This window comes from Polyodon spathula, chromosome 3 (assembly GCF_017654505.1).
Source record: "Polyodon spathula isolate WHYD16114869_AA chromosome 3, ASM1765450v1, whole genome shotgun sequence".
NCBI classification, from domain to species: domain Eukaryota; kingdom Metazoa; phylum Chordata; class Actinopteri; order Acipenseriformes; family Polyodontidae; genus Polyodon; species Polyodon spathula.
The window spans coordinates 21,681,507-21,753,595 of NC_054536.1; the positions used below are offsets into that span (position 1 = coordinate 21,681,507).

Here is a 72,089-nt window from a genome sequence, read left to right on the forward strand (position 1 = left end):
GGAGGCAGTCCTGCAGAAAACACGCTACTTCCACACTGACAAGAGAACCCAACATTATTTGAAGCATACCTGCCATACATAAACAAAAAGCAAAAACAGAAATGATAAAAGCCCAATTAATACCATTACGTAAGCCTTCCATTCTAATTGATAAGGTTCTCCGGCTTCTGAGCTGAGGAGGTAGAAACTGTCCATGTTTTTCTTTTTTAAAATTAAAATAATAATTTTAGGAAACAGTAACTGAAAATTTATGCAGTCACGTTTTCAAAACCCGTCACAAACAAATGTAAATCTAGTTTACTCTTGTTTTCGTAAACTGTATGATTTCAGCTTCGGCCTATGGGCGGTTTACCAATCCGGTTGCAACAGGGAGGAGCTACGTGCTATATAAACTAATAAAATGTTTCCAATAATTTAAAAATGAGTGTTGAAGGAGATATACAACACACAGACATCCCACATGTAAAAACTCTGCTGATCGTATGCGTCAAACAGTGTAACACCCAGCAAAATGCAAAGGGTTCAATATTAAATTCACGTACGACAATTTTAAATAGCTAACTATTCGTCATTTATCATATGGGCACAGATCGCAGTATTATTTCCGTGATATAGCTATACTTTATTTGTCTATAGGGCCGACACACTATAGTTATAAAAAAAAACTCTCTCCATATATATATATATATATATATATATATATATATATATATATATAGGGATATATATTATATATATATATATATATATATATATATATATATATATATATATATATATGTATATATATTATATATATATATATATATATATAATATATCGACGCCAAAAACCACAACACTTCGGAAAGTTCAGTACTAATATACCCCCATGCTGAACTATTGTGCTGTCTTTCAATATGCCTGAAGGACACACAGCATTATGTTGTCTTCTGATCGGGCATCACGCAAGTTTCTCTAGGGCCCTTTTCCTTTCACGTCCCTGCTATGAGCAACACCTGCGTTTAGATTCTAGCATCTGTCAGTGTAGGTGAATTTGCTGCCGGGTAGTATACAATTGCTTCTTCCAAAATATTTGTTCTCCGGTTTATCTCCAGAGTCGTCTGCGTCTCGAAAATGGGCAAAAGGAACAGATACAGGCAGAAAAACCAACAAGACAGAAACGGTGAACCCGGAGGAAGTAGCAGAGATCACGCTGTACGTAAACTGACCAGCTTTTTAACATCTCGTATATTAATGTTGTTATACTGTGTAGAATTTCAGTGTTTTGAGTGAGTAAATCCTGGTTTCTCTTTGCAATTCAATTTCCCAAGTTATTTATATGAACAAAAACAACAAGATTTCAAATCCTGCCAGTCGGCTAAAAGTTTGCCAAAAACGTGGTGTGAAATCGACGGCTTAATAGTGACAAATGTTCCAAAAGTCTAGAGAGTAGAGATTGTGTTAAATTCTGGTGATGTGTAGCACGAGTAGTTAACTATGACCGTGCTCACACTTGGTCCGTTTAGACTAGGGTTTTTTTTGGTACGATTGGTGTGTGTTAACACCACAAAGATCAGCTTGGGAAACGCACCGAGGGTGGTTCGCTTGGTAAACCTCAATGTGATACAACACAGCTGAGGACTCCGTGTAGGGCAAGACAGTGGTACGCTTACCAAAATGTGATCCATGTAAGGCCAGGAAATACACTGTCAAAAAGCGGTACGGTTCTATTTGAAGTACTTAATGCATGTACATATTTTTTCTTACGTTTTTACAATATATACACTGCACTGGCTTTCTGTACCACATCATGGGTCGTTATTGCGTTGTTACCTGTTTGACAATGTGGGCAATAATACTTACACTGTCCGTGCTCTAGAGCTGTTTTCGGAACCCTACTTACTCATTAACATTGCATTAAAACAATATGCATATTTAAGCTCGTGGAATCAACTTTTTTTTTTTCAAATTTGTCCATGTGATTGTGGTACCTCATTTAAACAGGTGAATAGAATATATTAGAATTGTATTAAATGAGGCGTATATGCATACTGCCTGTGTGTACTGTATACAAATGACTTGGCATTGGATATGTTATGTTGGCTATAGCTAGATAATAGATTTGGAGATAAAATAGTGTTTGCAGCATACCTATTCACTCTAAATAGGAATGTTACTATGTAAAGCAACGTAAATACCGTATTACTTTGAGTTGGCGCCGATCTTGAATAAGCACCGCCCTCAGATAGCAGATGTTTATCAATAGACGCCGCCCACGAATAAAGCCACTCTCAATAATAAAACGTACATTTTTTGTTTCACTACACCAGCTCAGATATATGCAGCACTTCATAAAGAAACGTATACAAAAGAGTATGGCAAACATTACAAATAGAAACAAATTGAATAAACATGAATAAATTACTTAAAATTGTACAATTACACATTGGAGCATACTGGTATTTTACTGTAAAGTTTATGTAACACAAACAAAAAAAGAACAGCGTAGGTACACAGCGCTATGCCCTGATACAGCAGCACTAAAATATATATATATATATATATATATATATATATATATATGCATTTCTTAAATGCATTTCTGTTTTGCTTGTATGCACAGTATTTTGGCTAATAAGATATGCTGCAGAATCCTAATCCAGACAGGAAGTTCAGAGAGTGGTGGGTGTGGTGTTTTGGAGTGTTAAGCAGAAGCTAGTTTAGGTAGGGTGACCAGATAGCAAGAGTGAAAAATTGGGACACTCAGTTGGTGAGGAGAGGAAAGAAACCTTGTGAACTACTGCGCAACACAAGCAATGCAAAATATGTATTTTTCTTTTGTAGATAGGCTTTTTTTTATTCCTTCGCCTTCCTGTGTGTATTGCGCTTAGGCAAAAACAAAAAAAAAAACTTGTGTGTGTGTGTGTGATATATATATATATACACACACACACACATTTTTTGTTTCATTCTTTAAATACTCCAAAGCGGTTAATGTTCACCATTACAGTTACGAACTTGGCTTCCTGTAGGTCTGCATTTATTTGTTCTGAATCTTGTTAGAGGTACCTGAGAATACTGTGGCTATTGACAAGCTGTTGTAGTCAAAAATCAGAGAAAGTAATTCTACAGAATTACCTCTGTTTGAGGAATTGGTGCCTTCATCATGCCCCCTGAATGCCAGTTCTTGTTTGCCAAAGTAGACAACAGAATCAATCAAGCATTATAATAACCTCACGATTTTTTCTCATTGTGATATATTGTATCCCTACACTTCTGCTGATCCAGTTAAACATCATTCCGGGGTTGACCAAAAGTTTGAGTGTTACAGTGGATTGCAAGTGACTCTGGGAACACATGTATTTGTGCTGACTTCCATAGACATCATAGATTTCTGTAGCCAATGTTGTTCCTTATCGCCTTTTCTGTACTGAACAAAAGACAGTTCCAGCAGTATTATTTTTTTAATTGACAGCTACGGGTAAGCCACGGATACCTTATAATAATTTGAATGTTGAAAGTGGCGAGTATATCCCTTCCCTTAGTGTGTCCTGGTATTTGTCATTATTTTCCATTAAAATAAATTCTGCATGATTAAATTAAAGAAAAAAAAGAATCTGCAATCAACTCTTTAGTTAAGAGTTAATCGGAGCAGCCCTAGTTTTTAGCAATGTAAAAGTAATGCTGCAGCGTTATTTCAAAGTAATATGGTATCAGTTGACCTAATGGTAGTGTCATTTAATGCTGTCAAAGGGCCAATCGTTTTTTCATCAGGGAAGTCTAGTGGGTATATTTTACGGTGCATAAACAAGGGAGACAGGAGTTGCTAAAGTAAAAAAGATACAAAAATAAACTCCAGGAGGAATCTCTTATCTCTCCAAACCTAACCAAGCTTAATTAGTTTCATGGCTATCAAACTCACTCTTTCAAACTTCTTAAACAACACGTTTATTATAGCAGTAATGAACTTTTTCATCCCCAAACTCAAGAGTATAGTGCCAATATTGATACATGAAATGTGTAACAAAAAAGGAAAAATATTCAGAATATTAAAATGTTTGCACAACTACATTATGCTGTAGTACATCCCAATGAATATATAAAAGGTACTTGCCATTATTTAAAATTAAAAATAAATACAAAAATAGTATTTTCTGCAGCTCTAGTGCCCCCCCCCATGTGGATTTGACTTGTTTAAACAACGTTCAGTTCAGTACTCTCAGAGCACAGTGCATTTGTAAAATGCAGCCACTTTCCAGTAGAATAAGTAAAATAAATGAACAATAAAAAGAAACACCTTTGTTGATACCATCCAAGACATGCAGGGGCAATGGGTAGACGAGTTAAGATAAATGGCATGAAAAGCATTTATTAACTAACACAGGGCTTGGTAAGCGATTGGCAAAAACAAACAAAACCATAATACTGCTCATAGTTCTTTTTGTGATCTTAGAATAGCCTCATACACTCTAAAGCCTATTGCATTTAAAATACATGTTAAAGTCACATACGTTTTCACAAAAACTCTATTAAAAATAATATTAAGGGCCAAACTCGGTACGTTGTACCCCATTCAGATGGTCGTTTCCTTGTTTTCTGAGCTTAAAACATTTGTGCTTGCCCGAGCAAGCGCAGTAAACTGTGTACCACGTTTTAACACGTACCGCAAAATAACACTACATTGGTCCTTTTGCACATGAAACAAACTATGCAAGGTAATCTGACTAGAAAGTAAACATTTTGCAAAAACCTAAAAATGTCACGTAACTACATTAAGATTAGGGTTACCAGATATCTTAGGAAAATTAAGATTGTCACAGTTTCAGCCTTTTTTTTGTCGTGGTCGGAAACAGTAACATTGTTAATCGTCCAGGTTTTGCTGTTGTATTTTACTTATTAATTTATTTTTAAGTACACAACTGTATTGGCATGCTCTGGAAATTAATAGCAGAGTAATGTATTGGATTGTGTGTTTGCGCCATTCAAAAATTAAAATAGTTATGGATTATTTGTTTAATCGTTTGGATTGTATATACCATAAGTTTAAATGGTAATAGCTGATCTATTTTTTAAATCTTAAGTAAATTTTTTTAAAATCTGCAGTAAATTCACCTGATATTTAATTTTTAAACTATTTATATATTTTTGTTAATGGCGTCAGAGTTGATACAGCATCAGTGAGTTGAAGAAAAGTCATTGTTTTCCACTCTGGAAATCGTACTCCTACATGGACAGTGCGGGAAACTGAAGCTCCGGATTGGACCAAGCCAAACTGGACAACTCACAAAAGTAGTAAAATATATTAAATCTTTTCTCAAATTACTTTGTTTAATGTCGACATTTGGAGAACTGTGCAGAATTTCGTGAACTGCATTCTCCTACTGTAGACATTCAAGAAATGTATTAATTAAATTAGTGAAGTGCTCCCCAGTGCTTTCTTCCACAGCAGTATGTTAGAATCTAAAACATGCTATATTAAAAACCGAAGCAATACACCAATAGCTGCCATCTGTCAATATGCCTTGCAGGATGTTGTAAACATCTGGTTCACACACCATGTATATGAGCCAAGTGTACTTGCAAACTGCATTGGGAATACAAACAAACTGGTCCTTAAAAAAAATAAAATAATAAAATGAAAAGGACCAACAAAAACTAACTTTAGCTTGCATCCACACAAACTCGGTCCCTTTGCTTGCAGATAAGTGTGATCAGCAAGTAAACTGAGTCCGTTTGAAATGAACTGTGTGAATGCAGCCTATGACTGGGTCACCTTGGGGGAAGTAAGTGGACAAATTAGCTCCCCTACATCTGTTGTGCCCAACTCCTGACATTATATCTCCCCCTCAGATGAAAGAAATTGAGGGGGGTCTCCAATGCACATTCCAATGCAGAAATACCAGTAATGTTTGCATATTCTGATTGGGAGGTCTTTGGCAAACACATTAATTTTCCAGGACATTTATGGCAGCTTATAACTTAATATAATATTTAGAATGAGACTTGTGTGTTTTTTTTTTTTTTTTTTTTTTCTCCAAGTCACTATTCAGTATGGGAATACAGTAGAAACCCAAATTAATGATTGCCATGCTTTTGTCACAATTGGATTTTTTTTCTTCATTGTTTTTATTTTATTTTTTAAATATTTGTTTCTCCCATTTTACATACACAAAGTAAGCAAACTTACTTTCATTGCTTTATCATTGTTTCTAGGGCTGGGGAGCTGGATATGCTGATATTATCAAGGAAAACAAACTTTTTGAACAGTATTATCAAGAGCTGAAGATTATCCCAGAAGGAGAATGGGAGCAGTTTATGGAGGCTTTGAGGGAACCTCTGCCTGCCACCATTAGGATTACAGGTTACAAAAGGTACTGAAACTGTATGCATGTAGATCTGGCCAGAGGAATGGGCACATAGGCCAACAATACAGAACACACACAAAGTGAAATCACAAGTGTAAATTAATTTGCACAATTAAGAACAGACCAGTAATGCCTTTGTCTACATAAAATGGTGCCCAAAAGTATTGCCACAGTCTGTTATTTACAGTATTCTCCGGAGTAGCTTGCGCTTAAGGCTGAGGCGCTGCATCGATTTATCGATGCATTGTGTTGTTTGACAACTATCGATAGTCATGCTTGTGTCTTTCTTGTGTAAAGGGTTTAACAAAGAAAAGCTTTTATTTTTTTATTAAATTTGAAATCGGCCATTATTTTTTTGCATTAAGCTTCCCTTAGTCTGACACTGAATCTGCATGCGTTTGAGCTCACCTTCTCCCCCCTGCCCTGCCCCCTGTGAGTGTTTACTGATGGGATTGCATCTGTGCAGGAGTTAAAGGATGTGCTAGAATTACAAATACTGTATTGACTGAGCTACAATGCCTTTCAATGTTTGACAATTGTTTTCTAAAGTAAGACGGCAAGAAAGAAAAGTAAAGAAAGCAATGTTTGCGGTAGTCCGGTAACAAAACTAATTTGCGTGACCATTTAGAGATGCAGAGGTCACGCTAGCCTTTAAAATGTGCATTTGTAAAAAGCATACCATCTCAAAATCTCTGTGTTTTTACGTATTATATCAACACAGTTACATTATTTTCCAGTGTAACTATTTCAGCTTAGAGAAATTAACATGCAAAACAGTATAATGGTAGTAGAAATAGACAAAGACAAGCTTTCCATGAAAGGATCTTTTGAAAATCCCCCATTCACAATGTAAAAATCAGTGTGGTAGAACATGTACCAGTGTCTCTGTGGGTAGCTGCCAACATCATAACTATTTACAGTTTTGCTGTTTTAAAAGTTCTTTTAAATTTTCCTTTTAGCACCCAAGTCAAAAAATGACTTGTGCTCTTTCCAAATCAAAGTGTTAATTCTCAGGAGCTTCCATTGAAATTGTCATGTTTTAGGTGACCCTCTTGTAAACGAGAGTGTTTTCTGGTCTGCAGTCTGTTCTGACACTCAGCTAAAACCCTGTTCTGCTGGTACACGAAATACAGGTATCGCAGTTGCTGCAAATTTTGTGAAAGCAGGTAAGATGTCAGAATTGTTCTCCAATAAAGAAACCCTGCAGGCCTAATCCATGTTTTTAAAATCATGGTTTTAGAGCATGTGTTTTACTTGCCCAAATTCTTGGGTGAGAGTCAGTAGGTAAGATGCTCCAATACAGATTAGTGAGTCGCTACCAGGGACGTGCACAGTGCTATATGGGATACTGAGACCTTTGCAGGTTTTTTTTGTTTTTTTTTGTAAAGAGGATGCAGGGAGTAGTGGAACCATTTTTACACATTTCATTGCATAAAACTACTTGATATTATAAATAAAATTATTGGATAGGAATGAAAAGGGGGAATGTTGTCTTTTACATCTGCGTTTTAGAAACATACTGTTGTTATTTGCGTTTTATTAATGTCCTGCGTATTTTTTCTCTTGATTGTTTCTCTGGTTATGGATTTTTTGGGGGGGATTTTGCTTTGACATCCAACTGGTACAAATCAACATGAATAAAGTAATATATAAAATAAATATATAATATATAATATATATATATATATATATATATATATATATATATATATATATATATATATATATATGCCCGCTATATGTTGAGGGCCACGAGAGACCCATAGAAAAATAAATAGGCAAACAAATACTGTACAACCACTCCCTCCTTTTATTGGGGGCGTCAGGGTCTAGTATAAATCCTCTACGCAACCTGCTTTTTCTCATTTTTTGTATAAAAAGCAGCACACTGCTTTAATTCATACAGCAGAGGGGAATTGCTTCTCGTCAGCTTCAGTCTGCAATTAATTTCGTGAGTCTTCCTCACCTTTCTCAAATGCACAAACCCACTGCACTGAAAGAATCCATTCCCAAACAGAACAGTTTTCAAACACACACAAAAAGGTTTCCACACTACCTTCGTGAACCCAGTCAGGTTTTCACCACTGTGAAACCTCACTCCACACACAGACTGGAGACTGCCCCGAACAAATATTTCTTTTTGTTTAAATACCTGCCTGCTAATTGGTAGTTTCTTTTTTTTTTTTTTAAATGTATTTGTGTGTTGCATTGCCCTTTTTTATACTAAAGATGTTGAATTATTGTATGTCCACTGCAGGACCTTGATATTGCTGATAAGTATTTCATTAGGGTTTTTTTTCTTATATTAATTTAACGTATCTTCTTGTTTTGAAATCAGTCATGCAAAAGAGATTCTTCATTGCCTGAAGGAAAAGTATTTCAAGGAACTACAAGATCTAGAGGTGGATGGCCAAAAGATAGAGGCTCCACAGCCACTAAGCTGGTAAGAACACTTAAAAGCCCAACTATAGTGTGCTTTGCAAAGAAGTGAAAGTAATGTATTTATGGTGTCTTTTAAAAACGCAGGTACCCAGATGAGCTGGCGTGGCACACCAACTTGAGCAGGAAAATCCTGCGGAAGTCACCCCTGCTAGAAAAGTTTCACCAGTTTTTAGTTAGTGAAACTGAATCTGTAAGTTGTTTTGCTCTGCTAAATGTTGTGTTACTCTGCTGTGATTGAGAGTTTCTCGAATACCTTTGATTCCTTAAAAAAAGCGGCATCATTGCATGATTCACCATGTTGCCTTTGTATAACAATCTGTGTACCTGAGAAGTGTAACATTGTATCATCCTGGGCTGCAAGTGTACAGAATGTGGTTTATTAGAAATTAAATAAATAAATAAAAATCTACTGCTTAATGCCAGATTTTCCAGCAGTAAAACAATGTTACTTTTCCCCCAGGGCAATATCAGCCGACAGGAAGCTGTCAGTATGATTCCTCCTCTGCTGCTTAAAATTGCGCCTCATCATAAGGTAGGGCAGGGCGTGTGTGTGTAAATAAATGCAGTAATATTTTACTGAAATAAACTTTTAGTATGCTAATGCAAGTACAATGTAGGAGTCATGAAATCCATTGTAATGCTGTGTTTTTTGTTGAATGATACTTTTAAAGTAAGGTATTCAAAAAAGTGTTGTGTGTGTATATATATATATGTATATATATATATATATATATATATATATATATATATATATATATATATATATATATATATATATATATATATATACATACATACATACATACATACATACATACACAGTGCTGCCTCGCTATAAGGCTCTGTTATAATGTGCCTCGAATTTAACGCTCCTACAGCATGTCCCCCAATTCGCTATACTAGTGATGCATGCAGTATTTCTACAGTAAATCCAGTACTTGTGTTCAAACTAGAAACAACTTCTCTGTCTTCAGCTTCACAATAGAGTCAGTTTTACTCACCTTACTGCATTTACAATTATCAGTTTCCTTTACAGTATCCTTGTATGGAAGGGTGGTGGTTAATTCATTGACACAGGAGACAGACAGGTGAATTTGGCAACACCGCACAGGTGCCCAGTTTTATTTCAGGGTGCTGTTTTTTCTTTAATCCCGCAGATGGCGCTCTGGGTCCGTGGTCTGATTTACCAACGATGGTAAACAGAACCACGGGCATACCAAGCGATGGTACACAATACCGGCGCCCTTGCAGGTGCTTCGAAACAATAATTCAAAACAGAAGGCACAAAGAAACAGGGAAAATAAAACAGTAACAAAAACTACGAAGAAAAGGTGCTGCACTTTGCAGCGATATCCCAGTCGCCTCTGCCCGTGCGACCCGGATCACCGCCCTACACTGCCGGCTCACTAGGCTGCTCTGATATACTAATCAGGGGTCTGCCCAAGGGTTCCCCGTCCTCATTGTCTCGCTCTGAACCTCCGTTTCTTTCTCTCCCACTGGTTCTCGGTCGTTGACCAGCGCTTCTGCACTCTCGGCGCGTTTAACAGGGCAGACCTGCGGAAACAGCAGAGCGTTATTTTATAGGACCAACAATCTCCCAAGACTTGCCTCTCAGCCATTCAGAGAGGGGGAAAGTCCACACACCCACTTTCCCACCTCCCCGTGTCACTGCCATGACTCACAGGCGGTTGTTGGGCGACTGCCGTCCTCTTCCTGCAGCCCGTGAACACGCCAGCAGAGACAGCACAGATCTCTCCCTGCTACACTTTGACTCCTAAAATGTCAGTTTTTCATTGCTGTTGAATTAATAATAATAATAATACATCATTTTAAATACTCATTTATTAATAACTTGAACTAAATAAAACAAAACATTCACTGAGTAACAGTTATATCCTCCATAATTGTAAATAATATCATTTAATAATAAATGTGGTTATTGTAATAAAACAAAGCGACAATGTTACCGGGGCAGCAGTTGGTATCTATCCAGCAGCACTGGATATAGTATCGGACTGAGCTTCATTCATGGGTTTGCAGTGATCCTAAATTTCTAAAAGAGTACTTGGTAGACACTGACAGGTTTCATTTGTTGTATTGTTGTTGTCTGTAGCAGAAAAACTACTAGAGTGTATTTTGAGAAGTGAAAGCATGTGGTGGTACAGCAGACTAGATGCACTTCTGTGATATTGGAACTCACTTTCACAGATACCAGTATCCCTTTTTCTAGCCAGTGAACCATCAGAAAGTTTTTAAAACATTAAACTTCCCATTCACAAGTCCTTCGGTTTGAGTGCTTTGCTACATAATGTGGTTCTATGACTAATTTTATATTCAAACAATGACTGCACTCATTCAATTCTGGCATGCACTTGAGTGTATTAAAATGGTGCCACAGGAAATTAATTGCAGTATGCTAAGAGTTACAAGACAGGAGTGTGATGAACTTGTGTTAAATGTTAAATACATTTTAAAAATGAACACATTAACTGTGATTAATAGACAGCCCTAATGTACATATATATCCATTGAATTTATGAAAACCTAACAAGGATCCAAGATAGGTATTTTGGAAGTTTTTGTTCTGGCAAAATGTTCTGTGTAATTGTAACAAGTGTGATTTTATGTTTTGTTGCTGCAATAGGAAAATATATAAGTAAATATGTGTTAACAAGCCTGAGTGATGTGCAGTAAATTCTAAAACACCTGTCCTCCAATAAGATTCTAGACATGTGTGCAGCTCCTGGCTCCAAGACAGCACAATTGATTGAAATGCTACACTCTGACATGGATATTCCCTTTCCAGGTAATCATCAGCATTTCAGAAAATGCAGCTGGATTTAGTTTTTTACCCAATGGAAATGTGAAATAAAAAAAGACTTGACCTGGAAATGTTTCATGTTCTCCTAGTTTTAATAATTTGTCAATATTTCCTATTGGTTATTTCCTGTGTGTTTAATGCAATGATGACAATCAAAATGCACTATTGTACTATTGTATCATGTGGCACTGACATTGCATACAACAAATAAATATACAGTGTCAGTGCTACATTGTAACTGAGTTATGAGACCCCAAGCCAGGCAAGAAATTGCATCCTTTTAGCACCCCAGAACAGAAAAGGGTAGCAGATTCAAAAATTTCAATATACTAAGTTCTTATTTCAATGTGTTAAATGTGTCCTTTTACAGTACAGTATTTGTGTTCTGTATGGGTGTAGGGAATGCCTGATGTGTTTGTTTGTTTTTCATGGACCTTAAACAAGTCACTTATGTTTCAATTCCCCAGAGGGGCTGGTCATTGCCAACGATGTGGACAACAAACGCTGCTACCTACTGGTTCACCAGGCAAAGAGATTAAACAGTCCTTGTATTATGGTTGTAAACCATGATGCGTCCAACATCCCAAGGCTTCAGATAGACTGTGATGGCAAAAAGGATATTCTTTTCTATGACAGGATTTTGTGTGACGTGCCCTGCAGGTAAAGTAAAAACTCTTGTATTTCTTGCAAATCTGTCCCTGTCTGTTTTGTAAAGTTGTTGTTGGAAAAACAGTGAGAATAATGCATTGGCAAAACGTTCACACTTGTGGAAGGGCTATAGGTCATGTTCATATTCATACTTAAAATCTGCAGGGAGGCACCTACACTGCAGCAGCTGATGACAGTAAAGTAAAGGAATTGCAAATGGCTGTGCTAGTGATCTCGTGTGATTTATGCAACTGTTGCCCTGAGCAGCCTGATGTGGATTGGTTTGTTTATATTGCCTTTCCATAACTTCGTATACCCGTCTCCAGCTGTGTTTCTGACAGTTAAAGTAAAATCCCAATGTTTTTATTCTTCCCTTGCCACCACATTCTTGACTTCTGTCCATTTGCACCGCAGTGATTTAAGGCTCTGCTTACATGCTTCTAACCACAAGTTTCTTGCTAAATGGTGTCTTGCTTAACTCTGATCCAAAATAAACTTTAAACATTTAGGGCATAAAGGTCCCATTGCCATTGTTTTGGACAGGTTTCTGAACTTCCTGTGGTCTATTCAGTTGATCTTAACAGTAGTGCATCAATATACTGTCACCGTTTTAAATAACAAGAAAATAAAAGTAATTGCTAAATATGTGGTTACATTAATAGCTATGTCAATGTTTCATATGAAATAAGAAAATATTTAATTTATACTCCAAACAGTGGTGATGGGACTATGAGAAAGAACATTGACGTATGGAAAAAATGGACAACAAGTAACAGTCTTCATTTACATGGGTAAGTACCTGGATTGTGTGGCATCTAATAAGTCGTGAGAAAAATCAGGTGGCTTTTTTGAGGGTTATTAATCCACCTCCAGCACCTTTGAGAAAATTAGTCAGAATCCCTTGAAGTCAGTTTGGTATCTGCTGGTCTGAGATGTAAGTAGGTAATCCCAGAATATATATTTGGGTATATAAATAATTATAATGTAATTGTATGATCTAAGATCTGTACTTTTTTAAATAGGCTGCAGATGAGAATTGCAGTCCGTGGGGTTGAGCAGCTGGCAGTAGGTGGAAGAATGGTCTATTCTACATGCTCTCTGAACCCTATTGAGGATGAGGCTGTCATTGCATCACTGCTGGAGAAAAGTGAAGGTGAGTTGTCGGTGTGTCTTAAACGCCAAGACTTTCATAATTGCTAAATTGTGTGGTGTTAATCAAAGTGCGTGTTGTAAAATTGTTCTGGTTTAAAATGTGGTCTCAGCTGTCCAAGACCTTGCTGCTAGCTTAGTTTGTTTAAATTCCTCTTGTGAAGCAAAACATATGTAAAAAGGGAGGCGAGCATCAATTTTCAAAGTGGGTTCATTAAAACTACTGTACACCTTTTTAAGAATATAAAGTTTAGAAACGAGAGGAGGCCATTCGGCCCATCTTGCTTGTATGGTTGTTAGTAGCTTATTGAGCCCAGAATCTCATCAAGCAGCTTCTTGAAGAATCCCAGGATGTCGGCTTCAACAACATTACTGGGGAGACATGCACCTGTAAGCGCAGATAGTTCTGTTGTAGATACGGGTCTGCTTTGAAAAGTATCGCACACTGGACACTTAAAGATACATGTGTGAATAGCATGTACACAGTTATATTTGGTTCAAATTTATGCACTTTATTTTGTATTTTGCTGTTCTCAAGTAAATCATTATAAAATAAATGCATTGTTATTGGTTATTTTTTTATTTTCTTTGTTAGGGCTGTCTTACTGATTTACAGTATGTTTGGAATCTGAGTGATTGCTCTAAAATCACACTGACTCAGCAAAACCAATAATTTTGTGATATTTATATATATATATATATATATATATTTGCAATGTTCACCTCATATAAATAGTAAAAAAAATGAATAAAAACATGTTTTTGGTTGAAAAAAATTGTATAATTTATTCCGTCAGTGTCACTTTGATTTTATATAGTGGTTTAAAACATGTTTTACGTAAATAAGTTAATTTAATTCGCCAAAATTAAATAAGATCTGACCAGCCTGACAGTAGACATAATTGGACTGCAAAGGGTTGAAGTAGATTAGGATGAGCGGAGTACCTAATACTGATCCTTGTGGTACTCCACTGGTTACCTCGCTCCATTTTGAGGTTTCTCCTCAATCCATGTGCATGCATTTCATTGAATCCATACTGCTTTCAGTTTGAGAATTAATCTTTTATGTGAGACTTTGTCAAAAGCTTTCTGGAAATCCAAATAAACCATGTCAATTTTGCAATTATCCATTGTCTTTGTTGTATCCTCAAAAAAATCAAGCAACTTAGTTAGACACAATCTCCCTTTCCTAAAACCATGCTGACTGTCTCCCAGGATACTGTTACCATATAGGTAATTTTGCATTTTGGATTTTGTTATAGTTTCCATAAGTTTACATGTAGTAGAGGTTATCAGGTTCAGTTTTGTCTCCCTTTTTGTGGATTGGTATTACGTTTGCAATTCTCCAGTCTGTTGGTACAGCCCTTGTGTCAAGAGCATGTTGCATGATCTTGATTAGCGGTTTGTAAATAACTTAGTTAATTTCTTGGATCTCATCCGGCCCAGAGGATTTGTTTATTTTAAGAGCTCCTAGTCCCTTTAACACTTCTGCCTCTGTTTTGCTAAAGTTATTTAAAACTGGATAGGAACAGGTTGACATGTGGGGCATGTTGTCCGTATCCTCCTTTGTAAAAACCTGTGAAAAGTAATCATTTAATATATTTGCTATTTTTTTCTCTTGATTTTGCCGTTTTCTATCTCTTGGACATTTTACCTCCTCATTGAATGTTCTCTTGCTGTTTTATAACACTGGAAAAAACTTTTCGGAATTGTTTTTAGCCCCCTTAGCAATGCTCATTTCTAGCTCTCTCTTGGCCTTTCTAACTTCCTTTTTGACTTGTGTTTGCAGTTTCTTTCTGTGTACTTTGTTCTTGGTCCCTTTTAAACGCTCTGTAAAGAGCCTTTTTTCTCCGAATACTAAAAAAAAAAAAAAAAAAAAAATTGATCTATTAAACCATTTGGGCCATTTAGTTTTAGATTTTGATTTGTCTAATTTTGGTATGTAATTGTTTTGTGCCTCTAGTACTACATTTTTTAAAATGTTTTCTCTGTTTTACTCCAATGTACTTCTGTTAGCCTTTGTTTCATTCCTTTTAATCTTTGTCTAAAGGGAGGTGAGAAATATTTGGGCCAGTATATAACTTCGATCTGGGAATAGGCTACGTCCTTGTCTCCATGCTGGCGTAGTGAGCTTGTAACTGTGACTCAGTACAGCTGGTTTCCAAGCATCAAGTATAATCACCAATTATAATGACAGTGATTTAATAATATGTGTATTTCTTATTTGTTTTTACCGGTTTTGAATAACTAGAATTAGCTTTGTTTTGTGAAGGTTGTCCTGAAATGTTATCCTGTATTCAGAAAGACCTCTTGTTTGTTTCAGGTGCCTTGGAACTTGTTGATGTTGCTAATGAAGTGCCTGGATTGAAGTGGATGCCTGGAGTTACATCCTGGAAGGTTTGATCTTATTGTATTGAAATGTACAACTTTTAGTTATATTTATGAAATACAAAGCTAAAGGGTTTTATTTTTACAATCTTAATTTGTCTGTCTGTCTCTCTTTTGTTTGCAGCTCATGACTAAAACTGGTGAGTGGTATGCAAATTGGTCAGAAGTACCACAGAATAGACACACGCAGATTCGGCCTACGATGTTCCCTCCAACTGATCCAGAAAAGCTAAAAGAAATGAAGCTGGAGAGATGGTATGTATTTAAGCAAAGAGGGTTTTAAGGCATCAATTAATAACTATTGGTTTAGTCAGTCTGTAGTGTGTGTCATAAGGCATTTACGCTATACAAACATAGAGGGCGATATTGCAACATCATTGCCAGCACCCTGTGCCTATTGGGATTTAGATAATCTATCAAAAGTATAAAGCACGCAATTTTATTACTATTTTTAAATTATGGTTTTAAAAAAATATAAATAACAGAGCTTGGTGTTCTGACTGATCAATGACGATTGCTTAATTAATCCCAGTGTTTCCCAAACTGTGTCTCTGCTGTGTTGTAAAAGCGTCTTGCTGTGTATTGAATAGGTTTTAGTGTTTATTTATTTATTTTTGTTCAAACTTGTTGCTAATGATACTTCCGTCTCAACGCTTTTTGGTTGCATTTTCACATGCATTGCGGCATCCTGTTGTCTGCTAACAGTTCGTGGCAATTGGTTTTAGTGGGTCCTGTCATTAGCAATGAGTTTGTCAATGTTAAAAACGCCCAAGAAAGGCCACAGTGTGTGATGCATGTTAGATACAAATCACAGACATTGCAGATAAACCTCAAGGGTTTTTTAAAGAAAGGGCAGTGCTTGTGAGAAACAATACAAAATCTAGATCTCGCCTGATGAACCTTTAGATGATTTAAGATTTGCAATCTCCAAATTTGAACCAAGATTGGTGGAACTGTATTCCAACAGACACGTTCATCCCATTAGGTAACATGAGTATGTTTAGTTCATAATAATTTACCGTCTTCATTAGAATTCAGGATGCATTTTTTAAACCTTCTCAAACATGGCCTGCATTGAGCATAGTGATGCGTGTATTAAAATTGTGAACAAAAGACGTGGCTGCCCAAGTACACAAACACGAACGTGACTGACTGCCCGAGAAAAGATGAACAAACGTATTACTGTCCAATCTCGAATCTTTCATGACGTACGGCAGCTAAGGGATTTGTTGTTACAGGCATGTTTATTTACCAGTATACAATGTTATTTCCCAATATGCCTAATAGATGAGTTTGTAGCATTTCATTGCAAAAAATTGAGTATTCCTTTGTATAAATGGCTCTTAATAATTGAGGTTGTATCTTTGTAAATGCACCTTTTTAGTTGTTTTTTGATCTCTTAAATTTGAAGGAATATGATAATTAACTACATTTTATAATTTTCTATTGTTTCGAAGGTACCTTTTCAACAATAGAACCTTTTTTATATACACTGTTTCCATAGGTAACCTAGGATAAACTAAATAATTCTAACATTAATTATTGAAGCTATAGTTATGGAGTACAGCATTAGGAGTACAGAGAGCAGTAGGCGTTGTATGACATTTGTGCAGCACGAAAATGCAAACCAAAATAAAATGTCAGTGGAAAGGCAGCAAAGTCCTGTTGGTGTACGGAAAAGAAAAGTTTTCTGAGAAGGAGCTGAGAGTCCTTACGGATGATATGTATTGGCCTGCCCGTTTTAGCATGACATCCACAAATTTGCCTAGCAGATATTCCAACTCTGGTGTGAAAGGAACTAGAGGCTGTGTAGTGCAGGGAACACAGCACTCTCACATGGGCAGGGATAGCGGTCCCTAGATTGATGCTGGGATCTAGCTCATCCCTCAGTCCAGCTGTTAGGTCAAGTATAACCTACACAGTGAAAACACTTTAGCACCGCATCCTCCAGCATCCCAAACAAAGTGACCCTGGGATCAAATATGCAGGGTCTTCTTCGTCTTGCCCTTCTCATCTGAACGTGTTCCTGTCTCTCCTCAACAAGCCAAGTCTATCACGCAAGCTGTTGACTCTCAGAAACTTGTCTTCTGATTCTGTGGTGGCTCAGAGTTTCCTCCAGTTTCCAAGTGCCTTTTGATGGTGTAGGAAACTGTACTCACTGACACCTTGGCTTTCTTTGGTTTGTAAGTAATCAACAAAAGTTGGGACACCTGTAGGAATTGTTATCATCAACTTTCAAGGCTTAATTTACTTCCATTGCTGCAGAACAGCTGTAAGTTGTTATCCCATTACTTGTTCCCTGAAAAAGCCCTTTTTGTGTAACTCTGAAATGTATATTATTTTTCAGTTTTTGGTAACCTAAACTTTTTTTTTAACCTCTGTCAGTTTACCGCTTACCTTTGTACCATTTCAGGTTATTCACTGGACTGAACTGAACTGCTTAAATTTCAATAAAAACTGGAAAAATGGGGGTGTTCTAAAACTTTTGACTGGTAGTATATAGTATATGGATAATGGATGTATATACATGTACGTACTTCCAAGTAAACACATTTCTAAAGTTTAAGAATATCAGAACAGTAATTACTTGCATGTTTTGGGACTTTTTGTTGTCCTTTTCAAATAGAAACTTTTTGTTGTGTGGAGAAAAAGCAACTGTATAGGCGATCTGTGAGTGTGGGAGCAGTGGTGCTGGAAACACTGATCAAAGACATAATCTTCAATGTGAACAGCCTGACAAGTAGAGAGGCATAGTGTGGAATTGAACATTGCCGATGGCGGCTATCCAAAGACCACTAGGGGAATTGAACATCGCCGATGGCTGCTGCAAAGGGGTTATCCCAGTGACATGCAGGTCAGCTAGGGATTTCACACTGCTTTTCTTGAAGCAGGGTTGACCTGGGCGACAGACGCAAATGCTCCAGAAGAAGCGTCTCTGGATTTAACCGTCGGCCCAAATGTTGATTAGAGCAAATGTTTCATCATCTCTGCTGCAATCTGGCTCATGGTGTGTCTCAAACAAACATTTGGCTGAACAGAATAAACAAACGTTCCTTGCTCAAGTGAAACCTTCACACAAGGGTGGCTGTTTGTTATTTGGTCGGCTTACAAAGGTGCATGGTTTCACACTACACAGGATTGTGACCTGGGTAGACAGAGTGCCAGTGTGAAAGGGGCTTTAGAGTGCAAAGCTCTGATTGTATTTTTTCATTCACTAAGAATGTATCTGGAGTACAGCAAACATGAATAAACATCAGCATCCATACAGCAGATTGTGAAATTCTCGCACAATTAGCTCTTTTAAGTAGCGTGAAGAAGTGTTCTGATAAATTGTTTTATGTATCAGGCTGATTTCTTTCCTCTTGGCACTTTTTTTTTTTTGTAAAGACTGCTAAAATAGTTTCAGAACCATGTGAGCTGGGTATTTAACATTCTTTTTGTAGTAGGCTCTTTTTTATTCTATGTATGTGAACAGTGGCAGTATTGAATGGACTTATCATCACCAAATAGCGTTTCAATTTATTTGAATTTTTCCTGGGGGGGAGAATGTGTGGAGACAGATTTGGATGCTTTTTGTTCTATAAACGACAGTGTTTTGTAATACAGCTTCAACTGATGAGGGTATTCAATATCTGTTAAGATCCCTTCTGTGTTAATAATGGGGTAACTTGAATACTTGTGCCCCTTCTTGACATGTATTTAGTATTGCAGTGGGGTGTTTTTATATTTATTTATGTGTTTACAGCATGCGGATACTGCCTCACCACCAGAACACGGGCGGTTTCTTCGTGGCTGTGCTTGTTAAGAAAGCCTCAATGCCTTGGAATAGGCGTCATCCAAAGGTGCAGTATAAATGGATAAATTAAACCTGCAGTGAGCTGGTCATATATTTAATCCCCAATGAAATTCATGCAAAAAGGTTGAATTTGCCCTTAAGAGTACTGTTTTAAAGTATGAGAGATGACCAGTCTCAAGAAACTAACCTTACTTTCAGTTTATTCAACTAAAACAAAGCACTCGTTTGCTAGTCTAAAAGTGTTAAACTTTTTTTTAAAATTTAGCATAAAACGAAAAAAGCTTGTTTTGATGTCCCGTGGTACAGTACCTTTTGAAACTTGCTAGTCCTGATATGAAGTTCTGGAGTTGGAATCAACAACAGCTGTTGATTAAAATATTATACTTTTTAATTTTATTTTCTTAAAAAAAGAATACTGTATTGTATTTAAGCAAAAAAAAAAACACATATACTGTAAAAATTAATGCTCATTCCCAGATACAACAGTTGGGCTTCTGCATCTGCCTTTCCCACATTCCGAACCCCAATAAAGTCTGTGTGGACAACACTGTTGACCACATACTTCATTAACGGAACTAACTGTAGAACTGTCTGTGACCAACACAAATTTAGCAGTTGCCATTCTACTTAACTGGGCTGGACGCTGGGTCGCATTATTTCCTCATTCAGGTCACACATCCATTCCAAATCAGAATACGTGTGAGCTGTTCTAAGAAACAACTAGCTTTTAAAATCACAGATTTATAATGATTACTAGATTTTTCAAGCACTTTAAATTTGACTGTCTTAAAGGTATACAACCCAGTCACAAATGTGGCACTCTGGCTTTTGTGTTTGTGATTGGTGTTAAGAATTGAACTACAGGGAAAAAACAGGCAGCACAGAGGGCAGTGAATTGACAGTATAATCGTAAATCTCGAAAAACTACTCACTTCTAAATCTTTTGTAGTCATTTTTGTATTACTTTTGTATAAATACATGTTAATTTGGATTCATATGTTGTTTTTTTCTGACTTTATGTGAACGAAAAGACACATTTGCCCGTTTTCCCATTGGAAATAGTGATATTTTGAAATATCACTGTCCTGGTCACAAAAGCAAAGTTTGTGGGGAATAATAGCCATTTTCTATACTTTTGAGGCATAAGCAATTAGGAAATAACACTTACTACCCAGGAACAAAAATTGTGTTACATATTGTAATGAACGGCCCCATGTCGCAAGGATCTGTACACAATTCCTGGAAGCTGAAAATGTCCCAGTTCTTCCATGGCATGCATACTCACTAGACATATCACCCATTGAGCTTGTTTGGGATGCTCTGGATCGACGTGTACGACAGCGTGTTCCAGTTCCCGCCAATATCCAGCAACTTCGCACAGCTATTGAAGAGGAGTGGGACAACATTCCACAGGCCACAATCAACAGCCTGATCAACTCTATGCGAAGGAGATGTGTCGTGCTGCATGAGGCAAATGGTGGTCACACCAGATACTGACTGGTTTTAAAATCTGCCCCCCCCCCCCTTTTTTTTTTTTTTTTTTTTTAAGGTATCTGTGACCAACAGATGCATATCTGTATTCCCAGTCATGTGAAATCCATAGATTAGGGCCTAATGAATGTATTTCAATTGACTGATTTCCTTATATGAACTGTAACTCTGTAAAATCTTTGAAATTGTTGCATGTTGCGTTTATATTTTTGTTCAGTGTGTTTCTTGTAACTTGTTTCCTCACCCACAGAAGCAAGACTTGCTACAAAACACATCATTAGGAAAACGCAAAACATTTGCCATTGAACCAGGTTCAATTCTGACCTTGAAATGATATGAACATGCAACAATATTCAATTCCATGGGGTGCAAGACCTGTCTGAACATCATCATCATCACTAAGTGTCTTCAGCAGTTTGAGGGTGGATCACTATGATCAATGTCTTGATCTTGAAGTAGAGCAGTCATTTCATCCACATCATCATCTGAAGAGTCTTCAAAGGCACTTGTGTTACCACCTTCTATTTGGTTCATAACATCTTCAGCTGTAATTTTTTTTTTTTTTGTGACATCTGAAACAAATACACACCACAAGTAATGGATAACTAGTCAAACCATTGCATTTTCTAATTACATAAGCACATGTATAATAACTGTACTTAATTCTCACTATCATATTTGCTACACATGTGTGAAGGTAACTAATTTTCAAAAACAACTTTCTAGTTCGTGTATTTGTTAAATACATTCTTTAACTCTCCAGTTAACTATTTCAGTCTTTCGTTTGTTACTCGTGGGGGGGGGGGGGGGGGGTTACGTAATGCCATTGTCTCCAAGAAATGAATGAGCAGTTAATTCAAAATTATGAAATTTGATTGTTGATTATTCTTTCTCCAGTCCATTCGAGCAGCAAAGCATGCGTAACCCAGCATTTCACTGAGAGCCACACTTGGAACTGCAAAAGAGCTGCATGCGGCTCACTAGTGGTGCTTTGGCCACCTCTGTACTATACTGCAGAAAGGATCCTGTTCAAAGGACATTGATCTCCCAGGGAGCAGGAATAATCAGACGGTTTTTCATGCCATTGTTTTGTAGAAATGTATATAGTTTCACATGGATGTCTTGTATATTTATTTGACTGTGCATTTAGCTTAGGAATAAGGGAGCAGAGCCAGCTGCTGAAGCCGAGAAGACCCCTGCTGAAATTGCTGACGAGGCAGGAGAAGCTGCGGTGGAGGACAAACCAAAGGACCTTGAGGTCTCTATGGAGAGCACTGTCCAGCAAGATGGAGTGTGTGGGTGAGAACTCCGTCACAGCTTGCATATGCAGTGCAAATTAAAATCGGTATGGGTGTTGTCCATGAAGATTTACTGTATTCTACAAAGCACATGTTAACATTTTCAAAACAGCCTAGGAGAGGTGGGACTGTAGCTGTTTTATAATTTAGTTTTTTTTTAAATTTATTTGTTTACCATGTTACATTTTTTATTTAAGTTAATATGGCATGTTTAAGCAGTTGCCACAATGAAAAACTAAATGTAGCGAGTTATGTAATAAAGCAAAAGGGAAAACCTGACTGGTGACGGCTGAATGCATGGAAATACTTGGGACTGTAATTAGGAAGCGTACTGGTGGAGGGGGGGGATTCAAAATTAAATGTACTGCAGCTTACTTGATTGCAGTAGAAAATTGCCATTCACTAAATCTAGCTCTCAGATTGTTTCAATGAAAAATAATGGTTTGTAAATATCTAAAGTATATGACCATTTAATATTGTAAATAACAGAACAAACTCACTAATACTTAAACTTGTTTTTGAAAAATAACCGGTAACAAGTAAACAAGCTGTCTGTGTTGCATGTTCTCAGATCAGGGCTTCACCAACTAACATGCCAGCTATATAGCATGTTGTTTCCCATGTTACAACTGTACACAATTAGCGGTGCCGTCACCAACTCCATAGACAACACTTGCAAAATATCTAAAATATACTCAACGTGCCAAGTTAATTGCAGTTATCAATCAGCAAAAGTGAGTACAAACATGAAGTTACTATTCTAGTATCACTTTAGTGTCTCAGCAAGTTGTTGTATTTTAACAGTTGAATATGGTAGCAACCAACTTGCTCTAAAGTGGCACCCAACAATTTGATTTGGTTCCTAAGGCAAAAAAGTGAGTCCATTAGGTGTAAAAGCAGTTTTGTAAAGTCTGTGGTGGACTAGAAGGCAATCATAAGGGCTGAATCTTTTATGCGTAATGTCTTTAACCCTTTGCAGTCCATTTATTCAGCACCTGTCAGGTCCAATTTATTTTCACATGCGCTGTTTACATTTTTTTTTTTTTTTTTTTGTCAGAGTAAAATAGGTTGAAAGGGCATTGAATCACAAAAGTTCACTCAGTACTGTATCTCCAGCCAAGCCCCACCTGTTGCTCACTGGATTTTTCCACATACCTCTTTATAGACGTGCATACTGATAAATCCTCTCCTGATCACTCGTTTTGTCACCAAACTCTTCAGTAATGCAATCCAAGTCATTATGTTATTATGTCTGATATTCTTTGAGCGCTGGATGCAGAAGCAGCTATCTCCTTTGTTTTATGTATGTGTTATCTCTGAAGTGCATGGGGCTATGCGATACACCTTTTTTTTTTCGGCTCCTATCGTCTCACCTAGCCAATGAAAGGTTTTCTCTGCTTATCTGGAGAAAAAACTACTGGAGACCTGTGCTTCACGTCTTTTTTTATGATGTCGGACAGGGTCCGTCATTGGACTGGAAAGGGAAAATTGTAGTATCGGACCTGGTCCGACATAGGACCGCAAAGGGTTAATCGCCAGTGTAAGTGAGTGGTACTTGTATACTGCTTTACTACAACTGAATGGACCTATATAATAAATACTCCTGCTTCAGCTTACAGATGTGTTTATGCAAGATGCATTTTGTATTTTATTTATTATTTTTTCCCTGCGTAATAGATTGCATTTTAAGTTTTAAATGTGTACAAACCTATTGATGTGTTGCATCTGCAAACATCCCAGCTGACATGATGAAACACTTTCTATTTCCAGCCCTCCTCCATCAAAAAAGATGAAGCTGTTTGGCTTCAAAGAAGATCCCTTTGTGTTCCTGTCTGAGGATGATCCTGTGTTCACTCCAATCCAGTAAGTCTGACTGTAGTACAGAGAAAGGTTAGATAGGACCTGCTTAAATGAAAAACCTGATTTTATTATGATAGTAAATGCTGATGTTTTACGTTGTCCTTTTTGTATTTTGGTTTTTAAGGAACAAGGCATATAATTCTTCTTTTTTTTTTTTTTTGTCTGTTGAATAATTGAATTTAAGCATTTCTACCTCAGTTATACTCTTGAGCCCACATTCCCTTTACCTGTGGCCTTAAACATAAGTGAGACACTAAGATGTTTTTCCGCAGATGTTTGCCATTGTCCTATGTGTTCCCAATAGACTGGTGAAAGTTAGCTTCCTCCAAAATACTTGCCTTGGTAGTGAACTGTGAATCTTTAATTGCAGGAAGTTTTACAACCTCACACCAAACTTTCCCAAGATGAATGTGCTAACTAGAACGCACGAGGGGAAGAAACGAAACCTGTACATGGTATCCAAGGAGCTCCGGAACGTACTGCTGAACAACAGCGAGCGTCTGAAGGTGAGGCCACCACACTTGATTTCTGAAACCTGTTTAATTTAAGTTTTATGGAATGGTTATCATTTAAACAAAGTTTTAAGTTATTCTAAAGTGGCAACTAATGCTTTCTTTTTCCCCCCCGTGAAAAATAAATTTAATAAATATTATATATATATATATATATATATATATATATATATATATATATATATATATATAATATATATATGGACTGCATTCAAGTTTTTGTTTTGATAGAGACAGTGGGGAGAGAAGGGGCATAGGGGGTAATGTTAATTTTTTTTGTGTTTTTTTTTCTTTACAGGTTATTAACACTGGAGTTAAAGTTTGGTCCCGTAATAATGATGGGGAACAGTTTGGATGTGCCTTCAGACTTGCTCAGGAGGTACCCTTCACTTTTCTTAATTGCCTTGCCTGCTTATTTGAGGTTTCTCTGTAATACACATTTGATTTCTTGTAATACTTAATGTCATAGATTTCACATCTACAAAAGTAAGTGTGTGTGTTTTAAATGTGGATAGTTCACGCCAAATTGCAGTTTGTATATGCATAATCTTTCTTATTTAAGCTCTTCTAGTTTTGTTCCATTTATTATTTTTATTTAACAATTTGATGTTCTAGCCTAACTACAGAATGCAACTCCTTATTTGATTTTATTTTTATTCTTACCAGGGCATTTATACTCTCTACCCATATATTAATGCCAGGATCATTACTGTCAGTGTAGAAGATATCAAGGTGCTTCTGACACAAGAGAACCCCTTCCTCAGCAAACTGGAAGCACAGTCACATGCACAGGCTAAGCAGTTGGGTGAGTGGAGATGCACATTTTGCTGAACCAACCTACTGCTGTCTACTATGCAGATTCTACTAATAGTCATTGGTTCAAACAAGTCACTTTTGCAGGTTGATTTACAGATCTGGCTGTCGTACTGGTTGTATAAGTATTGTTTGTTATTTGACAAAGTCTGAAGTAATGTGGCGGTCAAAAAATAAAATTGCTCATGCATTTGTTTTGTTTCACTTCCAGGTATGGGAAGCATTGTACTGAGATATGAACCTGACCCAAAGTAAGTCTTTTGAATATTTACTATCCGTCACTGGGGATGCATGTTAGTTCTACGTGCATCTAGAAAGATGCTTCTCTAATTGTAAAGACATGTTTGTTTGTTTGTTTGTTTTGTTTAGCTCACTGCAGTTGATTAAAGTTTCATAAGATGGCCGGTTTGTGGCAAAATGATTGGACAGTTGGTTCTATACAACTAATGTTGTTTCTTCAGAGCCCTATTTAATGGAACGATTGTAAAAACAAGTACAATATAACAATGTTATAAACCTGAAAACAGGTAGTTCAGATTGTCCATGCGGTGAGCAACTACCTGACTTGCCAACTAGTCAATATTAATATGCTGTTTCCCAGGTCTGTAAAGGTTTGCAGTTTTTATCCTTTGTGTGAAGGCAAAGTGATCAGTTTATTGAATACCCCCCCCCACTCCACGCAATAATATCTAACGCATTCAAAGGCATAAATAATTTCAATCTATTGTATTCTGCTGCTTTGCACATATGAAAATATTTGGTATGTTATTTTACCATAGCATGAATGTAGAACATGCCTTATTGGTTATCTTGGCACATGCTTGCCTACTTTTTTTTTTTAAAACCTGTGATTTGTCATTTGCTATTAGTTTCAGTGATTTCTGTAAAAAAGAAAGAAAAAAAATGGAGGTAGTCAGATTTGTACAGATTTTTGGTGTAGCCTTTTCATAAATAGATGTTGTGTAAATATTGATTTAAATCCAAATGTATCACTGCCGCCAGCAGAGTCTAAAAAAGTACACATTGATGTCAAAGATGATAACTTGTTGGCTCCAGCATAAATTCTTTCCGTTGTGTTCAGATCATGAGACTGGTACTAATCTATCTAGATTATAATGCCCTTTGGTAATATGGACAGGAATCAAAAGGCAATTATCATTTTAAGATGACCTTAAGTAATTTTATTGACCATGAAATTGCAAGATTTTTGGAAACCTTTCCAGAGAATTTGCATTTGAATTAACCCCCATCTATTGCCACGGTCTGTCATCCTTATGTATGTATTTATTTATTTATGTATGTATGTATGTCTCATAGGAATCAAGAAGCCCCACAATGTCCCATTGAGCTGTGCGGATGGAGGGGAAAGACTTCCATCCGAGCCTTTGTTCCAAAAAATGAGCGCTTTCACTATCTCAGAATGTTGGGGGTCGAGGTCTTCCGGGAGAAGAGACAGGATGACAGTTCAGAAGCCATGGCTGAAGGGGAGAAGGAAGGTGGAGACCGAGGTTCTATGTCCATGGAAACAGAGGTAGATGGTGAACAAAATGTGGAACCCCCAAAGGCTGATACAGAGGAACTGAAAGAAACTGCAGAGTCTTCCACTGACTCAAACCGAGAGTACTGCTGAAACTAAATAGAAAAAAAAGAGATAATTTGCAAGGTAGTAGCAGTGCCATTTCATGTTCTGTACACTGGTGCCATCATGGTTCAGTTGCAGCAGACAGTTTCTTAAAAAAAAAAAAAAAAAGCAAGCAGAGCAGGGAAAAGCTATTTTTGTTGGTCTGGTTTTGTACTGTACTGTTCCCAAACCACCATCTTTTATGTTTTGAAGAAAATAGTTAGCCAGAGAATTTGACGATCTGGTTTTTGTATGCTGTGGAGGCAAAAGCTACAAGTCCAGGCACCTTCCATTCAGAGAATAAATCTAGACCAAAAGTGACTCCTTGAGTGGTCATCATGATGCTTGATTTTTGTTTTATTAAAGTTTGTTTATTTTAAGTGTTTTTTTTTTTTTCTCTACGTGCAACAACTTCCAAAGGCAAATTTAAGAGCCTAATAAAATAATTACAGTGACTTGCAGTTTGACAAATAAAGTACAAAATGAGTTTACCCTTCATTGAAGACTGGTTTCTTTTGGGGCGTGTGGATTATGCACCTTTTGGAAAATTAGCAACTTGATAAACTTTATAAAGCAAATGATAAACATTTACAAAATCTTTTTTGTAAATATAATTTAACATAATACATGGGTTATACTCTTCAGCGTGAAAAGTATTTTGGGAACCATTAGTACTAGAGAGGAGAAATGTTATGGTTTCTTATGGACCAAGCAAATCTGTCACGGTTAGCCATAATGGTACCACTTGGCAGCCTGTGCTTTAAAAACTATCAACCTGAATGCATGTTGGAGCATTTCACCTTTTCAGTGCCTTGGGCGATAGGCGTTGTTTTCCTAATGGACCAGATGAAACTTCAGATTTTACAAATGAAGAGATTTGTAACTTTCACAGTGGAAGCATGTATTCTAAAATACTGTACTACCTTTTTATTTCACTATCTTACTTGTAACAAATGTTGTTTCTGTTCTGTAGTGGTCACACAAAACTGTCATTTTAATGTCTTTTTATTTATTTTGGCAGACTGTTGTGAATAAATGTCATTGAAACCATTTAGAGTTACTGAATATGGGCTTATTAACTGCACTGTGCTATGAGCGGAATCTGAGTGGGAACGCAGAAGGAGCTTCAGATTGTAGTTGACTGCAATTAATAAGATTAAATTAATAATGACTATTAATGGCTCCTAATGACATTTAATAAACTCTTTTTTCAGAGCTTTATAAATTTACATTTTTTGACATTTTTTTTTCTCCACAATTTAATGTTTTTTTTTTTTTTTTTTGGTTAATCACTTAACATCCTGAAAACATAATGATTTGCTTTACTCAGAATTTAGGATAGAGGAATTGCATGAGGTGATCTTTTCCAAAGGGTAAAGTACCAGGCCGTAATGGGTACATCAAAGATTTTAGTTCACTTGAGGACGGGGAAGGGAGTGTAAACGCTAACTTCTCCTTTGGTACATTGACTATACATTTTATTGTATGCTAGAACCCTGACCTGCTCTGGAGAAACTAAAAAAAGTTTGTCTTCAAGAGTGTGTCATCTGAAAGTGGTTTTGGTGTAAAATGTTGGACATACGTGCAGTTTTAAAGAAAATAGGTTCTATTTTAAGTTAGTAGTTTATAAAATTTTAAAAAGAATGTGTGACTAAAATATTTGTTTTGACTACAACTAAAAACAAATTAGTTAAGTGGTAAACATCCTTCAAGAATAAGACCTGTAGCATTTACAGATCTAAAACTAATGGTTTGTGCAAGACATGACTTCATTGGCCTGATTTTAATGTTGTGCTTTTGCATTAATCTAAGGGCGATTTAATAAGTGATTTTTTTTTTTTTAATCCATCTGGTTTCATCACAGCCGCACAAACTGATCCATGCTTTTGACAGCATTGTTTTAGTGCATGTTCTACTAAAGGCAAGACCACCCAGCTGTAAGAAGTTGTCAGACAATGAACTGGCCAGGTCTTCTATATAGAGTGCTTATGCATGCTTCAGTAAATCTATTCTAAGCCACTTGTAAATAAATGCATGTTTTGGATTATGTTCTGTAAACTGTTGTATAATAAAAGAGCAGCTGTAAGAGGGATGATCTTGTACTTTATTTCTGGATTAAGCAAATCTTGCTGCTAAATATTTATAAACCCGTCTTATTACTCATCTGTGTAAAGACATGCACTTTTATGAAACTAAGCTATTTTTGATAATACTAAATATGTTTATTAAAGATGCAAGTTTTATTTAGCCACCTTCACTGTTCCATTGAATATACAGTATGACTCGAATGGAACATGCTCTGAGCTTTACTGCTTTTTGTGTCATGAAAGGACAAAATGGCTCTTGTGCAAGATTTTACAAAAATCCTTTAATTGGATTTCCAACACATACACAGGTGTGTTCACTTATGACCAGCAATTTAGTATGGGTATTGTTATGTACCATGCTACTGTTATACAGTAGCTAAAACTGCTTCTGAAAAGACTCATAAACGCTGATTGAGGGAAAGCATATTAGCATTACACTGTGCACTGTGCATACAACTTTTACTGCAATCAAAATGCAAATATAGTCTCTCTTTGTACTACTACATCATTCTGAATTGCTGTATTTGCTGCAGACTGCAGCAACAGCAGCTGTTTGTGGAGCATGGGGAGCCTAGTTGGACCAGCCACAGATCGATCCAATTAATTTTTATTAATCCAACAGCATAGTTAAGTTCTCTCTCTCTCTCTATCTATCTATCTATCTATCTATCTATCTATCTATCTATCTATCTGGGATCATGTGTCCAGTAGTCTGAAATAACTACAAAGGCAATCACTTTTATGGAATACAGTTTTTTTTTTTTTTTTTAATTGATGACAATCATTCAAAGGTCTGTTTACCATATTTCTTTCAGTGGTTTGATTTAATTTAGATTGGTACAGCAAAGTATTCTCTAATATATTCTCTGCAACCATTTTTCCATTAATCGAATACAGCTTACAGCTGTTGATGTAGGCGCAGTTTATTGATCTGCATATTCCATTGTTAAAGTGACCTCTGAAAATACATTTTAACACTTTGAATTTTTAAAATACAGGAACCAGTATATTTAACTTTTGTAAGTGGCCTAAATATAAAAAGGGACAATGCTAAAAAAAAATTTTTAAAGGCAGGAAGAAACTATTTGAATACACACACACACTGTGTTACTGGTTTTTAACTGATGTTTGTTACTGGGGACAGTTTGTTTCTGCACAAGGGTTGTGTGCAGCAGGTTTTATTTTCATACTTCCAAATATCGACCACATCTCTGACAGCTATGCATTACTCCTGGACTTGTTGACACAGCAGAAATACGTTCTTTGTGAAATATTGACCCTTTTGTGGCATTGTTGTGGACTTCCGACAGGGTTTCAGCCAATGCACCTTAAAGTTGTAGGCTATATTAGGGTTAAATAATACTAAAATGGGACAAATAGAATATGACACAAACAAGCTTTGAAAAATCTTGTGAGCTGGAGATTATTTTAAAAAATTTAAACAACCTTGGCTACCAACTTTTCAATTGAATGTATTACGTATTTCACCTGACGGTAGAAGACTTGTCTTCTTTTTATTTGTTGTTCTGTTTCTAATACAAAGAACCAGCACAGACGTCTCGGGTCCTGGGTGTAATGTTTTCTGGTCACTCGTTAAGCAGTGTCACTGGATGCTAGTGAAATATAATATGTAATACAACAGTATGCAGTTCAATGTGCCCTTTATTCAACTTCCTTGACAGAATCGGTTCTATCCACTTGAACTGGAAACACACATTCTCATTGGATCTAACGTTACTAAATGTTACACCAGGGACACAGTAAACACACAAGTCTGCATGTATTCTTTAATCAACTTCAAGATGCATTTTGTGCTGCCACTTTTGCCTGGTTAGAAACAAAGCAGTTCAAACTGACTGCAATCCCAGAGGACGTGCACCAGTGTGTTTTTCATCATGTTTAATATTTTTTGCTTGGTTGTTATAGCTTGAAATACTTCTGTTTATTATATTATTTTACTGGAAAGCAACCACCCGTTAAGTGGGTTGTATAACCCACACCTCCAGCTGTGTTACTGCTCAAATACAATGTCTCATTCTGGATATGGAGCTGTAATTTTCCCGTTTTGGAATGAATTGAGAGCCGAAGCATTGGTTGAACTTTTTCTTTTTAACCATGTTGGTTTGGAAGGTCAGCAGCCAGTCTGCACTATTCCGGCATCCCGACAGAAATAATAACCTTTTGGGATCATTTCAGATTTTTTTTATTATTATTATTATTTTTAAGCAGGCTGCATTTCTATTAAACCTACTGTTTTATTTATATGACTTTAAAAAAAAAAAAAAAAAAAGTTCAATTCGCAAGTGAGATGTTTTATTTCACTGTGGTATTTTTTGTTTTTATTTTAAACTGAGACAGTATGCTCTCTTGTACCAAATCAGAGCAAATGTGTCTGGTGCCTGCTAGTACACAGGTCTGTTTGATGGGGATAAAAACAACTTTATATTAGATACTGAAGAAAGCAGAGGCTGAGGTTAGTTTGTTTTAGTGGATCGTCTAGAACCCAGAATTTCATGAATTCTCTTCTCTACACCACTCTGTTTTTCCAGGCAGCCTTGACTATATCCAACAGGAATTCAGAGGGATGCTAATTGAAAAGACTGACTTTTTATTTTTAAGCACATGTGTTGTCAAAGTGGTACCACTAACAAACTAAGTAACTTTTAGTTTTGTATGGAAGAATGGTTGAATATTGCCAAATATATGTGTGCAAAGTTGGTAGAGACCTATCCCAGCAGACTCACAGCTGTAATTGCTGCCAAAGGTGCTTCCACCAAGTATTAACTCAGGGGGGTGGAGACTTATCCAATTATGATCTTTCAGTTTTGTATTTTTAATATATAATTTTTTTCTCAATACATTTTTTTTTCCCTTAACAGTGTGGAGTATGGTGTGTGGGGGGAAAAAAAAGGTTCTCATTCAAATGCATGAAACTCTGAGGCACTGACACAACAAAATGTGAAAAAAGTTCAAGGGGGTGTAGACTTTCTACAGACACTGTATCCCCGAATCCCTCTCGCAGTATAGACCAGGGAGAGACCCATATACCACGTGAAATATGTTATATCTTAAGATATTGGGCAAATTTAAGTGTTCATAGTTATTAAGAAAATTTAATTAAGAAAGATGAAATCCACCACAAATTGAATTCAGTATTGATGATTCACTGACCCATGACCTCAATTGGTTAATTCAGTTTGGCCTTGGGTCTAATGAGAAATGAACAGTAGTCAATGCTTAAAACTACTCAAAAAAGATTGGAATTATATTATAATGTTCCCTACAACCTAAAGATTGGGAGCAATTAGTCTTGGTGGGCTGTAACGTCTGCTGCGTTTCGCAGATTTTTACGTACTCTTTTTATTCGGTCTTATTTATTTTCTGTTTACTCTGCACACACTCTTAACTCGGGAGACATTAGGAGGACAGAGATGTTATAAACTCCTAGTGGTTTATGTTTGAGCACTGGACGAGATTTAATCGAAAAGAAAGACACCCAAGACTCAGTCATTTTAAGTTTTACGAATCAGAGCAATGCTCCTTCGGTTTATTAAAATGCTTTTAATATTTGGAAAAAGGTAGGTTGATCAGACCTCCAAATTCCAACACAAGCAGTCTACAAGCACCCACTCCTATATTTCAGTTTCATTCAATATAACACTCTTTTAAAACCAAAACCTAGTTTCAAAACCTTATAGCAATGCAACCAATACATGTACGATATAACAATGTTAGTAATATGCTTACCTCCTATTATAAGGAATAGTAGCGTGAATAAAGGAATCAGTCTGGTGGAGATCTACAAGTGATGGACCACTTCACCCTGTCAAGCAAAGGTCTTGAATGTGGTACCCCATTGCAAAAAGTGTGAGGTTTTTATAGGATTCATCTCCATTGGAATACATGGAGAGACTTTATCAAGTCCAATTCTTATCTCTTTGGCACACAACAGCCTAAAAATTTAGAGCCTTGTGCCAATAATTAATTAAAATATAACACCTGGTCTAAACATCTGATCATGATCTTACCCGCTCATTTCTCGACCCCTCCTTTATCTAAAAAGTTGGGTGAAACAAAGTTCACTGGACTCTTATTGTCCTCTCAAGACCCTTACTGTTCCTTTATTTCAAATGTGCAGACAAAGAGAATAATATTATTTTGAATATATGAGTGAATATATGAGTATATGAATGGATATATGAGTGAATATATGAGTGTTGTTTGAAATATATACAACACTATAATATTATGTTGAATATGTAAGTGTTGTCTATATACATAACACTATAATGTTAAATGTACTTGTATTCTTTAATACTATTTTTATTATGATCTGGGAGAACAGCCTGTAACAGAGAAAAACCCACTTGCTTCTCGATCAATGACCTGTCTCACCTTTCGGCTATTTATTTGCAAAGTCTCTATTGAAATGTGAGTGCAAGTTATTATTTTGTCTTATTACAAGCAGATATATCTGTTAGAATTATTTCCCAGATCTGAATCATACTTCAACAAGTGTCTTAAATGTTATAAGTTGATTATATGTAACTGGTTACTTAAGTATCTCTTTTTCTTATTTTATTTCTGCTAGTTAGTTTTTCTTCTTTTCTTTGTATGTTTAGCAGACATTATAGGGAACAAGTGTAATACTATCCCATAGGCTTTCCAACAGCACGAATTCAGTAGTTTTAGCTAAATTCACGCTTCTAAGAATACCAATAGAAGTTAGATGAACTCAGCTGAATTGCGGACGACCTCCTATTTTTTCAGCGGCACACAAAGCCAGCTAAAACCGGTTCTTTAGCTGTGCACTTAGCTTTCCAATTTCCAGCAATAATCAAGGTTTTTTCCAATTTCTCTATGGTGAGAAGACACTCTCTAACCTTGACGTTGTTTGATAAGAAAACTCTGCTCTTTATGCCAACTATCCCTCCACTTTCTGGCACAACTCTAAGACGGGCTCACAGCAAGTTATAAAGTTTTTACTTTCTTAAAACCCATCTTCTATTCTTTTTCTTAAAATTACTTTTTATATTTCAACATCATGATAAGCACATCAGGTATTTCATTCCATTCATCTTCCCCATTCCCCAACTTCTCAATATAGGAATAGAAGAGATGAACTAAGAGAAACCCCATAGTTGCTCAAATGTGAAACAGGCTCTCTATACTTTTTATCATAGCAGGCAGTGTTTAAGCATGTGTGCGCATTTTATGCTATTGTTCATACTATTCCTTAAGGCAAGCATACTATACAAAATCCTACTCTATCCTTCGCATAGCAAAAAAGTGCTACAGAAACTTGTCTTTTAATTCTGGGATTCAAGCCCATTTTGATAAGAAACTACTCAAAGACTGGAATTATACCAGTTTCTTACTGCATCATTCTATACCTAAAGAAAGCATGATTTTCACAATTATTGATTAGAGTAGCATTAGACATTACATTTGATTACACAGTTACATAATTTTCCAAACTAAAAGATTATACAAATACTACAGAAGATTATAGCACATATTATTACATTAATACATTTCATTTTAAATTCTCCAGTCCATGTCCAGGATTTCAGCTCGCTCCCAGCAAGACTCCACCTCGATTTCTGGTTCGACTTGGGCAGGCTCAGCGAACATGACAATGGGCCCTTGAATCCATCGTCTTGCATCACAGGTGTGGGTCACTATGGCCTTGATGTCGTATCTACAAGACACTTGTACACGTTTAGTAGGGACACCTTCTTTACATTCTAAATTGCCCAGATGTGCCCATTTTAATAAGTGACCTGTTCCCTCACAATCCATACATACAATTCTTTTTACATCTCGTGGATTCACATTCAAATGAGAGAAAGAGAACCCCTCCGAATCATTACATTCAAACAGAAACCTACAGTGTCTTGCTACATGACTGCAGGCTGGACATGGCTTAGGCCCGGCCAGGAATGGATCACCTCTACATTTATCACATCCACACCTTTGGAGGTGAGGATTTATTCTCTTGTCATTACTCAGAACCAGCTCTGAGCCTTCCACAAGCATTCTAGATCTATGCATGTTTCTTGTATTCATTTCCTGTTGTTCACACAGAGACACTTTATTAGGGATGCCATTCATCCAGAATACAGTAGGGGGCCAAAACTCACTATTTTTCATATCAGCAGGCACCCAGCTTACAGCTTGTTCTGCATCATATGTGGGCAAACTTAACACAACTGAATCTGAATCAATCGAGGAGCCGTGCACCCTAGCCACTGAAATTCTCCACGCAAAAGGATCCAATGTCTTAGTACATATAATACCTGGTTCGAGGTCACCCGTGACAGGGGGAAAAAATCCTTAACTATTTGTCTCAAAGGCTGTGTAAAAAATCTGGAAAAGATGTTAAAATGTCAGCTTTCCATTTTATTCTAATAAGGCATAATTAGAATTGTTATTATTCTGCTCTCTGCGTTTTAAAACAGCAATGTCATTAGCATCTTTCCGATCAGTGTTACAAAACCTGCACAGTGTGTAATTAGGACCTTTAACATGACTAATGAGAGTCCTTTGGAATTACACATGGTGCTGCAGCAGGATTGGTAACCAGCCCTAACGTAAAATAACATGAGGCACCTGAAATGTTGGCTCTGAAATACAACAGTAATATACTAACAATCCTTTTTTTACCTCTGCTAGTCTGTTATATTGCTGCTACAGTTCAAGGCAAATTGGTTATAGGCATGGGCGAAATTCTCAACAAAAAAGTACAGGTACTCTGTGACAAGGTAGCATCACGGCCCATGAAGTTACCAGCAGGGAGAGAGACTCACAACCAAGAAGCTGCAGTTTAAGCGCTGTTGCGCATGTTTAACAATACAGTACTAAAGAAACAAATTAACAAATAAAAAGGTACAAGGGCCAAAACAACAGGTCTACACAAAAGCTCAGACATAAACAGGACAACAACAAAGTATCACACACCTTCACCAACACCGACATTAATTCTACTAGCATCTGTGATGTCTCTTCTTACACACCTGTGGAGAGAGCCTCATTAACCATTAATCATTTAATGATGGCCCCAGCCACATTCCCATGTTTTTTCCTCCTATCTCACACACACCAGCCTTATACTTACCTGCAGGGTTTGAAGAGTGGGCTTGTCCCGACCCCAGTCCCCCCCCCACAATACAGAGAACCGGCTACAGGGGATCCAGGTATTGTGGTTGAGTTGCCAGGCGAGCAGCCAGCAGAGGTGTGTGCCCTGGTGACCACGGAGTGACGTCTAGGCCACCAAGGGGAGCAAAGCAGGAGATCAGGCGACAACTGTGCATGGTGATGCAGTGACCATAGGTCCAGAAAACAGATGCCGGGTATTTGGGAGCCTAGATCGAGGGCTCCGACTCAGCACTGGGTCGGGACATAGGGGTGACGGTCCCCTCGCCTCCTCCTTTGGCAATGGCAATGGCAATGCTGGCAGGGGAAAGGCTGCCCCCGGTCCCTGTCGGTAGAGCTTCTACCACTAATCAAGAGGACCACTGCAGTCTTGCAAGTGCCCTGGCCTATACAAGGTGAGACAAGGCAGTCCATCTTTCAGTGCACCTGGATTTTTATTTTGAGATCCAGTCATCCTGAGATCATCCAGCTACAGCTCCTGCTGTTTCCCGTTGATGGACACCCTTTATAGGTTGCCTGAACCGGAGAAACTGGGCTTGGCCCAATTTCCGCAAGTGGAGGCTTCAGTTGCCGCTTTGGTACAGGCGTAATTTGGTAATTTAGTGCTTCTGTCCAAGGACGCTTTCTGCCCCAACAAGCAGTGCTGGGTCTCGGAGAGGATCTTTAGGATTCAGCCAGTGCGTTCGCTGCACAGCTAAGCAAATATAATAGTATTCTGGTAGCCTACCCATCCAGTTTGCTGAGGTCCCTCTCTGACAACCACAGGCCCTCACCAGAACAGCTGGATGAGCTGTACCTGGTTAACAAGAACCTGCTCTGTGTATCAAAACTGAACAGGCAGGCTGTAGGCAGGAACCTGGCTGCACTGATTACTGCACATAGGCAGCTTTGGCTTTCCCAGACAGGTGTGTCTAATGGGGACAAAGCACTGCTGTTGGATGCTCCTATTACACCAGGGCAGACCTTGAGTCGTGTGGTGGATGAGATGCTGTAGCGCAGGAATCCACGAAGGCCCCAGCAGCCTCAAAGACTGGCACAGCCAGCTGCACTTGAAATATCTCTTTCCGTTATTGCAAGGTGATGTGTTTTTTTCCCCGGCCTTCTCGTCTCAGTTTTCAATTGTACCCACCAACACATTATTTGGAGGTAAATATTTATATATAGTTTATATGGTTGATATGTCTGTTTAATCCAGCATGGAGCCCAACGAGCTGCTTATTTCGTATTGCTTGCCTTTATAATTTCTGACTGTGCCATAGAAATCTCTCAGGATATTATTTAACTGTTCTTTTGTAAGTCAAATTGTATATATTTTTTCAGAAAGCCATCCACTGAAGCAGTTAACAGCCCAATGTGTTTGTTTTGTGGTATTAATTTCATTTCAAGTTTGCTGTAGTACGCCAGTGTTACATTTTTGTACCTCAGCATGACGGGTCAGCTTTTTCTTTTTTCAGTTTCAGGAGAGTTGCTTTTATGAATTGACTCAGCTTAGTTTTGTAATCTTTCATCAATCGTCATGAGTGCAAATAGTTCAAAAGTGATGTCTTCCATGACAGCAGGTATTTTAACTGATGTTTTCTTTGACTTTGTATAGCGTAGTGATATGTTGTTAGCACAGGTGTAGTGATTTGCCTTTGTTCCTAAGGCCCTGTCCTTTCTTTTTATTAATGAATTCTCTCCCATAGCCATTTCTACTTCTTTTCCTCTACTGCTCCCTACCATGACTAACTTTAATATCCTTGTATCCTCTTCTCTCGTTCCTGTCCTCTGATCCCCTGACAAAGCTCTCTCTCTCTGGCGCCTTCTGGACCCCCCCCCCCCCCCCCCCCCCCCCCCCCCCCCCCCCCCCCCCCCCCCCCCCCCCCCCCCCCCCCCCAACTCACACAGCAGTCTGTCAACTGGACCTCATCCTCACCAGGGACTGCTTTCCTCTGCACTCTGTCACTCCTCTCGATATCTCTGATTACTACTTTATCTCCTTCTCTCTGTTGCTCCCATCACTTCATTCTCTGACCCCCTCTGTCACCTTTCATCGAAACCTTGGTTCTTTTTCCCCCTCTGTCTTCTCCTCCACGGCTCTCTCACACCTCCCCTCTATTCTCCCAACTCTCTGTTGACTCAACTACCTCAACCCTCACCTCCTGTCTTGATTCCCTTTGCCCCCTCACCCCTCGACCTGCTCACCCCTCCCTGCCCCAGCCCTGACTCTCCTCCATGCTCCGCTCGGCTTGTACAGAACTGCTCTCTGCTGAAAAGAAATGGAAGAAAACCAATCTCCCTGTCTTGGATCTCTATCGCTTGCTACTCTCTTCCTTCTTTTCAACACTCATCTCTGCCAGATACTCCTACTTCCACTCTATCATTCAGTGTTCTACATCTTTTGGCAAACTGAGTTGATTAATAACGATAATTAATAGCAACTGTCTTTCATTGCGTGTGATAGTAGTACAGCTCGGCTCTGCAGTGGAAAAACAGTGGAAACTCCCCTTAACCGCACCGTGAGGGCTTGGTATGGACCCGGCGTGTTTCGGTTGTACAGTGGAAAAGAGGCATAGCTGTACACTGACTAGTGAAAAGCTTAGGAGAGTAAATAAATACAAGTAGTTGAGTTGAGTCAAGTTAAGGTGGGAGAAAGCAGTAACTAGAGAATTATGGCAACTTTTGGTGACTTTCATGCGATTTGATTGGCTTTTGTAATGATTTGAATATCCTGATTACCCATTATTCTAGTTACTGCTTTTTCCCACCTTAACTTGAAAGCTACTTGTATTTATATATATCATCACATCATATGGTTTCTCATACCATTTCTATGCTGATAATGCTCAGATGTTCCTCTCCTTCTACCCCCCCACCCCCCACATGACCTCACCATCCCCTCCCATATCTCTACTTGTCTGTCTGCTATCTCCTCCTGGATGCACTCACATCACCTCTCAAACTCAACCTCTTTAAATCTGACCACCTTTTCTTCCTCTCCACTGATATCTCTATCTCCATTCCTCTGGAATCTACCACGCTCTCTCCCTCTGCCAAGAACCTCAGAGTAACACCGGACCCCTGAATCAACCGAACTCTCCGCTCCGCCTGCACTAGAAGACTGGCTGTACCTCCACTACGCTCCCCTCCCTCCTGATTCTAATCTCACTGGAGCTTGAAAAATGTAATAACAAAAATTAGTAAACAGTTGAAAAAGTAATGCTTTTTACATGTATTGGAAAATATTATTTTCCTTTTCTGTGTGCTTGCTGTTTATTTTTCTATTTTTCTACCTGTTAGGAATTCTATTACAATTGGATCCTTAAAATTTAATCATTGTAGAGATGAACCGACGAGCTGCCTTATTTGAGTATCTTGGCGAGAAAAAATTAGAAGTGACCCCCTTTATTTTTTTTCTTTTACAAGAAACGCACACTGATATTAAAAATGAAGTAGAGTGGTCTATAGACTGGAAGGGGGAGATTGTTTTTAACTGCGGGTCCAATGTAAGCGCTGGGCCGTATTATGTTCAGAAGGTTTTAATCAACAGTCCTTTGATGTTATTGAGGTGGTGAAAGGACAGCTTCTTAAAAGTAAAAATGAAAATCGCTGACAATTTGTTTGTTTTTATTAATGTTTATGCCCCGAATGATGGTAGAGAACGGGATAATTAAGAAAAAAATAGATAGTAACCGTCTGAGCCACACCCTCAGTCTGCCAGAGATCTTGCACTGGTTTTAAACAAACACGATTTGATGCGTGGGAAACTTTTAATGGTCCAAATAAACAGTATACCTGGGTTAAATGTAACAATAATGATGTATCCATGGCCAGGTTAGACCATTTTTTATACTTTTAAACAGCATCTTAACTTGGTCAAAATGTGTTTTATTTCCCCAACTGGGTTATCTGACCATTACCTTTTAAGTATAAATATATTGATACCCTCTGTGAAAACAGGATGGTCCTACTAGCATTTTAATATTCCGCTATTATTTGGATAGGACGACGTCCTGGAGACAGTCCAACCAGCTGTTTGTCTGCTACAGGTCCCGCTCTAGAGGTCAGGCCCTATCGAAGCAATGTCTAGTGCACTAGGTGACAGCTGTGATACGCTTGGCATATGAACAGACGGACTCCCCGTTACCGGGGGGACGTTACGGCCCATTCTACCAGGGGCCAGGCAACTTCGTGGGCTATCCTTCATGGCGCCTCCTTAAATGAGTTATGCACTGCTGCTACATTGACAAGTACTCAGACATTTGTGCGTTTTTACCGCCTTGATGTGACAAACCGACTTCCCCCCTCACAGCAGGGCCCTGATAGGGCAGCTTTTGTATATTTGCTCAGAGATTGATGGTCAGAGAGGCTCTTTCCATTCGGTAATGGCTGTCATTCTCTTTTCAGGGAACCAGGGTTATGGTAATAATCTAACATTCTGCATTATCATATTGAAATTTCTAGCTCCTTGTAGATAATGCTATCATAGCATCAAAGGGTATGAGTACTTTTGAATTAGCATTTTTGGAGTTTTGCAAAATAATTGCTGAAATAAATAATTATAGAATCTATTTCTTGTAAGTTTTTTCCCTCATCCACAAAAGCAAAACTTTTGATACAAAAGATTTTTCTCAAAATTCTTTATTTTTGAGAAATTTCTAGAAATTCAAAATTGCCATTGGGGTATGTAAACTTTTGACTACAAGCGTGTGTGTGTGTGTGTGTGTGTCTTTATATATATATATATATATATATATATATACACACACACTGAGTGTACAAAACATTAGGAACACCTTCCTAATATTGAGCTGCACCACCTTTTGCCCTCAGAACAGCCTCAATTCGTCGGGGCATGGACACTACAAGGTGTCGAAAGCGATCCACAGGGATGCTGGCACATGTTGACTCCAATGTTCTCACAGTTGTGTCAAGTTGGCTGGTAGTGGATCTCTATTCTGAATAGCTCATTTCATCTCATCCCACAGATGCTCAATTGGATTGAGATCTGATGACTGGGCAGGCCACTGCAGTAAGCTGAATTCACTGTCATGTTCATGGAACCATTCCTGCACAATCCTAGCCTTGTGGCATGGGGCATTATCCTGCTGAAAAAATCCATTAGCAGATGGATACACTGCTGCCATGAAGGGATGCACCTGATTGGCAATGATGTTCAGATATCCTGTGGCATTCAAACGTTACTCCACTTTTATCAAGGGGCCCAATGTGTGCCATGAAAACACACCCCACACCATCACACCACCACCACCAGCCTGCAATGTTGACACGTGGCATGATGGATGCATGTACTCATGTGGTTTTCTCCATACCCTAGTTCTCCCATCAGCGTGAAACTGCAGGAACCGGGATTCATCAGACCAGGCAATGTTTTTCCAATCCTCCAGTGCCGTTTCAACCACTGGCCTGCCGTTGGCTGGATGTCCTTTGGGTGGTGGACCATCCTTGGTACACACGGGAAACTGTTGAGTGTGAAAAACCCAGCAGCGTTGAGTCAGAACCGTCAACGTCTCTGATGGCTGTGGGGAGTTTTGAATTTGAAAATTCCTACTACCATACCCCGTTATATATATATATATATATATATATATATATATATATATATATATATATATATATATATATATATATATATATATATATCACTTTATTTGAGCATCAAAAGAAACTTATCACTTATATTTGGATACAATTCACTAGATGTGATCAAAAATTACAAACTCTGTTTTAGATCAGGTGCAGTGACTTTTTATTGTGCTGATAAACAATTGACATCATGAAGGTGCTGCAAAATAACCTGTTGATCTTGGGCAGGTGTTGTGACTCCTGGTCTCCCACTTCGTGGCCCGTCATTGACAGACTGTTTTTGGTTGTACCGTCTCGCCATTTTTGAAATTGCTGGCTGAGCACACAAGACAGCAAGCCACAGTAGGCTGCCCTAATCTAGCCTCCAATATGCCGATTGCACGAAGGCGCTGCTCTCTTGACAGACATGGCATATTGTTGCAATTCAACAGCTGAAATCACCACATATCCAGTGTCCAATCAGCTGTCTCACTAATTAGGTGATTAAGTGCATATGCTTCAGTCATAGTCATTCATGCGTGTCATGGTCAAGATGAATGATCGAGTGATTAGAAAGAAACCAAAAACATTTCATCAATGTCCTTCATTTATATACCTTATTTTTTTCAAAAATAAATGTGATAATAGTGATAAGTTTCTTTTGATGCTCTCTCTCTCTGTCTGTCTCTCTCTCTCTCTCTCTCTCTCTCTCTCTCTCTCTCTCTCTCTATATATATATATATATATATATATATATATATATATATATATATATATATATATATATTTGAAATTTTGAGGAGGCACTGCCTCCCTTGCCTCCTCTAAGGAGCCTCCATTGATGTCAGTGAAAGAATTATCTTGAAGGATACTGTGATGGATGAAAGCACAGCAAAGAATTGTAAAGCATTGTATGGTAAAGCATAAACTTGTAAAATAATTGTATTCTCTTGGGAAAGCAAGGTAAGGTGCAAAAGTACTATACAAATTGCTACACAGTATCCTTACTTGTCTCTGACGTGCAGTGGGATTACTGTACATGATGCACATGGAGCCTCATCTAAAGTCTTAACAGATTAAATCTTTCCACTGAACTTAAGATAAGGGGTAACCTTCTCTGTTTTTATTAAATGACTCGATAATTACTAGCCTAACAAGTCAACAGTATCTTAAGTGACAGTCACAAAAAGTTACACCTCAGGCAATCACAGGGGTATATAAGGTTTTATATACATTATAATCATTTTATGTGCCCCTTTAAATGGTAAAGAAGTAAGTAATGTCTGAACATTGAGTGATTTTCCTGTGTTTAATGTAAGGCTTTTCAAATCTTCTGTCTAACCTGTCTCAAAACTGTGAGCCATGCAACTATACACAGACATTTCACACCTACGCTGATTAACAGGTATAGCCTTGGGTCTCGTCTTTGTTTGTCACAAGCTGTTATTGCTTCAAAAGCCGTTTCTGCAACTCTATTGTAACATTTCTAGAAAAACCACAAGCCTGTCTGATAAAATCAAACATGAAACTTTTTACTTCTGCTTAAATGACGCAATTCAGTGATAGAACTCCACCTCCCATTGGAGGGGGTTGGCTTTGCTATTAAAAAGAATACCTGAGGGAGGTAACCTCTCCAGTATATTAATGTATAGTGATTATTGTTTCGGACTCTCCAGTATTACCTGCGGAGACCTGTAAGTTTACCTGCAGCCCTGGTGCGTGTAGAAATACCACCTCTGTGCCAGGGCAGCTCAGAATACCGTCTGCTGATGCCTTTTGTATGCTGTATGCATCACACTTGATTTATTTTATTCCTGAATAAACTCTTTTGAATAAACCTTACCCGAAAAAAACCCGGGCTTATTATTTTGAAGAAGAAATTGAACCTTCAAGGTATTATTAAGCTTGTACAACTGTATTACGCAGTCACTGAGGACACTGGTATAGGTGACATGGATGTCTGCAGGGCGATGAATATTATTTTATAATCATATTTTTGCATATACTGAAAAAAAAAAAAAAAAACATAGCCTGCTTACTAATGTTTACAATTAAGTGTAGATCATAATTTGTTAGGAAACTTATGTTATCAGTCCAGTGATGGACATAGGGGTGACATAAATAGTAGGCAATTCAACCAATGAAGCAGGCAAACAGTGGGTTTCAGGAATTTGTCACAGAAATATGGCAGCATTCAGTCATTGTTATACAGTATGATTATTAACTCCCAAGTGAGATATAGACACAGGTATGTTGTGCCTGGTTCATGTCTAAGACTGGGGAATTCCACTTCCAGATCAAACTCTACAAGAAAGTCCCTGAAGATTGTTGCCTAAATAAATTGGATTAAAATGATATAGCCTGTCATCACCTGAACTGTACTATGTATACTTGTGTATCAATATTCAGATTGAAAGGGATACTATAAATTACATGTACAAAATGAATTGTATGATAGGCAATGACAGGCTGTGCGTGTGTTTGTAATTTACCTATCTACACAATTACATTTCATGTATATATGGATATGCAATATGTTGAGTAGATAAGTTATTCCGGAGACTTCTTTGGTGTTCAGCGACAGCAGAGAACAATCATACTTTACCCTTCCAAGCTGGTACTAATGGATACCAAGATATCTATATAACATTGCTTATTATGTAACATTATATAAATGTTATATTTTTGATTCCCTAAAGGTTAAAAGTTTATATTTAAATATCATATATAGGTGCATATTTTCGATAATCACTGACACCTTTAATAAATGATGCTGTTGCGGAGGGTTCTGGGATCTTTTGCTCCCATATTGAGTTATAAACATTTGTCTCTAAATCTGCCTTTACCTGGCTTTCACCTTGCCTTCAGCACCCTAAGTACTAGGACTAAACAGCCTTCCTCACTTCATTCAAATCATGTGACAATGTGTCTTTGCATCTCTGTTTGACCTGCCTATACATTTGTACAGATCTTCGCAGTTGCGTGCAGCTGAGCGTTCACCATGGCCAGCTGAATGATGCCACACGCAGCTCACAGATCTTCGCAGTTGCGTGCAGCTGAGCGTTCACCATGGCCAGCTGAATGATGCCACACGCAGCTCACAGATCTTCGCAGTTGCGTGCAGCTGAGCGTTCACCATGGCCAGCTGAATGATGCCACACGCAGCTCACAGATCTTCGCAGTTGCGTGCAGCTGAGCGTTCACCATGGCCAGCTGAATGATGCCACACGCAGCTCACAGATCTTCGCAGTTGCGTGCAGCTGAGCGTTCACCATGGCCAGCTGAATGATGCCACACGCAGTCACAGATCTTCAGTTTGCAGCTGAGCGTTCACCATGGCCAGCTGAATGATTCACAGATCTTCGCAGTTGCGTGCAGCTGAGCGTTCACCATGGCCAGCTGAATGATGCCACACGCAGCGCACAGATCTTCGCAGTTGCGTGCAGCTGAGCGTTCACCATGGCCAGCTGAATGATGCCACACGCAGCTCACAGATCTTCGCAGTTGCGTGCAGCTGAGCGTTCACCATGGCCAGCTGAATGATGCCACACGCAGCTCACAGATCTTCGCAGTTGCGTGCAGCTGAGCGTTCACCATGGCCAGCTGAATGATGCCACACGCAGCTCACAGATCTTCGCAGTTGCGTGCAGCTGAGCGTTCACCATGGCCAGCTGAATGATGCCACACGCAGCTCACAGATCTTGCAGCTGATCCTGCAGCTTTTAAAAAGTAGCTGTGGAAGCTGGGTGGTGGCTGCAAACTAGAGATGATGCAGGAGTCAGGATTTACCTGCTGATCTCAACAACCCAAATACTGCCACCGTGACAGTGGATCTAATAAAACATCTTATATATGTTACTCCCATAGGTATTTTATAAAACCGAACAAAAAAAGGAGGTTGCATAGCAACCTAGTCGTTCTGCTTGCTGCTGTAGGTGAATTCAAAGCCAGCTGGCATAGTTTACTCAGCGGAATTAAAATACAGGTAGGGCTGACATAGTTAAAAGATAACATTGTCATATGATTTGAGTGGAATAAGGAAGGCTGTTTAAAACAAATGAATGATGAAATACACTACAATATAGGCGGCACAGCACACTTAGCAATAAAATAATAATCTTGTTTATCTAGGGTGTTTATATTGAATTACAAAGTCTTGGAAGAATCTGGTCTCAACGTGTCTGTTGCTTCATTATAAAAACAAAACAGAAAAACAATAAATTACATTCGAAGGCAATGTGTTCCTAAATGTATTGGTGTGCTGCTAAATTCTTCTTTTCATAAAGACAAATCTGAAGTCATTTGCACAACCTCCAACATCTGACAGGTGAAAATAGGTACACGTGTTGAGTTAGGCAAGCAAGTGGATCCTGGCAGGGTTTTAAGCGAGCGAGTGGCTCATAGTGCCTTTAGTGAGTGAACAAAGTGAGAAATATGCTTCCAGGGAGGTCTGGCAGCATGCACCTCCAAGAGAATTTGAACTTCAAAATATGCAGTTTTCCTGCAAGCTAGAAAGCAAATTTTTACATTAAGATACCACAAAACATTGGTAGATTTGTCATTATGCCACACAAAATCTCACTCCCCAATACTGTTTTCCTGAAGAGCCTTCCCTGTTTCCTTAACCCTTTACTCAGTTAAGTAATTTTACCTTAGACAAATCTGGCTGTAGTCTTCCAAGCAGTACTGGAAGCCGAGCGCCTGGTGTTGCGTGGTACTGTTCTGAAATGGACTATCTCCTGTCTGGCTGCACATGCACAGCAGTTACCATGCCGACGTGATGCTCGAACCTGATGGTGACCGTGCAGAAAAATAAACACAGTCTAAATAAGACCCTTCAGCTGAGGCTTAGCGGTAGTATGATCAGCACAGTCACTGTCAGTCTAGTGGATTTCAAAATTCAGTACACACAATCAAGTTGTGAGGATCCAGTACCGAAGTAAGGCTACTGGTATTGTAGCGCCCATTGGAGGGTATGCAGTTCCAACATGAGGAAAGAGTTCATTCTTCCGAAAATGTAGGTGACACTTATTTTTTTTGTTTTTGTTTTACCAATTTTAAACTCTGCTGCAACCTGGCCTGGCTCCATGAAGTTCACCAAGCGGCAGAACCGAATCACTAATAACACTCAAAATAGAAATTCAAATAATTGAAATAATTGTGTACTTTTTACCAGTCATGTATATGCCTATGACTTTATTGCACAACCCGGTTTGATTTCAGCATGATTTTTTTTCCAAGAACACCACAGCTAGGTACAGGAACATATAATTCCCTTCTTTACTATCAGTTGACTTACACTTTGTTTCACACTACAGAAAGTTCTAAATCACCCAGTCTCCTTTAGTTCAGGTACATTTCATTTGTTTTGTTTTCTGTGAGAATACCCATAACATGTTCCAAAATTCTTATTTTGGCAAACCACAAATAAATTAAGACACAAAAGGTCATAAAATACAACATGACAGAACATAGCTCAGGACAATAGTGTGTGTGTGTGTGTGTGTGTGTGTGTGTGTGTGTGTGTGTGTGTGTGTGTGTGTGTGTGTGTGTGTGTGTGTGTGTGTGTGTGTGTGTGTGTGTGTGTGTGTGTGCTGATTTTTTTTTCTTTAAACAAGGAAATGAAGAATAACTGATTACATGCAGCTATAAGATAACAGAATCATCTCACTTGTTTGGGTAATTAGTTGAATTTTTCTGCAAACTACCATTCTAAAGTCTATCACAAACTGTACATTCCTAATAAAGCAAGCACCCAATTTTTATATTTGTTCTTATTATAATTCAGTTCATTATAATATTGCCTAACACAGGTTCTTAAAATCACATACAACCACTTTGAAATGACTGGCTGTACACATTTTTTGCAAAAAAAACCCCCAAAAAACAAGGTCAATGGTTTCTGTGGAATGTGCATTTAGATACCAGATGATGATAACAAACATTTAATTAATATATTTTGTTAGCTACCAAAACTTTATCCCTGAACAAACTGGTGTAACAGATCTTATTTTAGTTATCATAGGCTGACAAAAGTATATACATGCTTATACAATGTTTCAATAACCTCAGGTAAACTGGTTAGAGAAATACACTAGAATGAAAAAGCAATGATTCAAGACCAACTTGGGGATACCTCAAATCATGTGTAACATCATGTGAAGGGGAAATGGATGGTCACCTAATTGGTAATGGCTTGAGAAAATGGAACCCTCAGCCGCACAGACAAGTGTTTGATCTATTAGCTTGCATACTTTGGAAAGAACATTGCGAGCACGACCCTTTCTAGTGACAACCACCAAACGTCTGACTAAATGGAGTTTGTTCCATTTGATGTTTATTTGAGTGACTCTTGCAGTCCCACATGAATAAGAATGTCCTGCTGCACTGCTCTTTCATGAGCGATGTGGCTCTGTTTGATATAAACTATGCAATTTCTATACAATCTCTCCTTGTATTCATGGCACACTGTACTCAGGAAAGAGGATCAAGAGGGTGTTATTCACTTAATTAAGTATGTACTGTTCTTTTTGTACAATGTAAGTCATTGAGCTTTAGGTTTTGGATCACATTAAGCCACCATTCTGCCAACTAATGCAAGGTATTATAATAAATAAACAGGAGATCTGTGAGCGGGAATTACAGTACAGTACAGCGATGCAAGCATTCGGTGTTTATTGAGGCAACGTGCTGTTTCCCTGTTTAGGGTTCTTTAAGGGTGGGGCATTCCCTTCCTATTTGGTACTGCCAGTACATACACACAACGGTTTATGCTTCATGTTTCGTCTGATAAGATAATCAGTGGACTTGTTATTTACTGGTCAAATGGATTAATAAAGAAATCAGTGCAGAATAAAATTCCAAGTTCCTCGGTTATTTGAACAGTAATTAACAATAACAGGAATCGAATCCTAATTGTTATCAATGTTTTATGCTTAGTTTGGTATACACTTAAATCAATCAGGTAGTTTGTTGACAGACGTTATGGAAGTCAGTTGTTAGACAGTTGTAGGTGTAATTTAAATGTTATCTAAAATGTCATTCTGCAAAGATGCATGAAATGGAAACACATAGCTGTAGTCAAATAACATTCGACAACTTCTAAACAAAAAATATCCTTTGAAAGCATTCATTGTATTGTCCATATCAGAATTAGCTAATGCCACATTTCCATCAATACTATTAAACTAAGCTCTAAATGTAGATCTCATCTCATTTCAACATACATTAGTGACTGCCTGTGCCATTTACAATTTACTACCCAATCTTTTAATGATTGCCAGACATTGGTCCCTTCTTCCACTTAGAAAATTTGGAGTCTGAACTGGAGTCCCTGTTCAAAATGGTCTGATCTTAGTCTGCTACTAATGGATACAGTCAAGACAAAACCTCTTTCTACTCATTCCCAGTAAGTAACTCACTAATAAATGCCTGAGCCATTCAATGAACCATTTCTTTATTGATTCTTCAACCAATGGAAATGTTGCAGACACACTTCTGGAGCCTTGAACATTTTCAACTATGAAATACAATAATGGGAACTCAGGACTGCTTGGGTCGTACAAAACCCAGGTACTTATTTATATTGTTTTCATATTAAAAGGTAAATACAGTGGCTTCAATTGCTGTGCGACAGTATGTGTTGAACATTGGAAACATGCAGTATTGCAGCGTTAGGTGACAGTAGCATCTTAGTTATTGTTCTGGTTTCTCCGTCAGTCTTGAATTCTAACAGTGTGGAGTAGCAGTGGTTTGTGGAATGCATGTCCTCAGGGGAATTCAGATTAATAATTTTACACAATATTGAGGCTACTGTTCTTTTAAATGTAGAAATTGTCACACTGCAGACAAAACATTGCAAAACATTACTGGCCTTTGTTTAAAAATGAATACAGGTGTCCAAAATGGGCCTTTATCAACTCTGACCCGACACAAAGGTGCCCTTCTGAGTCTTGTAATTTCGCCCACAACATGTCTGTTTTCAATGGTATGATTTTATACCATTTTAATGTTGCTTGCTATTCCCTCACTCAGGTCACATATAATCAATTCAGACATCTGGTATCCAAAGCATCAGCAAATTACATTACTTGGCTTTCCTAAAATCCAAGATAATATCAATAAAGAACCATGATAAACTGTCATTGGATTTTATCTTTACAATACCTCCACAAAAGCAACATATATAGATTTTTTTGTCATAGGAAATCAGTGGCCATCTATACAACACAGTGAGATCTAAATTTAGCAGAGAGAGAGAGAGAGAGAGAGAGAGAGAGAGAGAGAGAGAGAGAGAGAAAGTGCACAGCTCCACATAAATTACAATCTCCAAGTTGCATTGGCCTTGAAAAACAGCACAGCAAAAAGTGAACCTCAAAATGCACTGCCTGTCTATCAAATATTAACGGCTTCATTTGCGTTTAAATGAGAGAAGCAGTGGTGGATGGAAATACTGATGACATTCAGTGTGGTACATTGCTGGCATTGAGGGAGAGCGAGCGCACACAAGATAAAGTGGGTCAGTCGGAAGGAATGGGTACAAACTTTTCATTAGCAGCGCTATCCATCCCGATGAGCCATATCCAGTTCTGAAACACAATCCACTAGGCAAGACTTAGCTGTAAAAACACCTGCTCATGAATAACTTAAAATGTCACCACATGCTCCATGGCAGCTAGATGAAAAATACTAAAAGTAGACGGGAGATGCGTAGCATTGAGGAAGATGGTAGTTTTCTGAGTCTTGTGAAAGGTAAAGAGACTGCCACATCAGCCATCAGACACAGGAGGGGACACCCAGCCGTACTTCTCGTGGGTTTTCACCAGACTCTTAAAGGTGGCCTCTGCATCTTTACGGCTGAAAGATTTCTTGGACTTACCGGCTTTCCTGCAGATCCGACCCTGTACCAAAAGAGGGGGAAAACAATTGCAATTATTTGTATTGTCTTCTACCATTTTAAGGATTGGGTTTAGGGGTATGTACGATTGCTAAGAATAAAATATTGGTAAGATGACAAGAACACAGTAATTATATAGACTAGTATATATAGGTAGTCTTACACCAGCTTGTTTTTCTTAGCCTGGACCAGATGGAGGTGTGTCTTTGTGTTTTCCTATGCATCAGACTGTTGTATTTGAATGGTTATTGGTACACACTGATGATTGGAATGGGACGCTGTTAATTCATAAGACAAATGTATATATTTTGAAATTGTGGGCTTCACATTAAGACCTCGAGACTGTTCAAATGATCCTTCTTGACCTGGTAAGCCAGGTAAAGTGCATATTTACAATGGTAATAGTTTTTTTCTCAGATAATTGGCAGAGATATCTTAATTCACAAATGGCTTTAGTGCTATGTCATTCATGTTCCTTCTAATTTCATGCAGAGTTAGCAAGAATGCAGTGGACTTGTGATGTGCACATAACTTTTAAGTATTCTCCATATTAAATGCTGAATACTACCAGTACCATTTACCCTCACATAAAACCCAGTTACTGCATTTTGCCTCTTTTATGTCTAAACTGTGAAGACTGCTTCCAAGACTACTCCAGTATGTCAGATGCTAGGATGTATGTTTTATGTATATAAGCTATGCTTTCACTAGTAATTCATATGCCAGGTTTCAACTTAAGTGAACTGTAAAAATATGAAACAAACATGTCTTGTTTTATTTTATAGAAAACAATACTACTGTAGCAATACACAAAACACATTACAAAAACCAAAGTTAATTAAGAAACAAAAAACAATAACAGATAAACCTATTTGGAAAATAATTTACATTATATTTACATAAAATTAAATACAGTGATGTCCATATGAGTTTATTTCAATGATCAGCGACTCTTCAACTGAAATAGCTGTGCACGTGACTGGGGTCCTGACTCATGTAATTATTTTTGTGAATCATCTCTGAATGTTTAATTTCAAACTACAGTGCTCCCCCTTTATAAGGTGGCCCTTTTGGCTCCCATTTGTCCCATAATGCCATTACACTAACACTAGTATTCTCTTTATAAGGCGGAACACAAATAGCACAGTCTCTTAACTATGGCTTCTGGCTACAGTGTTATAAAGGGGGAGCATTGTAAATGGCTGCACAACTAAAATATCATCATTGTTATCTTTCAAAATCTTCATAGTGTACAGGAACATTTTGCAATCCTAAGGAATATCACTATACTTTATCAGCATGAGGCATATTCCTAGTTAAAATGGCAAATGTGGGAAGAGGAAGGCAGACACACAGCCAGAAGTATGACGTAATCCACACTGTGTTTTTTGCCATCGACTAAGTCATTCTGATTAAGTTTTCTGAGTTTATTTTGCCTTCATTCCCCAGTTGATTATCAAGATAAGTGAATACAAATAACCAAACAATGACAGTAATGGTTACGTGTGTTTGTTCTAAACACTAAAGGGGTGTTCTGTAGCACTTTAAAATCCATATGGCTTTCACACCCTTTGCTGTTGCAGGTAGTAGCGGATGTTGTTTAGTTCACAGAAAGAGTGGGCTGAAAGCTTCAAGAAGGGAGGAAGCTTGTGTGCTGCAACAATGTCTGTTTTCTGAAGATGCAAGGATATTTTCAAATAATTGTGGGACACTGCCCCCAGTCAAGCCTGCAGACATGGTGCAGGATGCACGTATGACATTTGCTTTTGTTACATCACCCACCAGTGTACTGAAACAGTGGAAACAAGGCCCTTGACACAAGGCAAGAAAACCCCAGTTTAATCATACAGGAAACATCCTTAACATCTCTTGTCTTTTAAAGTGACTGCAGCTCACAAAATAACACCAGAAACATTCACTATGTAGGTCTCAAATGTGTAGTTTTGAAAGACACCTATAGTTTAGCAAGCATGCATGTTCACTTTTAAAACATTCAAGCCGAGAACTTTTAGTCTAGTGAAGTAGCAGATGTCATAGTTTAAAATGAAAAGGCATTTTGATTTCATTCAAAACTGCACATTTGAAACCTGATAATGAACAGCGGTGCACAACAGGTAAGAATTATGAAATAATGCTATCTGCAACCACTTAAGGATGTAGGGGTGGAGAGGTTAGCATGGTTTGTTATGTATATAAGTGGAGATCAAGTGAACTTTAGCTCAAATATCATTCTAGCGTGTCAAGTGTTAGTCCTGCAATATTGTTGGAATACACAATAAATCAAGTGAAAGCCTTTAAATGGTCTGCAGAGATTTGCAGCTTCTGTATCATTAGAACAGGTATGTATGGTGTCACTGAACAATATTTTATTGCATATTTGGAAAATAATTGTCGTAACATCTTACATGTCTGGTACAACCAGAAGAAAATGTAAAGGCTTTTTAGGCGTTTAATAATGACGGACAGCATGGTAGAAAACAGAACAGAATGGCTTGGGATTGCTTAGACCACACCAAATTTAATGTCAGGCAACTACTGTACTAAGAAAGGCAATTTGTCAAATTTAAAAGAGCTGACCAGAGGTAATTAAAATGAGCATGTGAAGGTATTCCTTCCACATAAATGAAAATCTGAGATTTAACTCCATTCTTTTGAATAATACATTTGAAAACAAAAGAAATGCTGCAAGAATTAGCTATAGTACATTTGTTTTTCTTCCTTCAAGCCAGACCCTTCATGAATAATGATATATAAATGCTGACAGGTTTGTTGGAATCAATGGAAACAAAAAATATGATTTTGGTACATGAAAGAATGCAGTCTCCAAAACCCACCTCCTTTTTAAATGAGTTGCTGGAACGCATTTTGCACAAGCCAAGTGAATTGATTATATTAGTGAGATTAAGCCTACTGAAAAAACTAAACATCAGTATCAATGGATGTATTCGCTCCATTTACCATGATATTTCTGTTATTACTCAAACACTGTGGAAGTGGATATCAAACATCTCTAAGCATGATAATTCATTAGTATACCCTTGATGCATTGCCAAGCTAATGAAGTCTTTCTTTTTAGAAAAAAAGAACAGAATGTGAATCTCTTCTCAAATGAAAATGTTAATCAGCCAGTCATAACCATTCAAAGGATGCACTTTTGGTAAAGACTAGAATTTACAGACTGCATCTCTGGCTGAAAGGAAGATACATTGTTTTCAGATATTTCCATTTGGAAAATAAATATGAGCCAGATATTTCATAGATAGACAGAGATATATCAGATATTTCTTATTTTTTGGAATTCTGCAGTTACGATGGTTTGGCTCAGCCAGAGATACGTGATTGAATGGGGGAGTTTAATGATGCAATGTACTCGTGTACAGTTTACAGTTTTGCATATGACTAGAGAACTGCTAGTGATATTTTACCAAAACTTGCTAAGAAGCACTGATTATATGGAGGCTGTCTGTCTCTAGGTCACACACTTTTACACAGAACACCACTTATTGTGATGAAACCTGATTAAGAAATGCTTTAGCACACTTTATTGATATTATTAATGTACAACTTAGAGAAATAAATAATTAACTTCAGGAAAATTAATTCTTTTTCCTATAAATTTGCAAATCAGTCACTTTTTTTGCACACATGTTGCTCAATTGAAGTGTCCTTTTGTATGTTTCAGGAGTGAACTCCATTCACTTCAGAAATAAATATCAGGCAAAGGGAATGACCAGCTGCTGTTTCCATGGAGATGTTTTAAGGATAGATTAAAATATCTAATTTGTGGCTCAGTTGCTGTCAGGATATACAGCAATTAAATTAGCAGGAAAGATACATCTTTTCTGTTAATGCATGGAACTCCACAGTAAGTGAGTCAATAGTATGAATCACAGTTACACCTCAAGCACACACTCTATCACAAATATCCTTTAATTGAAACGTACACAACATACACACTGTCAAAGCGTGCCTTTAAAGGATAAATGCACAGAACGACAAGCTAAGGAACATCGCCATCCAAAGCAGTCTTCATCTTGAATTTTAACTAGTAGATGGGTGTCTAAACTTAATTAGGTTACAACTTCACAAGAGATGTAAGTTTGATAGTCCTAACTCTGGTAAATGAAATAATTCATTTTAAAACACAGATAATGACCACTGCGTGTAACATTTTTATTTAATATTTAATCAGATAAATACTTTCTTACTCAACATGTATCCCTTCTGTTTTGTTTGGGCTTTTTACCTCCTGAACACAATGCAGTGCTTTCCTACATAATGGGACCATGCATGTACAAAACCGGTTATGGGCTGGGGCAGGGTTCTGAACTACAATGACTATAAATGGCAAAGACCTGGTTATATAACAAGTGGACATGCTCACAAAAGCTGCAGGAGCTTAGCCCGTGCAGAAATCTGCTGCTTTAATGGTGTGAGTCACAGCAATTGGGGAAGCAAAAATGAAGCATTTCAAAAACACTTCTGTCCCTTGGGAAACAATTCAGCTGAATGCCACACTCATGTATGGGGACACCAACACTGAAGTAACAAAGAATAACAGAACATTTTAATTTCCACTCACATCCTATACTTGTCATATGCCACCACACAGCTTACTGATTGACAGTATACAATATCTGCATGGGCTTCAACCAGCATATGTTGTTTAATATAAGATAATTTGGTAATAATCAATTTTGCTTATTTACAAACAATAAAGGCCGAGTAGTAACACTAAAAATGTAAAGAACTATATAAAATTGGAAGAGAAAACACCAGCAATATTTGTTTGAATACCTAATTCATCAAACTGTATATTTAATCCACCCAGACTGGATTTATTCCTCTAACTTATGGTATGTCCTGTTCAGAAAGATTTGTGAGTGAACTTTAGTGACACCATAATTCTACCTTGAAGTTCTTTGGACAGGATATCATAGAGAGACATTGCTTACTTCTAAGGAAATCCCTTAATTCTAAGGAAATACTAGTGAACCAGTAAATCCTCATGTTATGAAGTAAAATATTTTATTATTCCTTCCAGCACTGCTCTCCAACTGAAACAGAATTCTAAATGGCAGCTGTGAAACTTCAAATGAATAATTTATTGAAATTCACTCAAGTACTGTTTTGCATTAAGCCAATTATATTCTCTCAGAGAACTCCCTTGCCACATGCAAAACTATTACATGCTGTTTGCATTTCAAAATTAATTTGTACAGTATATCAAAAAGAAACAATGCTTATGAAATCAAGCAGAATGCTGCTTAGCAGAGTGTATATATTTAAGCAATAATGACTGACAGGCAGGGAGAGTTGAAGGCCCAAGGCGTTAAGCCAAGGGACTTTAACTAAGCCGGGGCATTGAGGCCAGGGAATGCCCTGCCTGGAGGTCATTATAAACCATCTTTATGGTTTTAACAGCAATAACATTGAGATTAATATCCTTTTATTAATTTTTTTCTATATGTACTGCTGCAGCGGTTCTTTGACGGTACAATTTCGCCTGTGAACAGCGAAGGGAACTATTTTTTTTCTTAACAAACAAACCAAACATTAAAAAATCAAAATACAGTTTAGTTTTTGATTTATGTAAGACAGGGAAAACATTTAAGACCGTTGTGTTTCATCTGCTTTTTCAAAAAGAAAAGTTACAGCTTTAAATGGCAAATTACATTTAATAGAGAAAACTGTAAGGTACTGCACGCAGGAGATAAAAATGTGCATTATAAATATCATATGGGAGATATGGAAATTGGAGAAGGAATCTATGAAAAAGACCTAGGAGTTTTTGTTGACTCAGAAATGTCTTCATCTAGACAATATGGGGAAGCTATAAAAAAGGCCAACAAGGTGCTCAGATATATTGTAAAAAGTGTTGAATTTAAATCAAAGGAAGTAATGGTAAAACTGTACAATGCCTTAGTAAGACCTCATCTTGAATATTGAAAAAGGATATTGTTGCTCTAGAAAGAGTGCAAAGAAGAGCGAACAGAATTATTCCGGGTTTAAAAGGCATGTCATATGCAAGCAGGCTAAAAAAATTGAATCTATTCAGTCTTGAACAAAGAAGACTACGCGGCAACCTAATTCAAGCATTCAAAATTCTAAAAGGTATTGACAATGTCGAACCAAGGGACTTTTTCAACCTGAAAAAAGAAACAAGGACCAGGGGTCACAAATGGAGATTAGACAAAAGGGCATTCAGAACAGAAAATAGGAGGCACTTTTTTACACAGAGAATTGTGAGGGTCTGGAATCAACTCCCCAGTAATGTTGTTGAAGCTGACACCCTGGGATCCTTCAAGAAGCTGCCTGATGAGATTCTCGGATGAATAAGCTACTACCATCCAAACAAGAACGATGGGCCGAATGGCCTCCTTTCGTTTGTATACGTTTTTATGTTCTTATGTTCTTAAATAGCTCAATATAACAAATCGATTCTATAACTAACAGTACTATTAAACAAATGATTTGTAAAATAAAGGAATTAAACTAGTAATTTCAAATTTGAATTATTTATTTTGTAAAGTTATTTTTTTAAGTTTATTTATTTCAAGTTGAATTGCAGGTTTCCTGTGAAAGTGCAGTTTTGAAACATAGCGGGTATGTTCATGGCTGAGATTTCTGAGGGTGGAGCTAGGCATCGGGCTTCTGTTTTTGAATGTGCTTTTGCAGATTTGCAGTTTGTTGGAAGGTTAGCTGCTGATTTTCAACTATTGACGGCTGGTGGACAGCAACAACTGCAGCAGTTAATACATTGGAAAGATGTGAAAACCATTTTCGTCGGTTGGATAAAGACGGAGCCAGTAATTTTTTTATAGATGACTCGTTTTTGTGACCTGTTATAGCCATTTTTTATGGGTTTGTTGTGGTTCTGACAGTTGACAGTTATACTAGATGTTCTTTTTGGTGGATTGATGCCTTACTGTACTATATTGGTGATGGTTGTATTGACATTGTGAGGGCATTTCCTGGCCATGAATGCCCTCTACATCAACCAATCAGAAGACAGCATTCATGTTCAATTCATCCGACAGGTTTATAATATTGCCTATACACCAGATTTTTCAGTTCTTACCTCTCACCTATCTAAAGTGAAAAAGGTCTCAGAGATATCACTAATGCTTATTTACAAAGCTGTAAATCACAAATCTACATCAAGCCAGCTGATTAACCTGATTGAAAAACTAGATATTTTTTGTTCATTTAATCTGAATTAATTTTGAATCCATGTTCATTATCATTGTAGGTTAAATTAGCAGGATTTTTTGGGGGTTGTTTAGAAAAAAACATGTTTGAATACAGTTGGTTTCTTAATTGTAAAAAACTGTTTTTGTCCGGGTCCACTAAAGGGAGCAGTGATCATCCAAGATTCTATGATGCCATCTAGTGAGAGGTAGGATCATATGACACCTTTGTGCATAACAGGTATGAGGTATCATGGTAGGATACACTGAGGAAAAACAGGTATCTTTTACTGTATATATACAACATGCACTAAAAGGTTAAAATAAATGAATGGCAGAAAAAAATGAACTGAAAAAAGTAGGTTCTGTGAGGAGGGGCATATTACAAAAAATACAAGTGTTAATATAATATAGTTTAGAATAGTGGTGGCCTATTTAAATACAGTTGCCATTTTTTTTTTTTTTTATGTATTTAATTCTGTGGGAATTGCCTTACCCAAAATAAACTGGAACTTTGGTATGCAGTATTTGTCTTTTAGACAATTAATAGTTGCCTTTAAACAATAGACCATTGCATTTTAGTTACTTCAAATAGGAAAACATGGTAATTGTTATTTGAGATTCTCAAGGTTCATGGGAAAAGGGATGTACTGGACCTAGATTAGAAACAAATAAGAAACCACTGCTTATAACTCTATATTAATCCACCTGGGGATTTATAAATGCACTTAGTATTAATATCTGCCACTGTTTCGATCATTAAAAAAGACCCAAACATGTTTAGGGTTGAAAATCACAGTTATTAATGAATTAATCGTTTGAGGGTACTTCTTCTTCTCAACCGATAATTAATTTTCTATAAATCTCCACTTCTTTCTCTATCTTAACAGCATCTTTAATTAACAGCCATCACTTCCCTTTATGTAAGGATTATGGAAGGATTGTTTTGGATGTACTAAATAATTTTAATATCAAATCACTTGAATATCAAATAATACCTGTACTTATATTAAAAAAAAGTTTGTGTGTGTAATATATATATATAATATATATATTATATTATATATATATATATATATATATATAGATCAATACAACTGTTTATGACGACGATGTACATGAAACACCCCCGAAGAGGCGGAAGCCTCAATCTAGAACATAAATTATTAGCCTGTAATGTATACACACATAGTAAGCACATTTTATTTTATGGTAGTACAGTTCTGAAATAAAATGCAAGATAAACTACGTACAGAACAGCAGTCCTGCTGAAGTTCTTATAGGTGTTTTTTGTTCTTTTGTTTTTAGTTCTGTTGTAAACAAAGTCTTGAACAAAGAAGACTACGTGGCGACCTAATTCAAGCATTCAAAATTCTAAAAGGTATTGACAGTGTCGACCCAAGAGACTTTTTCAGCCTGAAAAAAGAAACAAGGACCAGGGGTCACAAATGGAGTTTAGAAAAAGGGGCATTCAGAACAGAAAATAGGAGACACTTTTTTACACAGAGAATTGTGAGGGTCTGGAATCAACTCCCCAGTAATGTTGTTGAAGCTGACACCCTGGGATCCTTCAAGAAGCTGCTTGATGAGATTCTGGGATCAATAAGCTACTAACAACCAAACGAGCAAGATGGGCCGAATGGCCTCCTCTCGTTTGTAAACTTTCTTATGTTCTTATGTTCTTATGTAATTCCCCTACTCAATCCCGTACAAATAAAAACAATCTGCTTACTACCTATGAGAAGATGTAGTTTCGGTTTCTCTTGCAGAGAAATTACAAACAAGCAAGTTACAGTGAGAAAAAAAATAGTAGGATATATTGTAGTTTTTACAGAAATCAAACTGATATTCTGAGGTAATTTTCGGTGGAGAAAAACAGTGGGTGCGTTAAATAAGTGAGCGGCTCAGTAAAATAATCAATTTAACAACTTGCTCAGTTCCGCTCCTGCTGAGCCGCTCAGAGCGCTCCTGAGGATTTCTCATCAGTGATCAGAGTGAGCCAACGGAATGGCCACCTGCAGGAAGCAAGTGGAGATGACAGGCAGGACTAATTAATACGCAAGTCAAGAACGATGAACTGGTTTCGACTTATTGAGTTATTATGTATTAATTGGCTAAATGAGATGATAAAAATTGTTGTTTTCGAATTTATATCATTTAATTTCATTTTTAAAAAATGTAGCGCTGTTTTACTGTTATTAAAGTATTATTATTAGGCTTATAGTATTAATATTATTCATAATTTTCATTATTAATGTCGATATTGTCGGTATTAAAAACAGACAGATATGAGGTTCAGTCCAAACAGAGCGGCGAACTCAGCTTTTTTTTTTTTTTAAATGTCGCTCTGCGCTCTCGAGGAGCAGTGCTTTCTGAGCGTTCTCACTCCGCGTAGCTGTTACTTAACGCGCCCATTATGCCACACTCTTGGCTTTAACTGCCAAACCAGCACTGTTCTGCCCCTTAACAACCAATACACACCAGTGACTCGCGGTACAGTACTCCCTTGACCTTCAACTCCCACCTAATAGGCTCTCGGTAACTGTCACCGATAAATGTACTGTAGTCAAAGTAGGTTGGCCACACACTGCTACATACTAGCAGGCTACCGTATTACAGAAAATAAGCAACCGCGAGACTTCTAGAATATCATAAATCATGTAATTAAATATTGCAGCGTTTGCAAATCGTAGTATTATTAATAAAGGTCGCATAAAGACCGCCCCCTCTTTTAAGGGCCGCAGTCATTTTGATCAATTTAAAATAAACGCCGCGGCGCCAAACAGAAGTAATACGGTACAGTTTAGCGCACACGGGGGAAGGCAGCAGCAGGGCTGGTAGGTGACATAATCACACACGAAGACACAAACCTGTGCTATACGCTGCTTGCAAAGGAGCCGCTCTTTTGTGTAGCTGTATGGGCACAATGCTATAGTTGGAGAGGTCCGGGCTCGCACCCGCCCTCCGCCTGTGTGTGGAGCCTCGCCCTGTGTGATGCGACTGCCTGCGGTAACCAAGAACGCTGGAATGAATGAATGAATGAATGAATATATATATATATACGTTTCCATATGTTGTAGATATCCTTCTCAAGGGAGCCTGTGTTTGCATCAAAACATTGGAGGTATTTATAGGTGTTTGTAGGCATGACAAATACTTGTTATTGTTTATATTCAAATCCATGATTTATTCTTACATGATGTAATGGTGTTCTATATGTGACATCACTTTTACTTATATCTTTAAATCTATATTCTAATTAACATTATTTTATATAAGCTTCTATTTATATTATCATGCAATGCTGGCTCTGAGGATAAGCCTTGATATGGTCTCCCCAGTGCATTAGCATGCACAACTTATGAATTAATTTTGTTTATTTAATTATTTTTAACTTGTATTTATTTATTGGAATTAATTAGTTCATTCCTTTCTGTTGAGTCCTGCTGGCATAATTGTGTTCAGTCTATTTATTCATTTATTTTCTTTTATTCTTCTATATGTTGCATTGTCTAATTTTAGCTGTTCTAATACTACAAACTTTACATCATTTATGTCATGTCTAATTCTAATTAATGAAAGATGGTTCTGAATTATTTTATATAAAGTTGTTCCAGTCTTTGCAACTTATTTTATTTCGTCATATTTTTCCATAAACAACATTGCTATTTTTACAGTAGATATTAGTTTTTAGTGGATATGTGGTGTTCTTATGTTTAATTATATTTTTACTTTTGTCCATGTATTTACAAACTTTACATGTACTAGTGCAAGTATTTGTAGAACCTATTCTGTCATTTATTCTTTAATGTTTACTGTGAACTAGAATATCACCTAAATTAGCTTCTCTTTTGAATGCTACAACTGGGGCCTTAAGAAATACTTTTTTCAATTTTGACTTGGATGATAATAAGGGCACAAGAAAAATTTACATAATAATATATAAAAATAATAATAATATAATAAGAAAGAAAAACCCCCGCATTATTAAACTTGTGTGTATGTGTATATATATGTATATATGTATATATACACACACATATATATATATATACACACACATACAAACACTGGCCTGCATTAACCGAGATCGCTATATATATATATATATATATATATATATATATATATATATATATATATATATATATATAATATATCATAGATATATATATATATATATAGCCAAGAGGTTAAAAAATTAAAGGCAGTCTGACAGCCTAATCCATTGTATAACTACTAGGATACACAGTAATACAGTATTCTGAAAACATTGAAATTACGTATATCCTTTCATTATGAAATGTCAGATTAATGAACCAATCACTCTGGTTATAATTTACATTCAATCCACGTTTTTTTTTTTGGTTAACCAGAGGAGGGGAGAGTGGAGGGGGCTACTGTCATAGTGTAAAGAGGACGTGCGGCCCTTACCTGCCCTTTTACCAGACTCGCAGCAAATTGCCTCATTATCGCTTCCACTGTGTATGCGCTGGACCAGCCGCGGGGGGTCAGCAATTCCATGCAGATAGCCCCTCCGTCGAGTACGTAGCCATTCTCTAGCCGAGGGGTCAACACCCGCATGAAGGGCGGAGAGAAAGGGAAATTGTCGGGGAATGAAATATTGAGCAAAATGTACTCAGTGTTGGTATCCTTCATGTCCTGCCATAGAGCAGAGTCTCTGTCCACCTGATGCAACTTCACATTCCATTCGAAGAGGTTGTCGTCGGCCAGCTCCACCGTTATAAAATTGTCAGCAAGCCTTTTGATATCCTGCAGTTCCTTCATCAACCTCCTCGTCCTGACCTGGGTGCAGTGCTGTCTGTGCGGTACGAGTGTTTGCAATGGGTTGGTGGGCGCTTTACTTGTGGCCACTTGCTGTTTTTCCTTGATGTCCTTGGTCGTCTGCTTCTCTTTGCCAGGCGGCTTGTCCTTATTTGATTGCTCAAACTTCTTCGTTTTAGTATCAGGGGGATTGAGAATGCTGTTGCTATCGCTGCTCGTGTTGCAGTGCTTAGCGTTGTTTTTCTGGTTGCTTTTGCTGCCTTTGAACGAGCCCTGGTGATGCTTAGGATCCTCGGTGTCTCGGTCGTGAAGTCGAATCAGACCTATTTTTCTTAAAAGAGTAGCCATTACTCCGTCGTTCCTTCTGCTTGCACCAAATGGCTAGTGTTTTACTTAAGGAAAAAAAAAAAAACCACACAATGCACTGTATCTAACTACCACGGCTTCTGAAGTCGACAACTGGGCGATTTCATTCAGTCTTCGGAACCTGAACAAAAATAAAGAGCAACAGCAACATATATATATATGTGTATATATATATATATATATATATATATATATATATATATATATTATATAGGGTATATATATATCTATAAATATATATACATGTGTGTACACATGTATGTGTGTATATATATATATATAGATAATATATATATTATATATATGTATATTATTATATATATATATACAAAAATATTTACACATACGTAAAAAAAAAAAAATTTGCTGAAGCTTCGTTACAACTGTCCAACCAAAACGTTCACCGACGTCAAAACGTACGACATCGACGTCTAAGACCGGTGACTCTATTATTATTATTTTTTTTTTTTTTTTTACAGATATATATTTTTTGTTATTGTATTTTTAAATAATTCAATAAAATTACATGAAATACAGGGTTCCTTTACCGTATCCTGGCTCTTTTTTAAACAAAGGTCAAAGACATATAATATCTTTTTTTTTTTTTAGCTCTAAATCGAATGTTATGTTAAGAAAAATACAATTTAAACCCTTACCCTTTCTTATTATTAGAATTGTAGACCGTGGAAGTTTTGTTGAATTCTTCTTGTTGTAATGAAAAAAAAAAAAAAAGCAGAAATCGGTGCTTTTCCTAATCCAGAGTCTCTCGCAAATCTGACATTGCGGAGGTAAATCTTCCCTGGAACTGCAGTTGCAACAGCACAGGCAATATTAATGCTGCTCAGACTGAGCCGATCTGCTCTAATCCCTAGTCGAAGAACAGCACACACATAAAACCACGTTTGATACGTAACGTGTCATTGGCCACTGCTGCTGTACCTGTCTGCAATCAATAAACAGGGTTTTGATCAGAGTAATCAGTTCTAAAAGTGGGCATGAGGATTGAGGGATCAGCTTTTTGTTTGAATGAGTTCGATTTGTTTAGGAAAAACGTTTAAAAGCATACTTTCTCAAAGCACAACCCCCACCCGTCCGCGAGCCCGGCCAGCCAATAAGAAACGCGGACTTTACTATGGAGATAATTAAATTAACCTACAAATGTGGTTATAGCTCTGGTCGCTGGCCAATCTATGCAGAACACAGAAATGTAAAATAATTGCGTCTAGAATGGCGCGACTGTCAACACAAATGTGTGTTTATTGTCGAATACTGAAGAAAACAACACTACAGATAATATAGTCGGGGCATAATTTGAGCGAGTGAAAAAGGGGTTTGTTTCTTGTGTTTGTTTCTCTATTTAACAAGGGTTCCTAATGAATGCATAAGCTCTTTATAAAATATCAAGCGAACCTTAGTGTTCCCAATTTAGGTAGCATACTCAACGTTTTTTTGGTGCAATGTGACTGAAATTCCCATTACATTAATTTATAGTTAATATAGCAATGAAACTAATATTCCGTGTTGTTTTTAAATGTATTATTATTATTATTATTATTATTACTTTTTTGGGGACCGCATTATTAAACTTTTCAATTGGAAAAGGTCATGCATCGGATACGCAGAAAGACTGAAATACCATCTACCTCCACTAGAGGGGCCCCTCTAAGATATTCATGAAACAATGTTGTTGTGGTGCAGAAGGATTTAGGACTACAATTTTCAGTGTTATCATTTCATGGTTTAAATAAATAAATAAATAAATAAATAAATAAAAACCGCAATACAAAAGATACAAAACAAGTCAATTCAGTTTAAGGGCTATTATCAATATGATAGCAGCGGTTTATAAGGTTCACTTCCATTCCTCACTGTTTGGAATCTGTATTTCTGGTCTGACGTCATCCCTGCGAAGCCATCCTGTTAACACAAAGCAAGGGATATTCTTTTCAAGAACAATGGACAGAGCTGAAGAGACCCGACCCCAAAACACAGCCACAGCAGGACACTCCCAAACCATATGTAAAAAGGAGCCAACGGTACGTAGGATAATAAAGTAAGTCTTAAACAAGCTAACCATGAAGTATGGTTACCCTGGAAAGCATTTAAATAAGATATTATTCAAATATTTGACCCTTTTTTTAAAATTAAGGTGAAATGTTCCTATAGCTTTCATTTGCCCAATCAATAACAAGCTATAACTCCCCTTGAATAACCTCACAAATGTGTGTGACTACCTGCAACATAACAACAAGATAACCAGTTCTTTAAATATATCTTTAATCCATTTAGTTTCATATTTATGTCCTGCTACAATATAATTGAAAGTTTAAGAAAAACAAACACTGTTAATGTGTTGGTCAGTTTATTTCAGGGAATGACTTCATAGTACTCAATTTCATGATCAGCATCAAACTCAGCGTCATATAATCTAGTATTAATTTCATGAATAAGTGCATCTAAAGATGTGACCTACATTCAGTTGCTTTGTTGTATTTTTTTTAGTTCCATCTTTGAAGTAAATATGAAACAGAATAAACTGCAGTTCTTGATTGGATTTGGAAATGTGATACATGTGGTGTAGTTCAGTTTCAGCTTAATCAACAGCAGTTGACGTTATTCTGTCACAAATGGAATGAGATTGCTAATCAGAAATGGGCTTTGGTATTGTGAAATGCAATGTAATAAAATACTCTACAGTTGAGATAAAAAGCTTTTTCTTTCAGATGTTTTGTGTACAACAAAAAAAGTCAAATATTACTACATGCCATTGCAAGATTTCTCGCTTGTTGGAAGACAAGGAATGAGCACAGTAATATGTACCCTAAGGCAAGCTGTAGTGTTTCAACTGTTTAATGAACACAAAATACATATGCTTACTACAATATAGGTGGCTATTCCAGAAATAACATAATTACTGTCCATGTTATAAATAAGGGAAGACGTTTGTCTTGTTTTAAGGTTCTGTTTTTATTTTTTTAAAAGGTAAGTACAGCTTCTGTTCTGTCCGACTTCAATCAAATCCGTCATTTGGATCGGAACAGTCTCCCGGGCAAGTATAACTTTGTCATCCACTCATCTGTAATTCAAACAATAAAAACAAACTGTCTCTGGTACCGTGGCTCTTGGCTCACTGCAGTTATACAAGACTCAGCATGTGACTGAAGTCTAAAAGGCTTCACCTGCTGTGCCATTGGCTCAATATCTGTAGTATGTAGCTATTGATGTGGTATTCATTGCAAAGGGACCTGCTTGCAGTGTATGCAGTATGTGAGAAAAAAGAAAACAGTTTGCTATGTTGCCATTTGTTTCAACTAATTTGCAAGGTGTCTTTAAAAACTAATTTCCTCTGTGTTAACTAGGCAGAGAAATTGAAGCTTGCCATCTGTAGCTCACATAATGCCAATTTGGCCAACATGCAGAGATTCAGGGAAATCTGCTTGTGTTTCACGTGTGCAGAACTCCATGCATAGTAGGCTAATTACAATGAATCATGTCTTTCATGACAGGGTTATTAGTGGATTTATAGCCTTTAAAACAGCCTAAGCAAAACAACCTGATTTTTTCTATACTTTTGAGTAAAACAGGGGAAAGAAATTAGTTATGTTCAATTGTACTTAAATATAATTTGTTTATATTGTAGCCTGTTGTGGACTCTTAAGTCAAAAAACAGTTTATGCAGGCTCCCTAGTGGCGCATCTGGTAAAGGAGCTCCATGTGGAGTGCAGGATGCACCCTTTAGCCTGGAGGTCACCAGTTCGAGTAGAGGCTATTCTATTCATATTATTGTATGAAGAACTTATTTTAAAGTAAATTTGCAATAACATTAAACTATATAGTATTAGTAAGCTTAGCGTGATCTATTGTAAGATTTTCTGCATCATTTCAGTTTAGCATGCGAGTGAGTGAGATGTTATTAGTTACGTCACAGTCTGCTGCTGTGAGTGTGTGTGTAGAAGCAGTGTCATATTTCACTGACCCTGCTAGCTCCTTGAACGCAACATGAGAGCTGTGACTTGTGTTTTATGATTAGAAGACTAAGAGATTGACTTTCTAACTTGTGATTTCTGTTTAATAGTTGTGTACTTAAAATACTACTGTTAATTAAACATTCCTTGTGTCTAGTGTGTATGTGTGTTCATAATAAATCCTCAATCTTGTAACATGTCAATTAAATATTTTTATGGGAAAACAAATCAACCTAGATACAACTTTAAAATATCAATTAAAGAATAGTTCTTACACTGTTCCACATCGAACAAGCTGAACGTGTCCAAGTCTGTTTGCCTCATGAAATTCCATCTTTAGATGGCTGCCATATTGGGTCATGTGACTTTTACAGTCTGCTGCCACAGTATCAAAGCCTCCTATATTCAACATAATTTGAGATAGTAACTTAACATATGTTGGTGACTGTGGCAGGCTGGCGAGTGGATAGAGGCCCAGAGACAGTCTGCAGTTCAAAAAAAATACTAATTTTATTATAAATAACACAAAATAAAAGTGCACAATGGCAAAATAAAGGGATTTAAAAACAAAAAAACACCAACACCAACACCAACACCAACACCAACACCAACACCAACACCAACACCAACACCAACACCAACACCAACACCAACACCAACACCAACACCAACACCAACACCAACACCAACACCAACACCAACACCAACACCAACACCAACACCAACCTGTTTCCTCAGCTCCCTCCTCCTAAATGAGACGCAGAGGTCTCCTTTTATGTCAGGTGGCTGGGTGCTGATTGATCGTTAATTAACCTAATCAACTAATCAACCCCAGCCACCTGAACATAATAAACCCAGGCAGGTAGGAGAAATTAACCCCATCCCTGCCAATTTTAAAAGGGCAGAGCTTTGCTCTGCCACAGTGACTTTGACCTTTGACCACTGACTTAATACGGTGGCCATATTGAGGTAACATGACTTTTTACATTTTTACATAATACACTTTTCTACTAAGATACATGTAAAAAACCCCATGGCTAAGCAACATAAAACTTGATCTTAAATACACACCAAAAACTACGTTTCTCTTTTATCAAACATTCGGCAAATATACAGGCAATTTACACAAGCAAATTAAGATTAAAAACAATCTTATTGTTAACAAAAATGATTATTTTAAAATGTTAACCCTGCATCAAGATATACAGCAAGGAGCAGGTCAGGCTTTGAGTATTCATTTGACAGAAAGTTGAGTCCAGTCGGGTGCACTGTGCCATAACGTTAATAGTTGATAAATATGAATGTTTGCAAAGCATAGGAAACATTCAAACATTCTACGCTGCTTGTCTATGGACATGTGTAATATAACCTTTTCTTATGGCCTTGGGCTTCTCAGACCCTGCAAATAAATCAGACACTGGCACTCACAACAGCTATAGATAGATCTTTTCAGTCCAATAACAATTTTGGTTTAATGCACGCGGGTCTGGGCAGAACATGTGCACATGCAAGCGCAGTGATTCTGTCACTCCTGGTAATCTGATGACCTTGGTGCATCTCTCCCCAGAGACAGTGAGTGGGAAATGGCCTCTTTATCTAGCTGTATTCAGGCATGGAAGAAATTATCATACTGTAACAAATGGAAACATCTCCAGCATTTCTCTCCCTCCTCCAATAACTTACTTTCTTCAGAGAATGATCCCCTAAATATAACAGATTTCTCTAGGTAAGAAAGATTTGAAGCATAGGTTATTGGATTTATAGCAATAATACAGTACTTACAGAACCTTTGTATCCTCTTGTGTCTATTTAAATTACTGCCATGTGCTGTATCTTTGTGAGAGTTAGTACCTGTACCTGTAAATGCAGACAAAACAATAATACATACAGTTGCAGAATTGGCACCCTATACGTCTTAAACCATGATTCAAGGTAACAGATTAAGGACAAGCACTTAGTAAACTTTCACCACTTTTTAATGAAACAAAAAGCAAATTACACAATTTTAAGTAATTAAAAAAATTTGCTTTATAAAAAAAAAAAAAAAAAAAAAACATTTTATTTAAAGTAGTCGTTCATCACAAAATTATTGGCACCCCTGCTTTTGCTTTTATTATGGCTTTCAGACATGATAATTCTTAGCAGTTTGTTACATCTTCTTGGTGAAATCTGGACCCATTCTGTCTTACATGTTTCCTTCGGCTCAAATAGATTGGATCCACAATGCTTAGCTACAGTTTTTTTCAGATCAGTCCAAAGCATTTCCATTGTATTAAGATCTGCTGATTGCGAAGGTCATTCCAGAACTTATATTTTTGTTTTCTTCAGGAATTCCAGAGTTGACTTAGCCATATGATAAGTTGTCATGTTGGAAAATAAACTTCCAATCAGTCTATGAACAGATGGTATCATCGTACTTTCCCTTTTTTCTCAACATACTTGTGATGAGTCAAAGGGTTTTCGGTCTGTGATTCAGCCTCCCGACAGTAGGTGGCATCAAACCAACTCGGGACTTCCCTTACCAAGATCTCGTGACCATGGCAAAAGTCATCTTTTGAGGGGCGGCACCTTGGTGAGGGGCGGAAGTACGAGTATGTAACTTCCAGCCACTGGAGTCAAGTGAAGGATAAGGATACGTGTCGGTTGGGGATTGGTGTTCCACTGACTACAGAGGCGGGACATTACATACTAAAGGGAACGTACTACTGTGTTCGGGGTTGGTCCGAAAGTAAAAGTAGGAGGAGTCACGGGTGAAGGGAGATACTGGTTTTGTGCAGCGGGTTTTTTGAAATACTAACATTTCTTTTGTCTTTTTTTTGTTTATGATCACCACGAAGACAAATTAAAGACGAGTCATCAGTTTGTTTTGGATTTCACCCCTGCACTCCTTCCCTCACACCATTTTGTTTTTCGTTTGTTATTTAATCCTTTTTGTTGTGTATAGAAAATAAAAATAAATTATTTTATTTCTGTACACATAAATTACTGTCTGGACATTCCATTTAATACACTCTCGCCTCACACGTGGTGTCAGAAGTGAAAATGGATCCAGCTACAGTTTTGACAATGTTTAGGGAGCAGGAGGAGAAGCGAGAGGAGAGAGAGACACGGCACCTGGAACAGCTCGCCCAGTTCTTGGGACAGCTGGTAGAAAAACTATCAATATCAACATCAGAGAGAGCGGTTGCCCGGATGTTTGCAGCTCAGCCTAATCTTCAGAAGATGACCTCGGAAGATGATCCCGAGGCTTTCTTGATTACTTTTGAGAGAGTGGCAGAGGCTGCAGAGTGGCCTAGGGAACACTGGGCCATGAAATTGGCACCCTGCCTGACAGGGGAAGCTCAGGCAGCGTATCGAGCCCTGACGGCCACGAATGCAGGGGACTATGTTAAAGTTAAAGAAGCCATTCTCTCACGCCTCGGGATCACGGAGGAAACATACCGGCGCCGTTTTCGGGAATACCAGCTGTCCAAGGGGATGCGGCCCCGGGTTGCGGGACAATATCTTTTAGATCAGTGCACCCGGTGGCTGCGGCCAGAAGAACATACACCCCAAGAACTGGTGCAGAAAATAGTTATAGAACAGTTTGCGTCTATACTACCGCCAGGGAATCGAGAGTGGATTAAGAGGAATAGACCTACCACTCTCGAGGATGCCCTCCTCCTGGCGGAGGCCTACGAAGACGCAAACGAAGGTGCCGGGTCAGACCCCACTCCTGCCCCTAAACTAACTCGGACCAACCAACCAATGAAGCCCAGAGGGGGTAACCGGACCTTCAGACCATGGAGGTCGAGGTTAGCCCCATCCTGGGCGAGAGAGAATCCCCCTAACCTGCCGGTCGCGGACTCGCAGGACAGATTAACTCCGTTGATGCCTCCTAACCAAGTGTGCTACCAATGTAATGAGCCTGGACACATTGCCAGGAATTGTCCAGTAAGAAAGGTGGACCTGGCGACAAGATCCTGGTCAGCAGTAACAGGTAGGAACACTGGGGAATGTCGGGAGGGCCCTTATCAGTTAAGAGTACAGGTCGGGGGAAAGAGTACTTACGCATTTGCGGACTCTGGGTGTGCACAAACATTGATTCGGCAAGCTCTCTTGGATGGGGTAGCCTGGGAGCCACAGGGTAAAGTGGCTATCTCCTGTATTCATGGAGAAACTCGGGTTTATCCCACCACTAAAGTTAGACTTATTGTAGGTGATTATTCAGCTTGCGTTAAAGTGGCTGTAGCGCAATGTTTACCATACCCTGTTCTCCTGGGAAGAGACTGGCCGTTTTTTGATCGTATTTTAGGTCGGGAAATGGTCTTAGTTTCTACCAGGGGACAATTAAAGCAACAGGAGAAAACAATTGGCGAGATTTTTCCGTTGCAATCCGACCTGTTTAACCCTAAAATCCGCCCAAGAAAAACAAAAAGAGAGCGTCGGGTGGAAAAATATGAGGGAACTCTGAGACGACAAGGGGAGGGGTCTGACACAAAAGTAAACCAATCGTTGAAACGGCAAGGAAAGGGAGTAGGTATTCAGTGTAACCGGGGCTGCGAGGTTACTGAGGTGGAAGGTCATGTAATAAAAGACACTCCTCTCTGTGTACCTAACCATTGGGACCGAGATATTGACTTGGGATATGAACAACAAAATGATCCCACGTTACAGTATGCTTGGAAACGGGTTAGATATATCGAGGGGAAGGATATGCAGGAAGGACAACCGGTGGTATTTCCGCATTTTTCTGTATCTGGGCACTTATTATATAGAATAACCCGGGCTCCCGGGACGGGACAGCTCGTAAAACAGTTATTGGTTCCTAGGCCTTTTCAGTCAGAAATCATGAGATTGGCGCATGACATTCCATTTTCAGGTCATTTGGGAACTGAAAAGACTCAGGAACGAAT

The 72,089-nt window shown here is 37.7% G+C and overlaps 2 protein-coding genes across 2 annotated transcripts; one reads left to right on the top strand and one right to left on the bottom strand.

Moving 5' to 3' along the window:
- Positions 1–955: 955 nt before the first annotated feature.
- LOC121312855 (RNA cytosine-C(5)-methyltransferase NSUN2-like) lies at positions 956–27,676 on the top strand. The gene is made up of 19 exons (XM_041244704.1): positions 956–1,196; positions 6,195–6,352; positions 8,685–8,789; positions 8,873–8,978; positions 9,249–9,320; positions 11,510–11,594; positions 12,077–12,269; positions 12,974–13,048; positions 13,280–13,410; positions 15,730–15,803; positions 15,919–16,049; positions 19,540–19,636; positions 22,232–22,380; positions 24,150–24,242; positions 24,610–24,745; positions 25,050–25,130; positions 25,418–25,556; positions 25,776–25,815; positions 26,882–27,676. The coding sequence occupies exons 1-19, from the start codon at positions 1,116–1,118 to the stop codon at positions 27,192–27,194; spliced, it is 2,259 nt and encodes a 752-aa protein (XP_041100638.1). The 5' UTR covers positions 956–1,115; the 3' UTR covers positions 27,195–27,676.
- Positions 27,677–50,015: 22,339 nt separating this feature from the next.
- On the bottom strand, positions 50,016–64,208 carry LOC121312856 (ubiquitin-conjugating enzyme E2Q-like protein 1). Its single transcript, XM_041244705.1, has 3 exons — positions 63,886–64,208; positions 62,513–63,350; positions 50,016–50,892 (listed from the first exon to the last, which is right to left on the bottom strand). The coding sequence occupies exons 2-3, from the start codon at positions 63,209–63,211 to the stop codon at positions 50,761–50,763; spliced, it is 831 nt and encodes a 276-aa protein (XP_041100639.1). The 5' UTR covers positions 63,212–63,350; positions 63,886–64,208; the 3' UTR covers positions 50,016–50,760.
- Between the last annotated feature and the right edge of the window lie 7,881 nt (positions 64,209–72,089).

Bases quoted from the DNA above. Each gene is read 5' to 3' on its own strand.
- LOC121312855 (XM_041244704.1), top strand. From the start codon at position 1,116: ATGGGCAAAAGGAACAGATACAGGCAGAAAAACCAACAAGACAGAAAC. The intron at 15,804-15,918 runs GTTTGATCTTAT...TTTTGTTTGCAG, and splicing joins CTGGAGTTACATCCTGGAAG to CTCATGACTAAAACTGGTGA. The intron at 22,381-24,149 runs GTGAGAACTCCG...TTCTATTTCCAG, and splicing joins CAGCAAGATGGAGTGTGTGG to CCCTCCTCCATCAAAAAAGA.
- LOC121312856 (XM_041244705.1), bottom strand. From the start codon at position 63,211: ATGGCTACTCTTTTAAGAAAAATAGGTCTGATTCGACTTCACGACCGA. The intron at 50,893-62,512 runs GTAAGGGCCGCA...CTTTTGGTACAG, and splicing joins CGAGTCTGGTAAAAGGGCAG to GGTCGGATCTGCAGGAAAGC.